Source organism: Elephas maximus, chromosome 5 (genome assembly GCF_024166365.1).
Source record: "Elephas maximus indicus isolate mEleMax1 chromosome 5, mEleMax1 primary haplotype, whole genome shotgun sequence".
Classification (NCBI taxonomy): domain Eukaryota; kingdom Metazoa; phylum Chordata; class Mammalia; order Proboscidea; family Elephantidae; genus Elephas; species Elephas maximus.
Genome location: NC_064823.1, coordinates 126,382,314 through 126,454,402, shown reverse-complemented (window position 1 = coordinate 126,454,402; position 72,089 = coordinate 126,382,314).

The window sequence follows — 72,089 nt, the reverse complement described above, 5'->3', positions numbered from 1 at the left end:
CCCCTTTTAGGGAATTTTCCTGTTGACAGTCAATCTTTATAGGTTGATGTAAGTGTTAAATATTTTTATTTTGAAATTGAATTGTCGTACATTATTGTTGTTTTAGAAATATTTTAGTTAAGGTAGCATTCATGCCAAAATCACACACTCACATGCACATGAACACTCACACGTGCAAAAGTAGTCTTCTTGCACTCTGTAATAGAAAATTGCACTTTACGACTATCACAAAGGCTTCAGTTCAGCAGTGGAAATGGAATATTATTGTTAGACCTGAGATGAAGCAAAACCCCATGGAAATAACTCCAATGCCTGCTAGGATAACAATCCCTAGAAAAAATAACAGCAATATTCAGTAAGTGCAGGTGAGGGAATTAGTAATAGGAGAGTAAGGAAATATTAGGTGCAATATGATGGCTGACTGGAGTTATTTGTAAGCATATGTGAGACATCTGCTAATGACTTCCAGAAATTCTCAGGAATCTTCCAACCTGGACCTCTCCCCTGTATCCCAGATTTGCACTTTCTTGAAGAAATACGTATACTCATTGCCATCAAGTTGATTCTGACTCATAGTGACCATATCTGACAGAGTAGAACAGCCTCATAGGGTTTCTAAGGCTTTAATTTTTATGGAAACAGACTGTCATAGCTTTCTCCTGCAGAGCCACCATTGGGTTTGAAACTCTGACCTTTCAGTTAGCAGCCAAGAGCTTAACAATTGTGCCACCAGGGCTCCTAAAGAAAATTACCTATACAGGATAAAATTGACACCAGCAATTGCAAAGATTAGATAGAAAGCTTAGAGGGCAGCTAGTTTATGCTAATGGGGAGGAACAATTGAAAAGCGAGGGTGAGAATGGTTGCACAACTTGAATGGAATCAATGTCATTGAATTGTACACATAGAAATTGTTGAATTGGTGTATTTTTTTTTTTTTTTGCTGTGCATATTTTCAAAAACAACAAAAACATTACACACTATATATAATGTTTTGTCACCATACTATCTCCTCCTGCTAGACTGTATGTTCCACAAGGGAAGAAAACTTTACTTTTTTTTTTTAATGATATGTATTGAACTCTTGGAATCCATAGGTATCTTTTGAAAGAATGTATGAATAACTAGATTTATAGGGAATTGGGAGTACATTTTTTGGTGCTGTGGAATTAATTCCAACATCTAGCGATCCTACAGAACAGAGTAGAACTGCCCCATAGGATTTTCTAAGCAGTAATATTTACAGAAGCAGATCACCAGTTCTTTTGTCTCTCGAACCATCTACCATTTGGTTAGCAGTGGAGTACTTAACGATCATGCAACCAGAGCTTCTTTGGGCATACATATGGAATACATTTATAAGATACTCCTAAATAGTTTCAGTGAGGAAATTATCAACCTTTTTTCACTTTGCCTTAAATTACCACAAATAGAGAAATAGCACATTTGCGTTAAGGAATTTATTTATTTTATTGTAATTTAGATGAGGGTTTACAGAACAAGCTAGTTTCTCATTAAACAGTACATATATTGTTTTATGACACTGGCTAACAACCTCATGACAGGTCAACACTCTCCCTCCTGGATCTTGAGTTTCCTATTACCAGCTTTCCTGTCGCCTCCTGTCTTCTGGTCCTTGCCCCTGGGCTGTTGTGTCCCTTTAGTCTTCTTTTGTTTTATGGGCCTGTCTAATCTTTGGCTTAGGGGTGAACCTTGGGAATGAACTTCATTACTGAGCTAAAAGGGTGTGCAGGGGCTGTACTGTTGGGGTTTCTCCAGTCTCTGTCAGACCAGTAAGGCTAGTTTTTTTGTTTTGTTTTGTTTTTTTGAGTTAGAATTTTTCTTCTTCAGCTCTGTCTGAGGCCCTCTATTGTGATCCCTGTCAGGGCAGACAGTGGTGGTAGCCAGGCACCATCTAGTTGTGCTGGACTCAGTCTGGTGGAGACCATGGTAGATGTGGCCCATTAATCCTTTGGACTAATCTTTTCCTTGTATCTTTTGTTTTATTCATTCTTCCTTGCTCCCAAAGGGGCAAGATTAGTGGAGTGTCTTAGATGGCTGCTCACAGGCTTTTAAGACCCCAGATGCTATTCACCAAAGTAGAACGTAAGACATTTGAGGTAGATGTTCCCCAAGACTGTGGTCCCCCAAGCCCTCGGCCCAGCAATTTGGTCCCTCAGGGAGTTTGGATGTGTCTGTGGAGCTTCCATAACCTTGCCTTGGATAAGTTGTGCTGGCTTGCCCAGTATTGTGTACTGTCTTACCCTTCACCAAAGTTACCACTTATCTTTTGTCTATTTAGTGTTTTTCCATCAAGGAATTTTTTATTAGTATTGCTTTCAGATGCAAATATGTCTCATTAGAACCAACATGGTGATATACTGTTCCTCAAGGGTATATTAGGCACTTTGGAAAGAACCATTACATTTCTAACATTGTCTTTCCAATATATATTATTCTTTTTGGAATTTTTCTATGAATTGTCCCTAGTTTACACTATTTTTTTAGGCTTAATTTATATTCTGTTGAACGCTAATGAAATTTATGTGTGCGTTAAATTAGAATAATAATGAATACTAATATCTTAATTAAATTAAAAAATCTAAATAAGGAAACATGATTATGCCTTCTGAAGAAAAATAGCAGAATCATATAAGACTTCTGTAAACTATAAGATTTTTAAATTTGAGGAGCATGCCATCTTCATCTTCTGTAGTCAATATCATTAATTAATATTTGAGGAATCTATGCAGAAATATATTGAGCCATTATGGTTTTCAAAGAAATGAGTTAAAACTAATTTGGCTGTATGACCTGGCACATAGAACAAAAACAAACAAAAATATCAAGTAAATAAAAAAGAAACCTACCCAACAGGTTTTATTAATTGTCTCCTTTAGAATTTTATAGTAGTTCTTCTGGTACATATCTGTTTACTAACATCTGGTTTATTAATGTTTTGAATTAAAAAAACAAACTAGTGCTCTAATTAAAGGCAGGTCAGGCTTCTCTGGACAAATATTCAAAGAATGTCTTGTGAATCTTATATTTTTATTGGAATTAATCTTTATTTGTATAACTTCTGTGAAACAGAAATGGGAAATACAAATGTGTAGGTTATATAGAGTTTACATACGCAAATACATATAAGATTGATGGTTAGGTTTTATAGGCTAGTCTAATACGTAATCAAACTCACCACAGTATTTCTATAAAATGTATCCCATAGCCCTTTAAGTCATTTTTCTAGTTATTGTTTAGAAAAAATATATATAAATTGGAGATGAACTTGTAAAAATTCTTTCACTTTAGAACTTGTCATTGAGTCGATTCCAACTCATAGTCCCTATAGGACAGAGTAGAACTGCCCCACAGAGTTTCTAAGTTTGTAATCTTTACAGAAGCTGACTGCCACATCTTTCTCCCAAGGAATGGGCTAGCACTTAACCATTGCTCCACCAGTGCTCCTTTCTCTTTGGTGTAGCTTACTCTAATTAAAAAACAAAACAAAGAAAAAAATTTCAGCCTTCAACATACCCTGACTATCCATAGATTAAAAATCAAAAATTAAAATGAAAAACCAGAATAGTTTCATGCTGCAGAGAATAATATGAGCTACCATGTTATGTGATATGTGGGAGGGTGGAAATAAAGCTTTGGAAGACGTAACCTGCTCCACATTTGGAAGAATTTTAATCTTTTTTTTTTTTTTTTTTATCATGCCTAAAGAATACTACTATCCCACCTCATTTTAGCTACTTGCTATAGTTTAAACAGTTTCTGGTGATAAAGTGCTTTTTGAAAAAAAAAAAAAATTCCAGTAATTATAGGACTGGAAGTCATCTAAAATCTTCTGAATCTTATTTTTATACCTTAAAGTATAAGGATTTTGTGGTTCCTACTTTTTTTTTTTTCCTCATGCATACCTTATCTTTGCCTTCCTATCACTACTGAGATTCTTTATCACTATTTGGTGTTGTCCCTAGCATATTTCCTTTTTAAACAGTGCAGAATATGCAAGTCACTGCTCTCTTTAATTTGCAGTCTCTGAGACATTCACAAAAACTGGTAATTAAAAGCAGTTGAAAATAGTCTGACTCACAGATGCAGATCTTTTGAGCTGAGTAAGAGGGTGGCTTAGATCACGGTTCGCTAACGTCTTAATTTCCTTTTAATGTAGAAGTAAAATCTTTTGTTTAATTTACATTTTTTTCTTTAATTATTTGTTGTACCACATTTTTGCTTTTTAAAAAACCTTGTACAAGTCTATACAAATTATATGGTATTTAATGGTACTACATTCTTGAATCATACAACAGTAAATTACATTGTTGAATATAATTTTGGGGTCTTCAAGGACCCAAATCATTGTCTGTTAGAAAAACAGTAATAATGGCAAACTCTATAAAAATGTTTAAAGAAGTGGTTACCAGAGTAAGGTTATTCCTTTATCACATCCTTGTCTCTCACTGGAGCCCTAGTGGCTCAATGATTAAGACCTATGGCTGTTAACCAAAAGGTTGGTTAGCATCCACCATCTGCACCTTGGAAATCCTATAGGGCAGTTCTACCCTGTCCTATAGGGTCAGCATTAGTTGGAATCGACTCAGTAGCAATGGGTTTGGGTTTGTATTTGTAATAGAAACTGAAAGAGTTATAATTGAATTTTTTTTTTTTTTTTTAAAGGCGGGGGGACTTAAACTCTGATGATGCAGTGGTTAAGCATTCGGCTGCTAACGAAAATATTGGCGGTTGAAATCCACCTGCAGTTCTGCTACAGAAAGATATGCCAGTTCACTTCTGTGAAGATTACACACTTGGAAACCTTTTGAGGCAGTTCTACCCTGTCCTATAGGGTTGCTATGAGTCAGAATTGACACAATGGCAGTGGGTTTGGGTTTGGGTTTGGGTTTGGTTCCCTGGTAGCAGAGTGGTTAAGTTCTTGGCTGCTAACTGAAAAGTCAACAGTTGGAACTCACCAGCTGCTCCACAGAAGAAAGATGTGGCAATCTGCTTCCCAAAGATTACAACCTTGGAAATGCTATGGGCCAATTCTCCTCTGTCCTATTAGTTATGATGAGTCGGAATTGACTCAATAGTTTCATTTAGGTTCAATCCCCTATGCTTCTTTCCCAGGGTATTACTAAAAGGCATATGATTTTAGTTTCCAGTATCAACCATACAACTTTATGTAGCCAATTAGTTTGTGCCATGGAATAAAATATATATAATAAAAAGTAGAAGAGGACTTTTCATCATATTGGCTAGGAATAGATTTTTTAAATATAAAATTAGGTTATATTTTATGTTTTCCTCTTGGATATCACATACTGTTTATAAGCCATACTTACATAATTGATCTCAACTGATTATATTTATTTATTATTTTAGCTAACTTATTTATGGCTTTGTACCTTCTGAAATGAGCATAGTAAGTTGGATCAGGAAAAAAAAAAAAAAAAGACATACTCTTTTTTTCCATTTTTACCTTGGGTCTGTCCAGTGAATGTTTCCAATGAAAACAATTATTGGAAAGACAGAATGGCTTCCCTAATAAGTCAAATAACAAGATCATATTTATTTTTGTGAATTCGCCATTCGTCATGAGTTTGGTCCTCAGTCCATATGTCTTAGAATCTCAATCTCTTCGGTCTCCTAGAGTGGACTTGAAAAAACGAAGCTGATTCATGTTTTCAAAACACATAACACATCAATGTATAAACTAGAATTCTGCTCTATTAATTTAAATTTATTTAAAAATTATATATAAAGAACAGAATCACCTTTTTGTCTGACAAACACATCAGTCCCTCTGAGTAAAAGACGTGCTAAGTCCAATTATGAAGATGCTATTTATTAAAATGGTAATAGCAAAGGGAGTTATATTATTATTAATAGGTATGGGTGCAGTGAAATTTATGTCATTATTTACATAGTTCAGTTTCTGATCATTGTCATATTTCAGAAGCACATTTCAACAATTATGACAAAATTATTTTAAAGTAACTGAAGTTCTTTACTTGCTTTTATGATCACTATGCTGGAGGAATATAGGGTCACTTTATGAGTCAGAATCGATACGATGGTTAAGGGATTTGGTTTTTTTTTTTTTTTTTTTGGATGCTGGGGTGCAGGGGCTAAGAGCTTGGCTGGTAACCAAAACATCAGCAGTTGGAATCCACCAGACATTCCTTGGAAATCTTATGGGATCACTGTGACTCGGGATCAACTCAACGGCAATGGGTATGTTGGGGAAATACAGATGTAGAAATATCTCTTAAAGTCTTCTCCTGAGTCCCTTCTCCACCTTACTAGATATCTACTAAAATACTCTGCCCATGCCTTCAGACTTTTCACAGACTCTAATAAAAAAGAGCAAGGATGGCGAGACTGCATCTTACGTGCTTTGGACATGTTATCAGGGGGGCTCAGTCCCTGGAAAGGACATCATGCTTGGTGGAGTACAGGGTCAGAGGTAAAGAGGAAGACCCTCAACGGGGTGGATTGACACAGTGGCTGCAACGATTGTGAACATGGCGGAGGACCGGGCAATGTTTTGTTCTGTGGTACATAGGGTCGTTATGGGTTGGAACCGACTCAAGGCTGCCTAACAACAACAACAGCAATAAAAAAGTATAGGACCAAGAGAATATATGTTCCCTAAAAAAAAAAAAAAAAAAATTTTTTTAGTGCATAGTGTTCTCTGAGATATCCAGTTTTTACTGTTTCCACTGTATTTTTGTCATTAATTGATGCTGCTACTCATGCTGGAGGTAATGAGATGCTTTAAAAAAAAAAAAAAAAAAAGAGATGCTTGCTGAAAATCCACCATCATGGCTCTTGTTATCTCTTCCTGCTTTCCTCATTATTTTATTCAGGAATTCAGGTCAGGCAGGAAGTGGAGGATTTTGAAACCTAGATGTTAATAACCTTTTTTCTTGTCAAACAACTTTCTCACAGTGGAATTACACCTTAAATAGACAATTTTGGGGTAGTTATTGGCAATGGCATCTCTGTGGCACAACTTCATCAATATTCTCACAATGGATGAACATTATTTCTGATTTCTCCATGTTATAGTAAAATATTTCTGCCTGAAAAGAAATTTTTTCATTCTCAGGCTTTTACATAAAATCTGATGTGATTTTTTACTGTAGATTTTATGGTTCAAGGGAGAAAACTTGTTCTCCTCCTTGTATTCATTTCTGCAGATCACTAGATACTTGAGAAAATTTTAATATGTGAGTAAAAGGTAAAATTTATGTTTATAGTTCACGATATTCATAATTATTTACCTTTAAACATCCTAGTGCAATTTCATATCTAACATTCTGATTTAAAACTTTTCAAAGTGAGTTTTAGATTATCTTCCAATGTGTATTGATTTTTCTTTTCTGTAATATTTTTAACTATGATTGCTGACCTACCTGGTTGTTAAATTAGAGCATGAATACTTAATATATGTATATTTTTAAGTTACTGTTGATTCAATTATTACTCATGGTCACCATATGTGTTGTAAAGTAAGATTTTCAAAGCTGTGACCTTTTGAAAGCAGATTGCAGCAGTGTCACTAGGGTGGCAGTGGGCATGGACCACACTAGGTGACACTGTTAGACAGGTGACACCAAAATGACTGTGTATAAAATTTTTGTGCAGTGTTTCATCAGGAATTTATTATTTTTATAAAAATATTCCTGTAGTTAATTATAACAGCAAAAATATTTTTCATAAGCCCATCTGTATTGAAATGCCTACATGGCTAAAATTTTCTGCTAATTTACTTCTTGAATCTTCTAATGTCTTCCACAGTGGTTGAGAGTTACAGCTGCTAACCAAAAGGTTGGCAGTTCAAATCTACTAGCTGCTCCTTGGAAATCCTGTGGGGTAGTTCTACTCTGTCCTATAGGATCAATATGAGTCTGAATCGACTTGAGAGCAATTTTCTTTTTTTTTTAATATGTTCAGGTCAGAGCTGTCATTATTAACCAATTACAATGACTCTCTGAATCACTTGTTTGTCTACATGCATTACAAGTATGCTGTTGTTTTTGATGCTGATTTTGTCAAATTTTCTGGTGTTTTAGCTACACTATTATAGTAATTAGCATCTGTGAACCTATATCAGTAACTTTTTTGATAGTGAAGTAGTAATTAAAGGAAAAGAAGGAAAAAAATCAAGAAAAGACTTCCTCTTAGTTATTAATAATGTTGTAACTAATGAAGTAATTCAATGTAGAACAATTTTACAAAACAATTTTGTTGTAAGTATTCTAAGAAATATTGCATTTAAGCAATTAACCACATTTATCACCTACATTTTTTTTATTCTATGATTAAAATTAATAATAAACATTACTAAGAATTTTATATTGTCTGGTGTGGAAGGTAGTCCACCAATTGAGATGTTTCAACAAACGAATGCAGTGCAGGAAGTGCTCACTCATCTATGCCAAGAAATTCAGAAGATAGCTAACTGGCCAACTGGCTGGAAGAGATCCACATTTGAGCCTATTCCAGAGAAAGATGATCCAACAAATGTGGAAATTATGGAAAAATATCATTAATATTACATGCAAGTAAAATTTTGCTGAAGATTTTTCAAAAGTGGCAGCAACAGTATATCAATAGGGTACTGTCAGAAATTCAAACCAGATTAAGAAGAGGATATCAAAGCAGGTATAGCATTGCTGATGTCAGATGAATCCTGGCTGAAAGCAGAGAATATCAGAAAGATGTTTACCTGTGTTTTATTAACTCTGCCAAAGCATTCGACTGTGTGGATCATAACAAACTATGGCTAACAATATCAAGAATGAGGGTTCCAGAACACTTAATTGTGCTCATGAGGAACCTGTACATAGATCAAGAGGCAGATATGGAACAGAACAAGGGGATACTTCGAGTTTTAAAGTCAGGAAAAGTGTGCATCAGAGTTGTACCCTTTCGTCATATCATTCAATCTGTATGCTGAGCAAAAAATTCTAGAATCTGGACAATATGAAGAAGAATAGGGCATCAGGATTGGAGGAAGACTAACTAACAACCTGCGTTATGCAGATGACACTACCTTACTTGCTGAAAGTGAAGAGGGCTTGAAGCACTTACTGATGCAAATCAAAGACCACAGCCTTCAGTAAGAACTGTACCTCAACATAAAGAAAACAAAAATCCTCACATCTGGACCAATAAGCAACATCATGACAAATGGAGAAAAGATTAGAGTTGTCAAGGATTTCATTTTACTTGGATCCACAATCAACATTCATGGAAGCAGCAGTCAAGAAATCAAAAGATGAATGGCATTGGGCAAATCAGCTGCAAAAGACCTCTTGAAAGGATTAAAAACCAAAGATGTCATCTTGAAGACTAAGGTGCACCTGACCCAAGGCATGGTATTTTCAGTCATCTCATATGCATGTGAAAGTTGGATGGTGAATAAGGAAGACCTAAGAAGAATTGATGCCTTTGAATTGTGGTGTTGGAGAAGAATATTGAATATACCATGAACTGTCAAAAGAACAAATCTGTCTGGAAGAAGTACAACCAGAATACTCCTTAGAGCAAGGATTGCAAGACTACATCTCACATACTTTGAACATGTTACCAGGAGGGATCAGTCCTTGAAGAAGGACATCATGCTCGGTAAAGTAGAAGGTTGTCGAAAAAGAGGAAAACCTTCAGTGAGATGGATTGACCCAGTGGCTGCAACAATGTGCTCAAGCATAACAGGGATTATGAGGATAGCACAGGACCAGGCAGTGTTTTGTCACGCAGTACATAGGTTTGCTATCAGTCAGAACTGACTTGAAGGCACCTGACAACAACAAAGATAGACAATAAAAATTTAAAACTAAATGAGCAAATAAGTTGGACAGGACTTGATAAAAGGTGTTATCCAAAAAAAGCTGGTGAAAAGATGCTCAACATCATTAGTCATCAGGGAAACATGAATTAAAACCGCAATAAAATCTTATTTTAAATATATTAAAATGGCTACAATTAAAGCAAAAATTCCAATACCAAGTGTTAGTAGGGATATGGAGCCACGGGAACTCTCATACACTTCTAGTGAGAGCGGGAATTGTTACAACTACTCTGAAACCATTTAGTAGGATTTGCCAAAGTATATCTTATGACGTATTAATTATATTCATAGTTATATACCCAGCAGATATCTGTGCATATGTCACTTAAGATAAATACAAGAATATTTAAACAATCTTTTTTCATAGCATCTCCAAATTCGAAATGACTCAAATTACCACAATAGTCAAATGGATAAAGTAGGATGGAGGAGTAAATTTAGAATTATTCCTACAATGGAATATTACACAGCAAGAAGAATCAACAAAGTACAGCTATGTGCATCAACACAAATGAATGTCATAGACATAATGTTTAAGGAATCCATAAATAGAATAGTTTACATTCATAATGTTGAAAAACAGGCAGAGCCTTTTGTAGTGGTAGATTTCAGAAAAGTGATTACAATTTTCAGAGTTGTAGCAATTGGATAGAAGTACAAGGGAGAATTGTGGGGAATTTTGATATTCTATATTTTGACATGTTTGCTAGTTTCACAGCAGTGTTCACTTGGTAAAAATCCAGGGATCTGATGCTTATAATTTATACATTTTAACATATGAATGTTACATTTTAGTAAAAAAAAATATTGTTGGATCTCACCTCACTTACTATCAGAAAAAGTGTAGACGTTTCTGTGATTTTGCAGTACATTTTGGATACTTCCATTCTTTTTGTATTTCTAGCTACGTTATGGAAGATCGCAAATCCCTCTATTCACAGGTGACGTCCATTTCTCAGAACATTTAATGTGTTATCTTATGTCGCCTATCTAATGTTTTGTGTCTCAAATAAAATCATTATGTCTATGGACAAAGTTTTAAAAATACCAGCTGGTGTTTCAAACCCCATGAAAATCCATATGCTGAAGATTAAAGTGGAAAGAAATACAGAAAGTGGTTATTTAGGATAATTGTTCTTAGTGCTTTCACATTCAGTAGTTCATGTTCTTGGGAAGAAAAGACAAGACAATAGCAACAACAAAACACTTTTTTGATAATCATCAGGTTTTCCATTAATCTCTGATTTATATGCTATAAGCAAGCTATAACTGAATTTGAAAATCTCTGATTTCAGAGGAGTACTTATAGCTAAAGTTTGACAGGGATTAGAGGATAACGTGTCACATTGGAAACAAAAGAGAACGTCAACGTTTTCTGTTTCTCCTACAGTGCCCTATCTTGAAAAGCAAATGAATAGCTGATTGTTTATATTGATATGCATATGGGTCCATGTGCTTAATTTGCTGAGCTGGGAATTTATCATTTATTTCTTTTATTTTTAATTATCAAATATTTCTTACTGTGTACCATTTGTCTGGCCCTTAGGATGCCATGTCACCCTTCCTAACTAGAAGGACACATTATCTACTTACCACTTGATTGCCAAGTAGAGATAGGCTGGCAGGGACAGGCTTTTCTCTCATAAAACTGGAATATAATCCAACACACGGAAACAGACCCAATTGAAGCTACAAATTTATCTGTGTGAGCACATTTTTAGCTTGTTTTTTTTTTTTTTTATTCCCTACTATCAATCAAAATATTTATCAAAATATAATGTCTTTATATTCTTCTACTGGAGCTTGTTTTGAAAAGCAGCTGTAAAAATTATGCATGCAAAAAGAAAAAAGTTGGATTTTATACAATAGTGTTAACTGCTGAATTATCAGTTTATCTATATACATACATATATGTATAGTGTTAAACACTGTGTTGCTGTTGTTTATTCCTGTTCATAATAAGGTCCCATTGTACCTTCTATTTATCTCCAAGCTAGGTTCACACTTTCCAGGATTAGTATAATTTATAGATAATAACGCTGGTTGATTGCTTCTTCTGTGCTGTATTAATTGCTAAGTTGGGTTGTCTATAGCCCAGTCATTAAGTGTATCATAGAAAGTCAAGGTATTTACTGAGTTATTATACCATCAATAACTACAATTGTTCATAAGAAGTCTCCCAGGTTTTCAAAATTCACAGCACTTTATGAATCAGCATCGTATGTAGGTTTCTCACTTCTTGTTAAAATATGAGTGCTAATACTGTGTGTTTCACACTCAATTTTGCTTACTGCTTTGTCGAGATAAATAAAAATGTGATGAGGGAAGAGAAATACAAGATGTCAAAGAGAAGATTCTTTAAATGTTATTGTTGTTGTTAGGTGCCATTGAGTCAATTCCGACTAATAGTAACCATACGTACAATAGAACCAAACACTACACAGTCCTGTGTCATCCAAACAATCATTTCTATGCTTGAGCCCATCCTTGTAGCAGCTGTGTCTATCCATCTCATTGATGGTATTCCTCTCTTTGAATGACCCTTTACTTTAGCAAGCATGATGACCTTCTCCAGGGACTGGTCCTTTCTGACAACTTATTCAAAGTATGAGAGACAAGATCTCACCCTCTCACATCTAAGGACCATTCGGCTGTACTTCTGAGACAGATGTGTTCATTCTTCTGGCAATACATGGTATATTCAATATTCTTCACCATCACCATAATTCAAAGGCATCACTTCTTAGACCTTCCTTATTCATTGTCCAGCTTCCGCATGCATATGTGGTAACTGAAAATATCATGGTTTGAGTAAGGCACACCTTAGTCCTCAAAGTGAATCTTGGCTTTTGAACACTTTGAAGAGGTCTTTTGCAGCAGATTTGCCCAAAGCAATGCAGCCTTTATTTCTTGACTACTGCTTCCATGGGTGTGGATCCAAGTAAAATGAAATCCTTGACAACTTCAGTCTTTTCTCCATTTGTCATGATGTTGCTTATTGGTCCAGTTGTGAGGATTTTTGTTTTCTTTGTGGTGTAGTCCATACTGAAGGCTTTGGTTTTTGATCTTCATCAGTAAGTGCTTCAAGTCTTCTTTGCTTTCTACAACCAATCCTTATGCCCCATTCTACCTCATATAGTCCCACTTCTCAGATTATTTGCTCAGCATACAGATTGAATAGGTATGGTAAAAGGATGCAATCCTGATGCAAGTCTTTCCTAATTTTAAACCACAGAGTATTCCCTTGTTCTGTATGAATGACTGCCTCTTGGTCTATATACAGGTTTTTCCCGAGTACAATTAATATTCTGAAATTCCCATTCTTTACAATGTTATCCATAATTTGTTATGATCCACACAGTTGAAGGCTTTGTATAGTCAAACACAGATAAACATCTTTCTGGTATTCTCTGCTTTTAGCCAAGATCCATCTGACATCAACAATGGTGACCCTCATTCCACATCCTCTTCTGAATCCAGCTTGAATTTCTGGCAATTCCTTACTGATGCACTACTACAACCCCTTTTGAATTATCTTTAGCAAAATTTTACTTACAAGTGATATTAATGATATTGTTTGATAATTTCAGCATTCTGTTGGATCACCTTTCTTTGGAATGGTCACAAATACAGATCTAATACAGTTAATTGGCCATGTATCTGTCTTCCAAATTTCTTGTCACAAGCAAGTGAGCCCTTGCAGCTTTGCATTTGTTTGTTGAAATATCTCAATTGTTATTCCATCATTTCTTGGAGCCTTGTTTTTCACCATTAACTTCAGTTCAGCTTGTACTTCCTCCTTCAGTATCATCGGTTCTCAATGATATGCTACCTCTTGAAATGGTCGGATGTTGACTAATTCTTTTTGGTACAATGACTCTGTGTATTCCTTCCATCTCCTTTTGAAGCTTCCTGTATCATTCAATATTTTGCCCATAGAATCCCTGAAAATTGCAACTTGAGGCTGGAATTTTTTTCTCCAGTTCTTTCAGCTTAAGAAATGGCAAGCATGTTCTTCCCTTTTGGTTTTCTAATTCCAGGTCTTTGCACATTTCATTATAATAGTTTTCTGTGTCTCCTGTAGCTACCCTTTGAAATCTTCTGTTCAGCTCTTTTACCTCATCGTTTCTACCATTTGCTGTAGTTACTCTACATTCAAGAACAAGTTTCAAAGTCTCTTCTGACATCCATTTTGGTCTTTTCTTTCTTTCTTGTCTTTTTAATGACATGTGCTTTCTTCATGTATGATGTTCTTGATTTCATTCCAAAAACTGACCTTTCAGGTGACAGCCAAGTACTTTAAATGTTGTCCCACCAGGAATCCTTAAACTGTGTTTTTGCCTATATGTATTTAAAAGGCTTGCTGAAAGTGAAGACAAATTGAAGCACTAGCTGATGAAAATCAAAGACTTCAGCCTTCAGTATTGCTTATACTTCAACCTAAAGAAAACATAAATCCTCACAATTTGATCAATAAGCAACATCTTGATAAATGGAGAAAAATTTGAAGTAGTCAAGGATTTCATTTTACTTGGATCCATAATCAATGCCCTTGGAAGCAGCAGTGAAGAAATCAAATGACGTATTTCATTAGGCAAATCTGTTGCAAAAGACCTCCTTAAAGTATTAAAAGACAAAGATGTCACTTTGAGTACTAAGGTGTGCCTGACCCAAGCCATGGTGTTTTTAATCACCTCATGTGCATGCAAATACTAGACAACCAATAAGGAAGACTAGAGAAAAATTTATACATTTGAATCATGGTGTTGGGGAATAACATTGAATATGCCATGGACTGCAAGAAGAACACACAAATCTGCCTTGGAAGAACTACAGCCAGAATGGTCCTTAGATGTGAGGATGGTGAGACTTCATCTCACAAGCTTGGATGTGTTATTAGGAAGGACATCAAGCTTGATAAAGTAGGGAATCAATAGGATGGACTGATACAGTGGCTGCAACAATGGGCTCACGTATACCAAGAATTTTGAGCATGGTGCAGGACCAGGTAGTGTTTTGTTCTGTTGTGCATACGGTTGCTATGAATCGATGGCTTCTAACAACAACAACATTTAAAATATGCATTACATGTACAGAAACAATTCTAGAGAATCTAGAAAGATTCAAAAGAATTTAATATGTAACAAAATACTATATACTGTAACAGTAACCTGTTGCCATCTAGTGGATTCCAACTCATACCGACCCTATAGGACACAGTAGAACTGCCCCATGGGTTTTCCAAGGAATAGCTGATGGATTTGAACTGCCGACATTTTGGTTAGCGGCTGAACTTTTAACCACTATGCCACCAGGGCTCCAAACAAACACGTTGCCATCGAGTAGTGTGTGTTAGTTTTCTATAGCTGAATAACAAATTAGCACAACTTAATAGTTTGGTACAACACTCATTTATTAGCTTATAGTTCTTTATGCCAGAAGTTGAGCATATCATGACTTGGTTTCTGCTGAGGGTATGACAAGGCTAAAATTAAGGTTTCAGCCAGACTCAGTTTTCCTCTGGAGGTTCTCATAAAGAATCTACTTGAAAACTCATTCTTGTTGTTGGCTGAATTCAGTTACATATGGTTGTATTACTGAGGTTCCTGTTTCCTTGCTGGGTGTCAGCAAGGGACTACACTCAGCTCTTAGAGACACCTATACTCTTGTAACAGAGTGGGTTAAACAGTTGCCCCCCCTGGAAAGTAATTGACAGGGTTAAACTCTTCCACCTCCTCCCATCACACACCAGGTATGTGAGTTCCTGATAATGCATCCTGTGTGGTAGCTCAAGGTCACCTTACTATTCCTCTGATCAAGGCCGCTTTATGACCTCTCCATTTAGACACTTGCAATAAGCCACTAAGCTGTCCTTAAATGGATTTCATAGGCCATACCCCGAAAAAAACACACTCCCTAGCCACCATATTCCACTCCCACTGCACCCCATACGTGTTAGTTAGTTCCTGGAACTGCTCACCTATTCCCAGAAACTTCCTGAATTACACGTAATTTCTCTATCCCCAAACTACCCTGGAATCCCCAACATTGGGGAGCTTTATTTGAGACTTAGTCCCCAAGCTCCTTGCTTGGCCAGCTTTCTCAAAGGCCTGGTGTCTCTTGCTTAACTTGAGGGGTTGTGCCAGGCAGGACTCAAACTCACTGGTTACACTCCTTGTCACTTGACATTCTTCCATCTTCAATGGCAGGGATGGAGAATTACTCATGGGCCAAATTCTTCTCATGCTTTGAATTCCTGTAATGTCCTCTTTTTTCTGTTGTTGTTTGGTGCCATCGAGTTGGTTCCAACTCATAGCATCCCTATGTACAACAAAACAAAACACTGCCCAGTCCTGTACCATCTTCACAATTGTTGTTCTATTTGAGCCCATTGTTGCAACCACTGTGTCAATCCATCATGTCAAAGGTTTTTCTCTTTTTTGCTGACCTTCTACTTTACCAAGCATGATATCCTTCTTTAGGGATTGATCCTTCCTGACAATATGTTCAAAGTATGTGAGAAGTCTCTCCATCCTCACATCTAAAGACCATTCTGAGTATACTTCTTCTGAGACAGAATTGTTCATTCTTCTGGCAGTTCATGGTATATTCAATATTCTTCACCATCGCCATAATTCAAAGGCATCAATTCTCTTTCAGTCTAGACCCAGATTTAAAAGGATAATGTGATTAGGCCATTCCTATACAAATAATCTCCTTATTTTAAAGCTAAATTACTTGGGAATTTAATTACATCTGCAAAATCCATTTATTTTATCTACATTAGTATATGGTTGAAAATTTGGGAGCAGGTATATGACACTAAGGGGCAGGATTGTGGAAACTACCTTAGAATTTTACCTACTATACAGTTATTGTGGCAGAGTAGTTAAGAGCTACGGTTGCTAACCAAAATGTCGGCAGTTTGAAACTACCAGACACTCCTTGGGAACTCTATGGGACAGTTCTACTCTGTTCTATAGGGTCACACTGATCCAGAATCCCCTTGACTGCAATGGGTTTCATTTTTTTGGTTTTTATCTAGTTTTATACCGTAATTGTCTCAGAGCTTATGGCCTGAATATTATTAATTCAAGTTTTGAAACTACTGTTTTCATGTTTTGCTTTTAAAATAATTGTTTTATTTCATTTTTAACTAAAGATAAAATTACGTATCATCAATGTCAGTATGTTGTATGATTTCTGTAAAATAAAGATAGATTTACAGCCTTTTGGGAAAGAGTGGCATATGAAATAAGGGAGACTTTAGAAACCAAGGAAGTTTTGAGCTTGGCCTTAAAAGATGCAGAAAGGAAAGAGAGTTCCCAGAGTAAGCCCTAAGAAAATCAACACAGGAAGGTACCTGAATTTCTTAGGATTGCTATAATATAATACTACAAAGTAGGTGACTTTAAAGAACAGAAATTAATTGTCTCAGTTTCAGAACCCACAAGTCCAAATTCAGGATGTCAGCCAGGCCATTCTCTCTGTGTCCACTTAGGGAAAGATACTTCTTTGTCTTCTTCAGTTTCTGTTAACCTCACACATTTCTTGACTTTTAGATGCATCTTCGCATGGCATCTGTCTTCCACTTGTGTGCATCTCTGTCTCTTTTTCTGTTCTCCCCTTTGCAAGACACAGTAGGTTGGGTTCAGGACTCACCCGACTCAGGCGTGGCCTCCTTAATTTAAATGATAGCATCTTCAAAGAAAGACCTTATTTCTACACATGTTCATGTTCAAAGGTACAGGGATCAGGGCTTCAACATACACGTTTGGGGAACACAGTTCATTCCATAGCAAAAGGTCACCAGAGCCCTAGCTAATGTTACAGGGAACATACAGAGCACACCATTCCATCAACAATGACATTGGTCACTGTTTCTCTGGCATAAGTCGCTATTATTTTTCCCATAATTTCTCATCCACTTTTGAGTGGTTAACTATTATTGGAGCAACATTTTGAAGCTGCCTTAGATACTATCATACATTATTATATAACCAGGCCAAACAGAGCAGAGTGTTGATCCTGGCATTCAAGGCATAGTATGGGCTTCATGACTATATTTCTAAAATGCGTTTGTTTCCCATATAAGTTGCATATCAACCTTGATCAAACCCAATCCTTTGATATTTCCCGTCTCTAAGTCCTAATCAAGTGATTTCCTCTTCCCCAAATATCTTTTCTCCCAAGTGGAAATTTCACTCATCTTCCATATTCCAGTTTAAGTTGCATCATTTTCCTTTTTTTATAACATTATCTTTTGCCTCCATTTGATATCAATCCCTTTATTAATGTTATATTTCACTTTGTGCAATAACAATGGCATGTAATCTCTCCCAGATTCATAGTATTTCTTCATGGCACTTCTCTATACCTACAAATAGCTCCCAGAACAGAGCTTGGGGGAAAACAGTAGAGACATGATAAGTGAATGTTGAATGGAAAGATGAATAATTTAATTGAATTCTGAAACATTCTAAACAGTTAAAAGGAGAAAAAAAGATTATTTTTAAAATAAAGAGATCTTAAGTTATTTCAGTAATTTATATATGTTTATGTACATTTTTCTTTACTCATACCACAATTATTAAAGAATAGTTTAATATATATCAGACATATTATTAAAGCTGAATATACGTCAGACACAAAAATTGCTGAATTATTTTAAAAAAACAAATTCTTAACTGGTGAAACTCACCTAGCTCCAACAAATCCTGGTTTAATCTATTTTTAGTTGCTGATTTTTAATAGCAGGCCATAGTATCAGATTGACAGATTTAAAAATGAATTTGCTTTAAGATAAGCTTACCGTATTCAGCAGATAAAAATATAAGGATCCCAGTTAATTTTAATTTTAGATACATGATGACATTTTTTGTTTATGTATCTCTAAAACATTATGTAGGATGTATTTACACAAAAGTTATCCTTTGCTAACATTAAATTCAAGTTTAACTGATGTCTTGTGTTTTGTCTGGCAGCCTACACTGAGAGTGCTCTTTTGTCTTGAGATTTTAAAGAATCTCTCCACTTTTTGTTTGTTCATTTAATATTTGGAAAAGAAATGGTTAAATATTTAGGGTGATACTCATGTATTTAATCGTTGTGTCATTCAGGATATGTTTAAACCAGTTGTGTTTTAAATCATAAATGCTTCTGGAAGCAATAATAGAGAAACTCACGTTGTTTTGAAGTTATTTTTAAATACTGATACACATTTATGTGTATGGAGGCTGCAGGGAGTTGAAGGATCATCTGAGGTATTCTGAAATTAAAAAAAAAAATGTAGGTACTGCAAAGAGCATATTATCCAACTAGCACTACGATTCACTTATATAAAAAGCTATTCAAGCAATAGTTTTATTCACATGCTGCTCTCTTTGCCAGACACTGTTTAACTTTATTCTTTCACTTCCTATTAGTGAAGAGGGAGGTAATATTAATTGATTGTGAGGAGAGTAAGTTTACTCTACCTGGACTCAAGAAATACAGATTAGAAACATCCCTATGGCAGTGATCAGCCTTTAGACATACTCTCTCTGAGATTAAAGTGACCTATTTTTCAAATGCATAATGTAGCACCTACTTGAAATGGGCTGTTAATAAGGATTAAACGAGAATATATACAAGAAAATATTTTGAGAAAAGACAAATATACACAGTGTGGATGTTATTACCATGCAGTAGAGATTTATTTGCATATTAGTTGAACTACAACCTTTAATCACTGATGTTTACAAAAATTTTCTAATTAAAATCAGTACTAGGTATTTAATTTTGATTGTGTCAAAGGACATTTGGAAAAAAAAATGATTATTTACTTAGAATGCAGTCTTGTTATTGTCCTGTTACAGACCAACAGGTTTATTTTAACAGAAATATTTTATTCAATGTCATTTTTTTCCAGAATACCCATGTAAAATTTTATTAAAAATTAGTAAAAATAATTATCTTACCCTTATCTGATTTAAATGGTGAGCTATGAAGTATTCAGAATTCTTACACATGAATTCTTATACCTTTGCCTTAAGTTTGCCTCTATGAGTCACACTGGAGCTAAGAACACCAAAAAATTGCTATGGAGTCCAGTCAATTCAGACTCATGATAATCCCATGTGTGTCAGAGTAGAACCATGCTCTCTTGGGTTTTCAATGGCTAATATTTTGGAAATGGATTGCCAGGCCTTTCTTTGGAGAAGCTTCTGGATGGACTTGAACCTCCAAACTTTTGGTTAGCTGTTGAATGTGTTAACCATTTGCACTATCCAGGTACCACCCGGGGAGCTGAGAACACACAATTTTAATAAGGCTTAGATTCATTGGGTCGTATTATTGGTGATGAGCATGGTTGAACCACTGGACTGATTATAACAAGATTCATCACAAATACTATAAATTACACTTTCAAAAATTAATATCATGTAAGAATTTAATTATTTTTATGGATGCTTCAGATATACAACTAAAACCAAGGAACCAGACATTTATGTTTTTTTTTAACTTTCAGTCTAAAAAGTTTGTAGCATTTTTAATAAAATGCACCAAAGTCAACATATTCACTCTAATTTCAATTAAATATTGCACAAGCTTATTATTAAAACTTGAAGGCAGACTTGAAACAGAAATTTCGTAAACAGAAAAAAAAAAAGCGTAACCCGGTGTCCTTCCATTCTTCTTTCCATCATATTTTCACATTCCCCATACATGGGAAATAAGCCAGAATAAAATCCAACCCCCAGAAAATATTTAACTTCTCAGCTCTTTCTTTGAAGATCACCCTCCTTTCTCCCTCTCGAACGCATTAATTTCCATATTCAGAGATAGACACTGCTTGTTGATCAGGATATTTTAAGTTGCGAGGGACATAAAACCCGACTCAAAGTGGCTTAAGCTAAATGAATATACAATTATATATATATTATTTTATCATGGTTACTTGTATATCTGTTGTGTATATAGTTATATTCAATTAAGAAATATTAACTTCAAGAAAATTTAGAAAATGAAATAGAGGAATTCAAGATTAGATGAAAGGAGACAAGGTTAAGATGTTCTTATGGCTTGAAAAGGGTTAGTGATAGAACCATTTGGTCTTTACCTTTGTAATAAGCATGGGAAGAGATTCAAAGGAAGTACTGATATAAATGATCACCATCTTCCAAGAGTTCATAATCTATTTAAAGTTAATAAATGAATATTAGCAAGGAGCTTACAAATACTGAGACTAAATATATAGAAAACAAGATGATTCAGTTTGGTCAAAAACACTTCAGTTGTTGGCATAACCCTATGGGGCAGTTCTACTCTGTCCTTTAGTGTCACTGTGAGCTGGAATCAACCTGTGTTGGCATATTACATAACAAAAAAAAGGGAAAAAGAAAATTGGAGAACCTAAGTTAGGAAGAAGAGGCTAAGAAATAGGATTGCCCAAAGCTGAAAAAAAAAATAAGTGATTAAGACCCTGGTCCAAGTAAAAAAAAAAAAAAAAATTTTTTTTTTTTCCCAAGTGGTGCTATTCTATCGTTCAATTTGTGACTCGATATTTATTGCACAACAACCATGAGCCAGGTACTTTGCTTGGTGCCTTGCAGTGAAGAATAATTAAAGAGAATAAGATTAAATATTTTTTTAAAAAACAATCAAGTTATCTATTACAATAAATGTTCAGAGAAAAAGCTATAAAAATCAGGTAAAGAAGAGGAACACAAAAAGAACTTGGTAAGCTTTCTTAAAGAGATTGATGCCTTAAGGGCCATCAAGGATAATTATTTCTTAACTGGTAGTAGAGCCGGAAGCTGAGGGAGTTTTAGTCAAAGGAAGAAATATAGGTTTTAATTTACCACTCAACCTGGAGGACAGAAGAACTATGAGACAGCAGAGTATCCAACAAAATAGACAATATTTTTCACAGAATTTTCCAGAATTATTTTTTTTTGTTTTTTGCTATCATTCATGCTAGGGCAAAATTTGGCCCAATCATGCTAAAAATCTTTGGAGATACAGGCAAAAGGTGAGCTCTTTGAGAATATTTATGTCCTTTTTCTTTAACAGCAAATTGTTTTATCAAGTCCAGATTAGGCTTCCGCAATTCAGATATCCAGTTAAATACTGTAGAACCTGATTGTTTTAACTTCCAAAGAAGCTTAAGGGAAGACATCATAACAACTGACAATGTTGAGGTTGCCAGACTTTAGTTGCTTTGTCAGGGCTCACAATAGCCCATAGAACTGGCCAGCTTAGTTGGTCCAAAAGGTAAACACGAGCATGACGAACAAAAAGCAGGTCTGCATGGAAGGACAAGACTGATTTGTGTAAATTCCAACTACTGCCTGCTCATCTACCACTCTAAGAGGGGACAGGCTGGACAAAGACGTTTGCATTAAACTGGAAGAACTGAGGATTTGTAGTTTCATTATCTCCAAGATTTCAGATAAGCTGTCATAAACTTTTCTCTAAACAAAAAAAAAAAAACTTGGAGTTATGAGTATAATATAAAATTAGTACATTTTCAAAACCAGTTATTTTTGCTTGTCTTTACTTTCACAGTTGTTCTAAATGAATGACCTGTATAATTTCTTCTATGCTACACATTTATATAAAAACACAGTAGCATGTTTTAAATTAAAGAATAGTTACACATCTTTGCATAAATACAAACACACTTTTTTTAATAAAATTATGGCATACATTTTGTGTATGTGAACATTAAATTCTGTTTAATATACAGCATAATTCCAAAATACATATTTTTTTTTTAAAAATTTTCATTTTATTTTTGTGGAAAAATGGCTCAGACTTTAAAAATTTTTAGGAATAAAAAATTAGCATGCCTGATAAGAAAATCCTAAGTATTTGTCTTTGCAAACACTGTGCCAAGTATTTTTGTTTATGAAAAAAGTTAAAAGGCTTCTTGGATTTTACAGTGATGTGAAATCTAAATGTGCTATCAGGTTATCAATATGTTTTCATTTCTACAGGACTTCATAAATACGGGCTTCAAAAGACTTTTGATTTGTATCAGAATATCAAAGAAAATCTTGTTTTATTTTATCACATCAAAGCTGATTAAATGCTATTTTATCATTAGATAAGTAACGCCATTTGACAGTCAGTGAACTTGACATACATCAATTCAACTGCATTAATTTTCTTTTTAAGTTTTGAAGTTATTATAAATGTTAAAAAGGTGTATTTTTTTAATCTAATGGACAATTAATATATAAAAATAAAATTATGTAACTATGACTGCCATTTAATATAAATATGATGACAGGTAATAATTCTATTAATTTAGATAATCACCTATCAGCAGTATGGCTTTGATTTGAATTTGTGTCTGAATTCATTTATGGAAATCTGAAATCTCTGAAAGAAGTTCTAATATACAAATATTTAACAGCTCTTGTTAAGGTTAATCAAAGTCGTTTAAAAAGCATCTGTGTAGAGCAACTAAATTATTTTTTCTACAAAAGTCACCAAATGCATTTATGAATAATGACATGAAATTTTATTGTGGAGTGATATTTGACCCTGAATCTCATTAGGATGAAATATAATTTATGCTTGTGAAGTTACCTGTGGTGTTTAGGGCAAAACTGTTAGATTTCAATAATGTTAAAATTTTCTACATGAACAATCTACTTTAACAGTTACTGTTAATAGTAAAAACAAAGTGCATATCCATTTTTATCCATACACTGTTTTCCGAGCGGAAACCCCGGTGGCGTAGTGGTTAAGTGCTATGACTGCTAACCAAAGGGTCAGCAGTTTGAATCCACCAGGCGCTCCCTGGAAATTCTATGCGGCAGTTCTGCTCTATCCCATGGGGTCGCTATGAGTCGGATTCGACTCAGCAGCACTGGATTTGCTTTGGTTTTGGTTTTCCGAGAAATTATATAACAAAACGTTTGTATTTATACAGCTTCACAGGTTGTGAAATCTTTATTCCTTACTTTTTATTCATTGTTTAGAGATCGATTAAACTACTTTGCCCGCCATTTTGAAAGAGTTTTAAAAACTACACTATTGAAGTCTTTGGGGTATAATCTTATCTTTATGCATATGAAAAATATCTATTAAGATATTTAGTAACAATTACCAGGAGCTCTATCAAGGGTGTTCTATCCCCATGTCTCTACCAAAGAAATTACTCAGCCTTTTGATTATAATAATTAACTACTTCAATTACTGCCTTATATACTCATTGACAACCATGTTCATCTCATGAATAGTTATAGCATATTTTGGTCAGACATTTTATATATAGAAGAACATGTTTTAAACAAAGAGCAATATCTAATTTTCAGCTACACAGAATGAAATCCAGTTGCTAAAAATAATCTATAGTAACCCTTGGTCTGGAAAACACCCTCATAAATAACCAGAAAAAACCATCGCCATGTTACAATCACATAAATAATTTAGATTAAAATAAAAGGTAAAGTAATGGTTGAAGATAATGCGTTTTACAGTGATATTTTACAGTTGTTTACTACCAAGTCTCAAGTATAATACCCCCTTGCTGTCAAGCTGATTCCGACTCATAGCAACCCTATAGGACAGTGTAGAGTGGCCCTACATGGTTTCCAAGGAGGGGCAGGTGGATTCTAACTGCTGACTTTTTGGTTAGCAGCTGAGCTTTTAATCACTATATACCACCAGGGTGCCTAGAGGTTCCTAAAAATCCATGTATCAAATCAATGAATTTAAGCCCTGAAAAGGTATATAAACATAAAAAAAAAAATACAAGTCATTAATTTGGCACCGTTTACAGAATTCAAACTTATCTACATTTTTTAGTTTTTTTTAGAAACTTACAGGCTGTTATAGGCTGTAGCTAAGTCATATGTGGTGTCCAACACCAGAAAAATTATCCGTAGTCATGTACTGACTCTTCTGCTTAACAGCAGACACTTCGCTATTAGTGACAGACTCCACAGGACAGAGTAGAACTAACTGCTCCATACGGTTTCCAAAGAGCAGCTGGTGGATTCAAACTGCTGATCTTTTAGTTAGCAACAGAACTCTTAACCACTGGGCCACCAGGGCTCCCGGTTACTTACACAGGTCAGTAATCATGTCTGTGCATTTTCCATATCTAAAAATCACTGAAATGTCCAGGGCATCTTTTTCTCTTCCTTAATATGAACATTAAATAAGCTAGTTTTTCTAAAGCATTTGGATAGTGTCATCCACATTGTAGGTGTTACATGTGCTTTCATTTTTAGTTTTAAAAAAAATTCATGTGTTTATTTTCACTTAATTATATTATTTTCATATCTCCTTGTTTCCTTTGAGACCATAAATGCAAATGTAAAAATGTGTCAAAAAATATCTCCGGAACTAATTATAACTTAAAAAGTTTCAGAAGACAAGGGATTTAGAAATAAATAGTAAACTGCCATTTATACTTTGCATACCATTACATTCTAAGCTTGTCGGGGGAAAGGAGGGTGAAGCAGTTAATAAATAAGTCAAGCTATCAAAAGTGATATTGAGTGATTCGGTTTTGAATGTTATTTTATATATCATAATCACCAGAAATATCTTAATTAGGAAAAAGAAGTCCAGATTTAGAATAGAAAATAGCAAGCATAAAAGTTCTATGCTGGGAGAATCCTTGATGTACTTGAGGATAGCAAACAGTCCAGCATGGCTGAAACAGCATAAAGAGAGGTGGGGAAGACCAACAGCAGGTGATAGCAAGTATGAGTCAAGGTGGAAGTAATTTATTAAATTGAATATATAATTTAATTTCTCACTTAACAAAATCCTATCACTAAAATATTAATTTGGCAAAGAAAAAGTCAGATGAATTTCCCTGTGCTAAAATTAGTTTCCTTTCCAGAGATATTATACCCCCTGCTACATAACATAATTGCAGGGTAGGAGATTGAATTCCAGAAAGGTTTTTTTTTTTTTTTTAATTTAATCTCAAGCTTTGCAAAAGTGAATTAACTGCATTCATTTCAGCTTCTCAATAAATATTGTCAAAAAGAAAAAAAAAGAATATGAATGGGAATTATTTACCTAGCCCTTTTTTTTTTTTTAATTGGAAACTAAAATGATTTCACAATAACAGAAGTGTATTACTATAATTGGAGCAGTTATCTTACATATAAAAAAAAAATTCAAAGGCTGTTCTTGTTAGGTGTGATCAAGTGGGTTCTGACAGATAGCGACCCCATAGGACAGAGTAGAACTGCTCTATAGGATTTCCAAGGAGCAGGTGGTGGATTCAAATTGCCCATCTTTTAGTTAGCAGCAGAACTCTTAACCACCGGGCCACCAGGGCTCCCACTTACTTATACGGGTCAGTAATCATGTATGTGCATTTTCTATATCTAAAAATCCCTGAAAGTTACCTGAGGTTGCTGTCAATATTTACTTGGCAGCTATACCTGACCTGGAGCCCTGGTGATACTGTGGTTAGAGATAGGGCTGCTAACCAAAAGGTCAGCAGTTAGAATCCATCAGCCACTCCTTGGAAACCCTATGGGCCAGTTCTACTCTGTTCTATAGGGTTGTTGTGAGTAGGAATTGACTCAACGGCAATGGGTTTGTTTATGCTTGGTTTATAACCCACTTGGACATGAGGCATCAGCTGGGTCTCAGCACTCCCAACAGTCAGTGACATCTGCTGTTTGATTATATCTCATTGTGTGTTAGTGGGTGTGTGCATGGATGTGAGTGTCTGAGACTCTGGGTTTTAATACTCCTTGAAAATGCCAAGAGAATAAAAGATATTTCTATAAACAAAGAAAAGAAAAGGAAGCTTCTCTTTAACAGTAGAGGGTAAGGATGGATTATTACAAAAGCTTGATCACATTGTTACAGTGAGCCAATTTACTGAAAAAAATATATTGATTGAAGCTCCTCACATGTTTAAGAAACCCAAACACATGTTGTTGAAGTTGTATAGAGATAGCCATGACTTAAAAACAATTAAAAAAAGAACAATCTGTAGCTTGGAAATTGGCCGTGTGATACTGTCAGAGTTTAACAAACGACGAAGGCAATGTGTTATCTAAGACCAGTTTTGATAAAGACAGAAATGAATCTACACCTAGACCCATTTTTTTTAGTTTTGAAACAAACTCATATATATGATGAAAACTTGGCATGGAAGGTAAGTATGACTATTCAAATAGTTGACTGCAGAAATACAAGAAGTGTTATGGTGTAAAATATAAGAAATATGGGGTTAAAAAAATTTGGTCATTATCAGTGGATTAAATTACAAAATAACATTGAAAAAATTGCTTAATGACTGGTGAAATCTATAACCTTGAACAAAATTTCAGTGCTACTGACAAAACCTTCTATTGGTGCTATTTCTGTACCAAAAAAAAAAAAAATCAAGATAGCCAATGAGAAAGCACCAACAGGTTGTCAGTGTGCTAAAGCCAGGTTGATTGTTCAAAACCACAGGCCCACATGAGATAAAGTCAAAAATAAATGAAAAAATCAACATCTGAGATGCATAAAATATTTACTCAATTTTTGTGTGCATTATTATTCACAGAAGAAAGCATAGAAAGTCAGAGAAATAGTTTCTAAGTGCTGTAATAACCACTTTGTACCAATAGCACGAGCCTAATGCATACAACACAGACAACTTTATGAGAAAAATAATGTTTTCAGAATTTGCTTTTTCCCCAACATGTCATCTGCAAAACATCTGTATGAACAAGAAAGTGTATGTTCCAATGGGAGCTAATACGAACACGTTCTTGGACCTGTTGCTTGTTGCACTAAGCAGAGGGTTGAAATCCAAGACTTCCTGTAAGAATCTGATCTTAAGGATGTCATTTTTTTTTTTTAATTTTGTAATGGGATCTTGGTGTACAATGATGGTTAAGAATGAATCTAAATTGAAAGACCTTCAAATATTTTACAACACTCAGATGAGATCAAAGCTGATTTCCACCAAAAGTGTATTAGCCAAACACATACTTAAGTTTGAAGATGTTTTATAGATTGAGAATGTACATCTGCACTTCATTTACGGTGAAATGCTTATTTATTTATTTTTTTTGATGCCATCTAATTGGCCCCTGACTCCCAGGGACCCCAGGCACAATGGAATAAAACACTGCCCAGTCCCATAATATCCCCATGATTGGTGGCAGATCAGACCATTATGATCCACAGGGTTTTCACTGGTTGATTTTCAGAAGTAGATTTCCAAGTCTTTCTTCCTAGTTCATCTTGATCTGGAAGCTTCACTAAAACCTGTTCAAAATCACAGCAATATGCAATCTTCCACTGGCAGATGGGTGGTGGTTGCTTATGAGGTGTGTTGGATGGGAATAGTACCTGGGTCTCCTGTATGGGAAGTGAGAATTCTACCACTGAAATGCCACTGGCCTTCAGGAAAATGCTTAACTGGGGTTAATCAATTTTATAATAACCAGAAAATAAATGAATGTGAGGGTAGTATGACAATTATGGTAATGATAATGATGCCAATATTGTGAGCAAGGACAAAATATATTACCATAGACATAACGGTGAAATGTATGATCAGCTGAACTTGAACAGGGTGCAAAATATTCAACTAACGAGAGACTGACTGCTTAGATAAAACCAATGCAAAAATAGTCATATGACACTAACAGGTCTACTAAAGCCTGTCTATCATCTGAGGACTATTTCAGGCATATAATCAGATGCCACCTTCAAATTAATGAGTACTATGATTATACTATCCATGTACTCTCTACTTCAAGATCTTCAAGCAAAATGATATAATAAACAGATTCATTTTTATAGCATTGTATATACAGCATTTATTTTAGTTTAATTTTTCATAAGTTTGATGTTTTACTTCTCAGGAATAAGAATGTTTGCCAACTTTTTTGTCTCACTATTTCATTCAAGGATTTATAACAATATAAATAAGCAGTAAATAAAACATATCATCATGTATAAACCTATTGCCATCGAGTTGATTCTGCCTCCCGGCGATCCTATAGGTATATAGGCTTTCTATATTCTATTCAGTATGAATAGAACATCTTGACCAAAAAAATGTTTGTGGGAGTGATTGTGATGTAACTTCAAAGAACCCCCTAGGAATATCTTGTATATGCATTTGTCCCAAAGATTTTTAGATAAAGGAATGTGGATCAGCTTTAGCTGCATAAGAATTCATAATTAACAAACTAAAATGTATCTTAAATGGGTATCTTTGACAAAGGATGGATTTGTAGTTGTAGGATAGGATAAAACTTAGTATTTATTCCAGACCTAATCTACAGGTTCCAACTCTTACCCCATGGACCTATCAAATTAACAGAGGATGCTAGATATGGACAGATTGCTGTACACAGATTCCCCTTTTAGTTCTAGTAGGTGTCTCCACTCCTTTGTTGCCATTAGCTGCCCTTGAATAGCCCCATGAGTAAGTGGATCAGACCATAGTGATCCATATTGCTTTTACTGACTGATTTTCAGAAGTAGATTTCTGGGTCTTTCTCCCTAGTCTGGAAGCTCTACTGAAATCTGTTCAGCGTATTGTTGTTTGTTGTCAGGTGCTGTTGAGTCGGTTCCGACTCATAGCGACACTATGCACAACAGAACGAAACGCTGCCCAGTCCTGTGAAACCTTACAATCGTTGTTACGCTTGAGCTCATTGATGCAGCCACTGTGTCAATACACCTTGTTGAGGGTCTTCCTCTTTTCCGCTGAACCTGTACTCCGCCAAACATGATGTCCTTCTCCAGGGACTGATTCCTCCTGATAACACGTCCAAAGTATGTAAGACGCAGTCTTGCCATCCTTGCCTCGAAGGAGCATTCTGGCTGCACTTCTTCCAAGACAGATTTATTCATTCGTCTTTATTCAATACTCTTCGCCAACACCAAAATTCAAAGGCATCAACTCTTCTTCAGTCTTCTTTATTCATTGTCCAGCTTTCACATGCATATGATGTGATTGAAAATACCATGGCCTGGGTCAGGCGCACCTTAGTCTTCAGGGTGACATCTTTGCTCTTCAACACTTTGAAGAGGTCCTTTGCAGCAGATTTGACCAATGCAACGCGTCTTTTGATTTCTTGACTGCTGCTTCCATGGCTATTGATTGTGGATCCAAGTAAAATGAAATCCTTGACAACTTCAATCTTTTCTCCGTTTATCATGATGTTGCTCATTGGTCCAGTTGTGAGGATTTTAGTTTTCTTTATGTTGCGGTGCAATCCATACTGAAGGCTGTGGTCTTTGATCTCATTAGTAAGTACTTCAAGTCCTCTTCACTTTCAGCAAGAAAGGTTGTCTCATCTGCATAAGGCAGGTTGTTAATGAGTCTTCCTCCAATCCAGCTTCTCTGTTTATTTGTTTAGCATACAGATTAAATAGGTGTGGTGAAAGAATATAACCCTGACGCACACCTTTCCTGACTTTAAACCAGTCAGTATCCCCTTATTCTGTCCGAACTACTGCCTTTTGATTTATGTAAAGGTTCCTCATGAGCACAATTAAGTGTTCTGGAATTCCCATTCTTTGCAGTGTTATCCATAGTTTGTTATGATCCACACAGTCGAATGTCTTTGCATAGTTAATAAAACACAGGTAAACATCCTTCTGGTATTCTCTGCTTTCAGCCAGGATCCATCTGACATCAGCAATGATATCCCTGATTCCATGTCCTCTTCTGAAACCAGTCTGAATTTCTGGCAGTTCCCTGTCAATATACTGCTGCAGCCAGTTTGGAATGATCTTCAGCAAAATTTTGCTTGTGTGTGATATTAATGATATTGTTCTATAATTTCCACATTTGGTTGTATCACCTTTCTTGGGAATAGGTATAAATATGGATCTCTTCCAGTCAGTTGCCCAGGAAGCTGTCATCTATATTTCTTGGCATAGACCAATGAGGACGTCCAGCACTGCATCTGTTTGTTGAAATATCTCAATTGATATTCCAACAATTCCTGGAGCCTTGTTTTTCTCCAATGCCTTCAGAACAGCTTGGACTTCTTCCTTCAGTACCATCAGTTCCTGATCATATGACATCTCTTGAAATGGTTGAATATCAACTAATTCTTTTCGGTATAATGACTCTGTGTATTTCTTCCATCTTCTTTTGATGCTTCCTGCATCGTTTAATATTTTCCCCATGGAATCCTTCACTATTGCAACTCGAGGCTTGAATTTTTTCTTCAGTTCTTTCAGCTTGAGAAACACCGAGTGTGTTCTTCCCTTTTGGTTTTCCATTTTCAGCTCTTTGCACATATCATTATACTACTTTACTTTGTCTTCTTGAGACAGAACTGAAATCTTCTGTTCAGTTCTTTCACTTCATCAATTCTTCCTTTTGCTTTAGCTGCTCGACACTCAAGAGCAAGTTTCAGAATCTCCTCTGACATCCATCTTGGTCTTTCTTTCCTGTCTTTTCAGTGACCTTTTGCTTCCTTCATGTGTGATGTCCTTACATCATTCCACAACTCGTCAGGTCTTTGGTCACTAGTGTTCAACGCATCAAATCTATTCTTGAGATGGTCTCTAAATTCAGGTGGGATAACTCAAGGTCATATTTTGGCTCTCGTGGACTTGCTCTGATTTTCTTCAGTTTCAGCTTGAACTTGCATATAAGCAATTGATGGTCTATTCCACACTCAGCCCCTGGCCTTGTTCCGACTGATGATATTGAACTTTTCCATCGTCTCTTTCCACAAATGTAGTCAATTTGATTTCTGTGTGTTCCATCTGGCAAGGTCCATGTGTATAGTCGCCATTTATGTTGGTGAAGCAAGGTATTTGCAATGAAGAAGTTGTTGGTCTTGCAAAATTCTATCATTCGATCTCCGGCATTGTTTCTATCACCAAGGCCATATTGTCCAACGACTGATCCTATTTCTTTGTTTTCAACTTTCACATTCCAATCACCAGCAATTATCAATGCATCTTGATTGCAAGTTCCATCAATTTCAGACTGCAGCAGCTGGTAAAAATCTTCCATTTCTTCGTCTTTGGCCCTAGTGGTTGGTTCATATATTTGACTAATAGTTGTATTAACTAGTCTTCCTTGTAGGCGTATGGATATTATCCTATCACTGACAGTGTTGTACTTCAGGATAGGCATTGAAACATTCTTTTTTTTAAATTAACTTTTATTGAGCTTCAAGTGAACGTTTCTTTTTGACAATGAGTGCAACACCATTCCTCTTCGAGTTGTCATTCCCAGCACAGTAGACTATACGATTGTCAGATTCAAAATGGCCAATACCAGTCCATTTCAACTCACTAATGCCTAGGATATCGATGTTTATGCATTCCATTTCATTTTTGACGATTTCTAATTTTCCTAGATTCATACTTCGTACATTCCAGGTTCTGATTATTAATGGATGTTTGTAGCTGTTTCTTCTTATTTTGAGTCGTGCCACATCAGCAAATGAAGTTCCAGAAAGCTTTAATCCATCCACGTCATTAAGGTTGACTGTACTTTGAGGAGGCAGCTTTTCCCCAGTCATCTTTTGAGTGCCTTCCAATCTGTGGGGCTCATCTTCCAGCACTATATCAGACAACGTTCTGCTGCTATTCATAAGGTTTTCACTATCTAATGTTTTTCAGAAGTAAACTGTCAGGTCCTTCTTCCTAGTGTGTCTTAGTCTGGAAGCTCAGCTGAAACCTGTCCTCCTTGGGTGACCCTGCTGGTATCTGAATATCGGTGGCATAGCTTCCAGCATCACAGCAACACACAAGCTCTCACAGTATGACAAACTGACAGACATGTGGGAGTTCAGCGTATAGCAACACTCAAGTGTCCATTGACAGATGGGTGGTGGCTGTGCTGAGGTACACTGGCCTAGAGAGCTCTAAACTCTTAAATTTCAATAAATTTGCAAAGATTCAAGATTAGTACTGCCAGATTTTTCTTTTTGTTCAAATTTACTTCCATACACTTAACACAAATTTTTTTTTCTTCAGTGACCAAACATAAAAATCTTAGACTGAAAAAATATTTCAGATGGGCCATTTACTGTGTATTCTAGGTTTCTTTAGGCTGATAAACTTGAAGTATAACTTGGTCATAACACTGTTTATAGAAAAAGAAAGTTTTGAGAAATTCTGATCTTGTGATATTTTTATTATTTAATCTACTTCAGAAGTACTTCTCAAAGACATTTAGCTTCTTGTGATTTCTGGAATTTCCCTTACAATCTCTAAACGAAAAGGCAAAGCATCACATGTCATTTGGGCTACTGTTTCATTCTTGGATATACAAAAGTAATGATACCTGAGAACCAGCAAGTGTGGGGGAAGGTACCATAGATAATACGGATTGATATGTACATTTTCCCTACAGTTGCTGAGAAACTAAACGCCATATTTTTCAAACTTGTTTGCAGCTAAAATTCTGGATGTTGGGAAGAAGGCACCCACACATGAGACTGGAAAGCATGAAATTAGAAATGGTTGAATGAAATTAATGAATCTGGCTAGCATGGTTGCAGAGGTGTTTAGTTTACCTGGGACAAGTCAGGCAGAAATTATAGTGTATGGCCCCTGTCTTAGTTCATTAATGTTGCTCTAAAAAATATCTAAAAAGTGGAAGTAGTTTTGGAATTGAAATTGGATAATGGGTAGAATCTGGAGGAATTTTTATGTGCTTCATAGTAAACCCCTAGTTTGCCTTGAAGAGACTGTTGATAGAATTATGCATTTTAAGGGCAATTTTGATGAAGTCTCAGCAAGAACTGAGCTCTGTGGGGAAATCTCCTATTATCATGAATAGAATATTGCTAGAAATGTGGACATTAAATTTGCTCTGGTGAAGCTTTAAAAGGAAATTATGAACAGATTATTGAACAATGGAGGAAGGGTTATGCTTTTCATTCAATGGCAGAGAATGTGTCTGAATTATGTTCAAATGTTTGGTGGAAGGTAGAACTTGTAAGTTGTGAACTTGGGTATTTGGCTGAGGAAATTTCTAAGTAAGATCTTAAAGGGTCCATGTAGTTTCTCTTTGCCACTTATTAAAATGTGAGAGGAAAAAGATGGACTTAAAAATGACCTGTGAAAAATGAAACTAAAACTAAGATTTGGAAAATTTTGTTACACAAACTCAGGGCACATGTTCTAGAATTTTCACTAAGGACATAACTACACAATCTTTTGTTAAAGAGATTAAGCCTGTGACTGATAGATATATTCAGTCACCGAAGCATAAACAAAAAATACAAAATGAAGAAAAGCTGCCTGCCTCTTGGAATCCTACAGGTAGGAAATGGGCCAACAAAGTGACTTGGTTATAAGTATCTGTTGTCCTCTAAGAAAAGGAAATCATCTTCCTGGGAGCAGTTCAGAGATCAGCAGAACTGTTGGAATGAAGACAGGGAGCAAGGCTGCATCCATGTCAAAGGGTAGAACAACTACTTTTGTTTCAAAGGGGAAAAACCACCTCCTAGATTTCAAACAGTCAGACCTCCACCAAGAATGTGGAGCTGCCTTTCAGGTGGGCAAAGAGAATGGAGTCTTGGCTGAATGCTGAGGAGGTGGGGCTACAATGCACAAGGGTCAAGAGAAAGGAGATTTCCAGGGCTAAGGGAATGGAGTCACCTCTCAGATGGACTAGAAGAGAATGGGATAGCCCAAAGCCAAAGGAGCAGTGTTGCTATTTCAGTGGGCCTGGGAGGTGGGGCTGATGCCCAGGGCTGAGGGCACTCCACACAATATCCTAAAAGCATGGTCAACACCCAGAGTCTGAAGGGCGGGGCCTTTGTCCAGATGGTCTGAGAGAATAGAGGATTATTTTCAAACCTTGAGACTTAATGAAATTTACTCTGTTGCATTTTGGACTTGCTTGGTGCCCGTGAACCCTTCTTTCCTTTAATTTATCCCTTCTGTAATAGTAATGTCTGGAAACCCTGGTGGCATAGTGATTAAGTGTTATGGCTGCTAACAAAAAGGCCAGCAGTTCAAATCCACCAGGCGCTACTCGAAAACTCTATGGGCAGTTCTACTCTGTCCTATAGGGCCGCTATGTATACTGATGTATCCTGTGCTGTACTTTGGAAGCAGATAAGTTGTGTTCTAGGTTTCATAAGTTGGCTGATGTAAAATAATTTTGTTCCAGGATGGAATATACACAAAATCTCACCCATTTTTGATTTAGATAATTTAGGAGATAAGATTATGAACTTGGAATTGAATAAAGACTTTTGCGATGATTTGCTAGTTGTTTTTGTTGTTATGTGCCATTGAGTCAGTTCTGACTCATAGTAATGCTATGCACAATGGAAGAAAACACTGCCCAGTCCTGCACATCCTCATGATCATTGTTCTGCTTGAGCCCATTGTTGCAGCCACTATGCTGTCCATCTACTCTACCAAACATGATGTCCTTCTTTAGGGACTGGTCCCTCCTGATAACATGTCCAAAGTATGTGAGATTAAAGTCTCACCATCTTTGTTTCTAATGAACATTCTGGCTGTATTTATTCCAAGACAGGTGGATTTGATAGGGTGAATCTATTTTGTATGTCAGAAAAACACGAATTTGGGGGAGTTAAAGGGTTGAACACTTTAAGGTGTTAAAAAAGCAAAGTCACCTTGAAGACTTAGGTGCATCTGACCCAAGCCATGGTGTTTTCAATCACCTCATATACATGCAAAAGCTGGACAATGAATAAAGAAGACCAAAGGAGAATTGATGCCTTTGAAATGTGTTATTGGCCAAGAGTATTGAATATACCATGGACTGCCAAAAGAATGATCAAATCAGTCCTGGAAGAAGTATAACCAGGATGTTCCTTAGAAGCAAGGATGGGAAGACTACTTCTTACATAGTTTGGACATGTTATCAGGAAGGATCAGTCTCTGGAGAAGGACGTCATGCTTGTTAAAGTAGAGAGTCGGTGAAAAAGAGGAAGACCCTCAACAAGATGGCTTTTTGAGAATGGCACAGGACCAGGCATTGTTTTGTTCTGTTGTTCCATAGGGACGCTGTGAGTTGGAAACAATTCAATGGCACCTAACAACAACAACAAAGGATTGAAGGAGCCCGGTGTCATAGTGGATAAGCATTTTGCTGCTAACCAAAAGGTCAGTAGTTTGAGTTCACCAGCCACTCCTTGGAAACCCTATGGAGCTGTTCTACTCTGTCTTATAGAGTCGCTATGAGTTGGAATCCAATGGACAGCAATAGGTTTTTTTTTTTTGGTTTAAAGGGTTGAATTTATGGATTAAATTGTGCCCCCCAAAAATATATGTGTTGGACATTCTACTTCTGTGTATGTTATCCCATTAGGGAATAGGGGTTTCTTTGTTATGTTAATGAGGCCATATCAGTACAGGGTGTGTCTTAAGCCAATCAATTTTAAGTTATAAGGAAAAGATTAGGCACAGAAACAAGGAAGCTCAGATAAGAAGATAGATGTCACTTGACCCGAAAATCTGCAAGGACACAAGGAAACAAGGATATTCCCCCACAACTAACAGAGAAAGCCTAAAGCCACCACCCTAAATTCAGACTTCTGGCCACCTAAGCTGAGACAATAAGTTTATCTTTGTTAAAGTCACCTACTCAAGGTACTTTTGTTATGGCAGCACTAAGAAAGAAAGACAGTCACTAATCATTTAATTCTATTTTGCAAACATCTATCTTCTTGTCCATTAGGTGCCATTGAGTCAGTTCCTCCTCATAGGAATCTTATGTACAACAGAATGAAATACTGCCCTTTCCTGTGTCATTCTCATAATCATTTCTATGTCTGAGCCCATCGTTGCAGCTGCTGTGTGAATCCATCTCATTGAGGGTCTTTCTAATTTTTGCTGACCTTCTACTTTACCAAGCATGATGCCTTTCTTCAGGGACTAGTTCTTCCTGATAATATGTCCAAAGTAAGTGAGATGAAGTCTTTCCATCCTTGCTTCTAAAGAACAACCTGTCTGCACCTCTTCCAAGACAGATGTTTTTGTTTTTCCAGCAATCCATGATATGTTGGATCATAATTCAAAAGTATCAATTCTTCCATGCTCCTTATTCATTGTCCAACTTCCATATGTATATGACTTCATTGAACATACCTAGCTTAGGTCAGGCACACCTTAGTCCTCAAAGTGATATCTTTGCTTTTTAACAATTTAAAGAGTTCTTTTTCATCTATCTGGTGCTTAATAGGAAATCCTGGTGGTGTAGTGGCTAAGTGCTACAGCTGCTAATGAAAAGGTTGGCTGTTTAATTCCACCAGGCACTCCCTGGAAACTGTATGGGGCAGTTCTACTCTATCCTATAGGGTTGCTATCAGTTGGAATCAACTTAACAGCAACAAGTTCGGGTTTTTTGTTGTTTAGTGCTTAATAGAGCCCTGGTGGCACAGTGGTTAAAGGGCTTAACTGCTAACTGAAAGATTGGTGGTTCCAATCCACCAGCGGCTCCAAAGGAGAAAGATGTGGCTGGCTGCCTTCGTAAAGATTTACAGCCTTGGAAACCCTGTGGGGTCACTATGAGTTGGAATGGACTTGTGGGCAGTGGATTTTTTAAGTGGGTTAGTGCTTGATAAGTATACCCGGTACAGTTTCAGGTATTTTGTAAATACTCATCCTCATAATCCTATGGGGTAGTTACGATCACTATTTGCATTTTGTGGATAAGGAAAACCAAAGTACAGAGGTGGTTCATAACTACGCCAAGGTCTCAGGGCTAATAAGTGGTTAAGAAAAGATTTGAACTTAAGTAGTCAGCTGCTAACTGAAAGTTTCGAACTCATCAGCTGCTCCTTGGGAGAAAAGACCTGACGATTTGCTTCTGTAAAGATTATAGACTAGGAAATCCTATGAGGCAGTTCTACTCTGTCTTTTAGTGTCACTGTAAGTCAGAATAGATTCAGTGATGCACAACATCAATGACAAGCCCTGTTTCAGAGTCCATGCCCTTTTCCACTGTGTTTTACCGTCTTTCCAATTCTCTGCCCTACCATTCCTAGGATCACAGAAACTGAGTTAAGTGCAGAGGGACCAGTGGGATTTCTGTGAGGAGAGTAGTATAGTGTGGATGGTTCTTCACCTTGGGAGCTCTTGTATCTGTATAGTATTTAAACTTTGACTGGTTTAGAGATCCTAAGAACTGTATAATACAATCTTTTCTTCATAAATTAGCATGGATATTGTTGCCTGAAACTAAGAAACTCTGAGCAATACAGTAATTGATTAAAAAAAGTGCTTGCCAAAGAGAGACACCCAAGGAAACCTGGAATTAGTTATCTGACGAGGTTGAGATTAATTTAGTGAGAAGCCATTTAGCATGAAAGGATAAAACATTAGTACCGTATAGCATTGGGTGGCAAAATATTTCTTTCAATTATTACCTTTGGTCACCTAGAATGGATTGCCTATTGAGGATTTTAGCAGACTTAGTGACGCTATAATAGATAATTATGACAAATGTACACAGGTTGATGAACAGAGGTTTGCCAGGTTCTGACTATGCTGCAAAGTTTACAAAAGATAGTGATCGCTGCAGGCTTTAATTTGCTGTCTCAAAAGACTGGTCAGAGCCCAGAGATTTTCTTTTTGCAATAAAGTAATCGTGGATGTTTTTAGCTGCAAGGTTTACATAGAGATAAATTAAGAGGTTAAATCTGGCTTCAGTTGGGTAAAATATAGTGCAGATTGAATATGTAGCCTTTTCAAATCCCTTTTGTTAACATTAGTTCATATATTGAGAAAAAATGGAATGACAAAATTTGGAAAAAGAACAGTTGGTAAGATTACAATGACATTGATATGATCCCCAAGCCCTTCCAAAACCCTTTGCCAAAATATGATGAGACTGCTCCTGTCTTTACAAATCATAATAATGAATCAACATGAGATATTAATCTTGGTGGAGATACCACTTCTCATACCTGTCACCTATCTTTTCTCATTGTCACAAGACCTGTAACTAACATCACATTCCGAAATGTTCCAGGGGAGAAATACTAAAGCAAAAACTTAGAAAAGTTTATACACCAAAATAATGACCAGATTAGGCTGATTTATTACAGTCAGGAGCCAGGAAACACATGCGCAGATGCTGAGGTTGCTAGATTGAGAAGAAAGGAGTATAGTTATCAGACTGAATTTATTAATGCAGAACACTTGCTATTTTGTTGATTTTCTCTGAAAATCATTGGTTGTTTATTCTGTACGGAGTTGAAATTTCAGAATTTCATGATAAATTATAGAAGAATATATCCAAACTCTTAGAGAATTGGAATGGTGGAGATAATGGCTCATAGGTGATAAAATATTCACCCTCTAGCTATTTTCCCAGGAGAACTCAGGTAACACAATTTTCCTAGGCATTGAGAAATACATTGATAAGTACAATACTAACTTTGAAACTACTTGTAATGGACTGAATTGTGTCCCCCAAAATATGTGTCAACTTGGTTAGGCCATGTGTGGTTGTTCTCCATTTTATGATTTTCCTATGTTATAAATCATAATCTCTGCCTGTGGCTTTTTAGGTTGGGACTGTAACACCACTTGTACTCAGGTCACCTCCCTGATCCAACGTAAAGGGAGTTTTCCTGAGGTGTGACCTGCATCGCCTTTTATCTCTCAAGAGATAAAAGGGAAGGGAAGCAAGCAGAGAGTTGGAGACCTCATACCACCACGAAAGAAAGAAGCACCAGGAGCAGAGCATGTCCTGTAGACCTGGGGTTCCTGTGCAGAGAAGCTCCTACCTAGTCCAGGGGAAGCTTGATGAGAAAGAGCTTCCTCCAGAGCCGACACAGAAAGAAAACCTTCCCTGGAACTGATGCCCTGAATTTGTACTTGTAGCCTACTAGACTGTGAGAAAATAAATTTGTTTTGTTAAAGCCATCCACTTGTGGTATTTCTGTTATAGCAGCACTGGATGACTAAGACACTACTCTATTTTTTATACAGAAGATGCTACCATTGAAATAGACATTCTATTTCATCTATATCTTCTATAGACCTTCTATTTCAATTTGTTTGATAGATTCCTCAAGTGGCAAAAACAAATTAATAACACAAAATTAAGGAGCCCTGGTGGTGCAGTGGTTAAAGCAATTGGCTTCTAACCAAAAGTTGGTGGTTCAAAACCACAAGCGGCTCTGTGAGAGAAAGATGCGGCAGCCTACTTCCATAGAGATTTACAGCCTTGGAAACCCCGTGGGGTCTCTGTGAGTCAGAATCGACTTGACAGCAGTGGGTTAACAAAATTGCAAAAGAAATGCTGTTTTACGTTATCAGTCAGTAGAGTGGGATTAGTAATCAGAATGTTGTCAACTACAAAAATCTTTGGTGCTGACCAGCTTGTGATATTATGCCAGAACTAATAGAATAATAAATTGATGTGCTCACTAAGATCTTTGAGCAGCTTAACTGCTTAACAGAGGGAGGGAGGTTGTATGGAGCGGGGGGCTTTCTAGGTCTGGATACTAACTTGAATTCTCTTAATAGAGTGTCGTATCTCTTCATGAAATTACCATTTCTGAGTCAGTTCACAGATACAGAGTTGCTCGAAAGAAGTGGAGGTTAGATTCTGTTTTAGAATGGCCATGAGATAACTTGGTAAGTGTGTCCTATTTGGAGTCTTCCCTAAAAGACTTTCAGCTATTTTGAAATATTCACCAGGTAAAGAATCATTTGAGGATTACTGAAAACATATGCTGATCTAACAATAACCTCTGGGAACCCAGAATGCTACCTTGGTCCACCATACAAAGAAGAGACTTAACATGGGTCAATTAATAAATGACTCATAAGGAATTATTCTTTGGTGATTTCCACAGTTTCAAAATTATGATTTTTTAAACTTTTTTTAAATTTTGAAATAATTACAGTTTCAAAGGAAGTTGCAAATATAGTATAGAGATGACAGGACAGTGTATCCTTCACCCAAATCTCTCAATGGTTGTCTGTATGTAATTATAATTCAAAGTCAAAATCTGGAGTTTGATATTTGTACAATGTGTGTATGGCTGGATGGTTTTTTATTATCTGTAGACTTATGTAATGTCCACTCAAAACAAGACACAGAACTTTTACATCAACAAGAAAATCTTCATCATGCTACTTCTTTATCCACTTGTATTAGGCTAGGTTCTCTAGAGAGGCAAAACCAGTAAAGCTTATAAATATATATATATATAGAGAGAGAGAGATTTATATCAAGGAAACAGATCGCATAATTGTAGAGGCTGGAATGTCCCAGGGCCTTGGATCAGGATAGGGACTCCTCCTGATTCACGTAGCTGCAGGGGCTGGGGAACCCAAGATAGGCAGATTGAAGATCAGGGCCCTCGCTCACAGGCTGTGAGGGTCGATGCATTCCACATTCGGCAGGTAAGCTGCTAGCTCAATTCCCAAGAACTTGAAGTCGGATGAACAAGAGGCAGCTACAGGATTCAGAGAGGGCAACAGGTAGAACATGCACTTCTGTTCTGATGCAGGCTACATGCCCAAGAAAACTCCGTTTCAACTCACAGCAGATCCCATCATGGGAGTGATCACATACAAACACTAGAATCATGGCCCAGCCAAGTTGACACACAATCTTAACCATCACACCATTTCTCTACCCTCTCCTACCATCCTTAATCTTTGGAAACCATTAATCTGTTTTGGCTGAAAGCAGAGAGTACCAGAAAAATGCTTACCTTGTTTTGTTGACTACGCAAAGTCATTCAACTGTGTAGATCATAACAAATTATGGATAACATTGTGAAGATGGGAATTCCAGAATACTTAATTATGCTCAGGCAGAACATGTACATAGACAAAGAGGCAGTTGTTTGAATAGAATAGGGGGTTACTGTGTGCTTTAAAATTAAGAAAGGTGTATGTCAAGGTTGTATCCTTTCACCATACTTATTCAATCTGTATGCTGTGCAAGTAATCTGAAATGCTGGACTGTATGAAGAACATAGTACTAGGATTGGAAGAAGACTCATTAACAATCTGCTGAAAGCAAAGAGAACTTGAAGTAATTATTGAAGATAGAAGACAACAGCCTTCAATATGGATTGTACCTCAAGATAAAACGATAATCCTCACAACTGAACCAATAAGCAGCATCATGATAAGTCGAGAAAATACTGAAGTTGTCAAGGATTTTATTTTGTCTTGGACCCACAATTAATGCCCTTGGAAGCAGCAGTCAAGAAATGAAACAATACATTGTGCTGGACTAATCTGCTGCAAAAGGCCTTTTTAAAATGTTAAAAAGCAAAGATGTCAATTTGAGGACTAAGGTACGCCAGGCTCACACCATGGTATTATCAATTGCCTCATATGCATGGGAAAGCTGGACAATGAATAAGGAAGACCAAAGAAGAATTGATGCCTTCAAATTATGGTGTTGGAAAAGAATATTAAATATACCATGGATTGCCAAAAGAATGAACACATTTGTCTTGGGAGAAGTACAATCAGAACGCTCCTTAGAAGTGAGAATGGTGAGACTATGTCTCACATACTTTGGACATGTTATCAGGAGGGACCTGTCCCCGGAGAAGGACCTCACACTTGATATAGTAGAGGATCAATGAAAAAGAGGAATACCCTTAACAAGACGGATTGACGCAGTGGCTGCGACAACACACTCAAACATAGCAACAATTTTGAGGATGGTTCAGGACCAGGCAGTGTTTCTTTCTGTTGTCCGTAGGGTCGCTATGAGTGGGAACTGACTTTATGCCCCTAACAACAATCTGTTTTACATTTCTATTATCTATAACTTTGTCATATTGAAAACATTATATAATGGTAGTATACAGTATTTGATCTCTTGAGATTGACTTTTCTTGCTTGGAATTATGTGTGATCAATCATTTTATGTTGTTGCATCTATCAATACTCTTCATTGCTGAGTAGTTTTATATGACATGGATGCATACTGGTTTCCTTAAGCCTTCCCCTACTTAGGGCCATTTGTTTTTTAATGTTTCTAGTTTGGGCTATTACAAATAAGTTGCTATGAATGACTGTGTGCAGGTTTTTGTGCAGATAGATAAGCCATTCCTCTGTGCCATATGTTTTATATATATGTGTATATATATATATATATACACATATATTTTAAGAAACTGCCAAACTATTTTCCTGTCTGTGTCATTTTAGTTTCCTATCAGCAATAGATGAGAAATTCAGTTTTTTCATGCCTATCCCAGCATTTGATCTTGTCAGTATTTTTCATTTTAACTGTTTTAATGAGTATTCAGTGATATCTCACTGTGGTCTTGATTTTTAGGAAATGCATAGTTTTAATAGATATACAAATGAACTTGAAAAATCTTCAGGTAATTTTCATCTGTCTTAACATCACAGCATCACTAAGTCTGTTAAAATTCTGAATAGGCAATCAATTCCTGTGGAGTAGTTTTGTTATAATAGGAAGTTTCAAACTGATAGTCTTGAAAATACAGCTTTCTACCAAAATTGTAAACTAAAGAAAGCTCATATTTTCAGAAAAATAATACAGTTCAGGATCACAAAGTTTCAAAGATTTGCAGGAGGAGGGTGATGATTCCTATTACAATCAAATTTAATTCACCTGTTAAGCCTGAGCAGAAGATACCTGATTCTTGGAAAACTATAACACATTGTATACACTTAATGAGGTGATGACTTCAGCTGCAACCATGGTTCCAGATTTTGTCTTGAGACTGTTGCAAATAATATTAACTGTTGGTAGCTGCTATGCAGATACTGTTCTGATGGTCTCTGTTTCTCTCTCTCTTCCTTTCTCTCTCCCATCTTCTTTGGCATGAATGGAACAACAATTTACTTTAAATCAACTTTCCTATGCTATGATAAATGAGGCAGAAACCACAATTTGAAAAACATCTGTACTCTGTCAAAAAAGATAAATGGTTTCAAACCATGATGTGAAAAAACACCATATACACTCAAACACTAAAAACACTAGCTCGTTCAGTTTTGTTTCAAGATAAGATGACATACAAACTTTTAGCTTGAAATTCACAGACTCATGTGTTCCAAAGATAAGACCACTAACTTGTTTAGTTTATAGATTCTTACCATGCCTTAACTTCCCCAATTTCAGATCTATTAAGACTCTGTTAAAGGGGTACTCTTACTTGCTCAGAAAGTTTAATAAACCAAGTTTTTATGATCAAGGAAATTTTCTAGGGGTCTTTTTGGTAGATTCAATATTTCTAATTTAGTTTGCAAGAACTTGCATATCCCCTGTCAGCCCACAGGACGTCACTATGTTTCATTATACTGATGATATGATAATGCAGCAAGTAGTTGATACTACAAGCTTTTGCTAAATACATATCTACCATGCAACAGCAGGCTTCATAGAAAAAAAAAAATCTACGTTGCAATCCCTGGAATATGAATATGTTCTATTACAGGGTAAAAGGGCTTTGCAGATGTAATTAAGCTTATAAACTTTAAGATACAGAGATTATCCTGGATCATCCAGGTGGGTATATTCTAGTCAAACAAACTCTTAAGAGCATAGAACTTTCTGTGTCCGGAGGCATGGGAGATGCAGCAGAAATGGAGATCAGAGAGGTGAAAAGGAGTCAACCACACTTACCAGCTTTGAATTTTAATGGGGCCATGAACCAGAGAATGTGGATGGCCTCTAGAAGTGCAGGGCAACCTCCAGAAGACAACTGGGACCTTGGTACTATATCCATATGGCACTTAATTCTGGCAACAAACTAAATAAACCTAAAAATGGACTCTCCCTCAGGGTTTCTAGAAAAAAACCCAGGCCAGCACATACTTGATTATGAACTTGTGAGACTCTAGTCAGAATACCTAGTGAAGACTGCCGGACTTCTGACCTAAAAAACGATGAGATAATAAATCTGTGTTGTTAATCTGCTACGTTTTTGGTAATATGCTTTTCAGCACTAGAAAAGTAATACAGGAGGTAAATCCATGAATCATAGTTACCTTAGTTACCCAGTGCTGCCTATTTCTTTAAAACCACCCATGAGAATACCTCAAATGGGTGGCTTTAAAGAACATAAATTTATTGTCTCATTGTTTTGGAGGCTAGAAGTCTATATCAGAGCATCAGCTGAAGGGGTGGGTCCCTCTTTGTCAGTCCTCCTAGGCATTCCTTGGCTTGTTGATGGTCCTCACACAGTATCTCCGGGCTGTTTGTGTCTCTTTCTGGGTTTGTTTTCCTTTTTTATAAGATATCACTCAAAAGGGATTAGGTTTAGGACCCACCCAACTCCTAATCTTGTGTGACCTCATTAACATAACAAGATAAATATCCTCATTTCCAGAGTCACAGATATAGGGTTAGGATTTCAATGTATGCTTTTGAGAGACGCAGCTCAATCCAAAAAACCGGTAAAATAAAGTTTCAATTGCCTGGAATATATTGAAGTATTTCCTGCAATAAAGAAAACTAAATTTCTTCCCTTGCATTCTTACTTTCAAATTACTGAATTGGGGTCATGGAAGACATATTTACAGTATTATGATACTTCATCTTTCAAGCTTGGAGTGCTGGCCTACAAGGTGAGGTATGTTTTGAATAACTCACCAGTATATGGTACCAGTTCTACCAAATGCAGGTTATTAGGGTACTAATACTGAGAATAGAAGTAGGAGTGGCACAACTCACTGATATACCTATTTTTTTTTTTTTAAAAAAATATATAAACGTATACATACACATATACATATATACAACTCACTGATATACCTACATACATATATATGTATATATACACATATACTTGAAAATATATATACATACATACTTGAAAATTTTGATTCTCATCCTTGAAAATCTTTGTTCCGTTGGTTTAGAGACTATGATGGTTAACGGTATGTGTCAATACTGCTAGGCTATGATTCTCAGTGTTTTTGAAAACGTTGGACTGATTGCCCTTCCAGTGTTCTATAATAATGTAATCACCTCCATGATATGATCTGAATGTGATCAGTCAAACAGTTGAAAGGGGAGCTTCCTTCAAATTGTGGCCTGCCTCTAGTATAAAAATGGATATTCTGGCAAGACTTGTCTCACTCTCTCTACCCTGCAATCTTCTTATTGCCTGACATCTGGTTCTTGGGACATAAGCCTGCAGAAGTCTTCAGTCTGCTGCCTGACCTGCAGATTTTGGATTCGCCAGACTTCACAAACCCATGAGCCAGCAGAGGCCTCCAGCTTGCCACCAGACCCATGGATTTAGGACTTGCCAGCCCTCATGATTGCATGAGCCATTCTCTTGTAATAAATCTCTCTATAAGTATTTATATGTATTCTTCACTGGTTTTGTTCCTCTAAAGACCCCAGACTAAGACAGAAGTCTAAGTAGCCAAAGAAATATTGCTTCCACTGAAAAACTCCACATGGTTCTATTCAGGGGAATATGGGACAGAATATCATATTAATTTTAACTTCTCACTTACATAGATAAACAGAAAAATTAAGTGAATACTCTTTTGGCTGGTAACATTAATCCTAATTAACAATAGAAAATGGCATTGCAACCACATAGTGGATTCACTGAAGTTGATGCCTAAAGATCAAGGGGTCCTCTGGGTATCTTCTTACCATACGTGATTGTTAAGGTTGTTTGTCAATTTGCCTGGGCCGTGATTCTCAGTGCTTGGCAGTCGTGATGTAGTTTGGCAGTCATAGAATGATGTAATCACCTCCATGATGTGATCTGATGTAATGTGATCATCTCCGTGATGGGATCTTCTTGAGTAGCCAATCAGTTGAAAAGGACTTTCTTTGGGCATGTGGCCTGCATCCAATATAGGGGGACTTTCTGGCAAGGCTCACAGAATTTGATTCTCTCTGAATCCTGCAGTTGGCTTCTGTTCTTCTGACCTCTGGTTCTTGGAACTTGAGCTAGCAGCTTACCTGCTGTCTTGCCAGCCAATCTTGGAATTCATTGGTCTCTACAGCCTGTAAGCCAGATCCCTGCTCCCTTACCTGCCAATCTGAGTTTGCCAGCCCCTGCAGCTGCATGACTCAGGAGAAGCCTCCAGCCTGATCCATGGATCTGGGATTTTCCAGCCTTTACAATCACATGAGCCCATTTCCTTGATATAAATCTCTTTCTATATATATTCATATGCTTTACTGGTTTTGGTTCTGTAGAGAACCTGATCCAAACCACCACAATATTGTGGGAAAAATGAATTGTGTCCTTCAAAAAGATGTTGATGTCCTAATCCCTCTATGTGTGGATATGATCCTGTTTGAAAATAAGATCTTTGAAGCAGTTATCAGTTAGGTTAACGTGAGCTCAAGAGGAGTGGGGTGGGTTCTAAACTTATATAACTGGTGTCTTTATAAAAGAGCAGGTGATACACAGAGACAGAGAAATTATGGCCATATTTATCACTAAGATTTGTCTCTAAGTTAAGCAATGCCAAGGGTCACCCACCATCATCAGAAGCTAGGAGAGAAGCATGGAACAGATTTATTGGAGTTACTGGATGAAGACAAGGAAAAAGTGGGGGAGAGTTGTAATGTAAGGAGGGAATTATAAATATCAATTATTATCTTGGGACTTACTGTGGAAATGAGAACATTAGGACTAGCCAAATGTTTTCCTTCAAAAAAAAAATTTTTTTTTTTTTTTAATGTACTACAATGACCTAAGTGAAATAAACCAGACAGTGCAAGGCTCTTTGTTTCAGAATAAATAATCACACAACTTACTGGTGTGGTCACAGGATTTTATTACTTACAGTAATCAGGATGAGATAACCAAAGTAGGGTTTATCGAGAACCAAGTTCTCTGAAGAGGCTTCTGTCCAAGAGTGAGATTTTTAGTCACTTCCATGCACACGCCTCATTGTTTCATGGGTGAGAAAACAAAGAGAAACTCGGACCTGGGGCTTATATGCATAAACCAAGGATGTGTATGTGCTGGACCACATGGAAGCGGGGCGGGGGCGGGGGAGTAAGAGTGCGTGATCATCATGTGACCAGGCACATGGCTTTGTTTAGGAGTAAACAGCATGGCCATCCGGTAACCAGCTTCCCCTCTAGCTACAAGATTAATTCTGTACAAATAAGTAGTTAGAGGTAGTCATGGAGTCAAAGAAAGTTCTGTGAGCTCACAACAGGGAGGAAGCATTCTCTGATAAGGAGAAGAAACTGGGAGAGGGAGTGATACCTAGTCCCAGGCTCCTTATCGGAGAATTCTCTGAGTTCATGGCCTCAGCTTAGGTAGCCTGATTTGGAATATTAAGGGCAGATTGCTCTCTCAAGATGAATATATTAATACATGTTAATAGATTTTCCTTTTTCCCCCTCTTGTTTTCCTCTATAAGTTTATCCAGCACATGCTGGTTGTTATTGAATGTATAATTTGGTCCCTAGTTTATATTGTTGCAGGAACATATTGTGACATTGAACACTGGGAGAAATGAACATTATCCAGAGATGGATATGGTGAGAAATAGAACATTACCTCCTTACTTCAGCCAGAAGGGTAAGTAGATTGTATTTTTACGAAGAAAAATTATGTTAAGTAAAGATATGGTTTTGCTGTTATTGTTGATTTTTAATAGTTTCGTGTTTGCATGGATGTTGAGTGGTTAAAATGATAGAATAAAATATGTTGTTTAAATTGGCTTACTTAATACCTATTTTTATCCCTCTTCTATCTTGTTATAGATGGAATTGTGTCCCCAAAAAGGTAGGTTGGAGATAATTACTGTGACAGTGAATGTGATCTTGTTTGGAAGAAAGGGCTTTTCTTTGTAGATGTCAATATTTCAGTTTATGACCTCATACTGAAATAAGGGAGGCCCTAATCTTAATCCCTTCTGAGTGACATTTTATAAAGGAGAAGGACAGACCCAAAAGGAAAGTTTAATCCTGGGGGAAGAACAGCATTTAAGGATCTATCTACAAGCCAAGGAACACCAAGAAATGCCCACGGCTGCAAAAGCTGAAAGAGACAGGAAGGATGATCCCCTAGAATGAACAGAGAACATGGCTCTACCAATACCCTGAATTTGATCTTCTAGCCTCCGGAACTAAGAAACAATAAATTTATGTTCTTTAAAAGCCACCCACCTTGTGGTATTTGGTTATGATAGATTTAGGAAACTAAGACGTTTGTCTTCTACTAAAACCACATTTCTAAGGCTCCCTTATGACAAAGGTTCTAGATATGGTTTATGTTAGGGAGAGGAGTAGGCCCACCATGAGACTTGCAAAGAGGAAATGAGCAATATGGAACACTGAATATATTTGGGAAGGTGTACTTTTCTTTTAAGCATGCTGCTGGAGCTATTTGGTTCTTCTGGTCAATTATGGTGGCGGGTCAGTGTTTGGTGTAGAGCATCATAGGCACAAAATGCAATAGGGTGACTTTAGTGGGTTGTCTGTGAGAGGCATCTGGTGGTAATGAAGTGTATTTGGGGGGAAAAGAAGTTGAAAAAAAATTTTGTTTTTCATGTAGCATTCAAATCCGATTCTGTAGTTCTTCTGGATTTTCTGTAGATTACTTAAATAAACTCTAATACATCCCTTTCTACTAAAACTACTCAGAAGAGATGTGATTTTCTGCAACTCAGACCCCTAAATAATATATAGTGAAGAGATGTTCTGTATTATAATAAAGTCTCATTCAGGAAATATCAAAGGGTGAAATAAGTTTTAAGATTATTGTAGCCCTTTCCTTTCATTTTGTTGATTTTTAAATTTAGTCATCCCCATAAAAGCTACTAAGCTAGCTTTCTCATGGTCTAAATTCACCTTGCAGTCAATTTCTAAACAGTAATCACATAGCACTAATTCATTTTTACTGATAGATTCGTGCTGCAGAATAATAATGGGAGTAATTTATTTCATTTTTCTAAAACAATTACAGTTATTCTTGCTAGAACCATTCTAGTTAAAGGTCAATTACTATTTCTGTTATAATGCTGCTCTTTCAGAGTTGTATTTCTCAGCCATTTAAGTTTAATTCAAGTTTAAACTTGATATATGTCTGGTACAATTGTTTTACTGGAAAATTACATGAACTATATATATATATACATATCTATATTTGTATATGCATTTATTCTTTTCATGGCATGGGAGGAGAAATAACATCTGTTCTAAACCCCCAAAACCAAAACCGTTTGCCATCAAATTGATCCCAACCGATAGTGACCCCATGTCTTACAGGGTAGAACTGCTTAATAGGGTTTTCTTGGCTGTAACCTTTATGGAGGCAGATCACCACACCTTTCTTCTGTGGAGTTGTCGAGCGGGTTCAAACTACCAACTTTTCCAATAGCAGCAAAGAGGAAGCCATTTGAACCACCCAGGGACCTTTCTGTTCTAAAAGGGAAACATAGTATTTACCTGTCCATGGGAAAGTGTTTTTTTTTTTTTTCTTTCATTTGCAGCTCATCTAATATTTTAATAAAATTGAGTCAGAATGGCCCATCTGCTGATTTTAATTTTAAAGATTCTCAGAGTAGAATATAGGCATATTTAGGCATCAAATTTTCTGCTGAATAAAGAGGCATGTTAGTTGTTACAGGGTTGGCTTTGACTCATGAACATGTTAGGCATAACAGAATGAAATGTTGCCTGGGCCTATGCCACCTTCATGATATGTTTGAGTCCATTGTTTCAGCTATGGTGTCATTCCATCTCATTAAGCGTTTTCCTTATTTTTGCAGACCTTCTACTTTATCAAATATGATGTTCTTTTCTAGAACTTTGTCTTTCCTGATGATGAGTCCAAAGTGAGGTCAAGTCACATCATTCCTGTTGGTGTAAACACAGGTTGGGAGTAGAAGGCACTACCTCCACTCATAATGAATGTAAATGTGATGATAGTTCATATTTCTGAACATGTAATATACCACGCTTTACTTACTCATGAGCAGGACAGAGTGTTGTCATCATTTGGTTAAAATGTCCTGATTCCTTTGGGCGTTGAGCCTAGCCAACATGTATACAATATACATTCATATATTTTATTGTTGTTGTGTGCTGTCGAGTCAATTCCAACTCATAATGACCCTACAGGACAAAGTAGAACTGCCCCATAGGGTTTCCTATGCTGTAATCTTTACGGAATTGCCAGTTCTTTCTTTCCTCAGTCTCTGGTGGGTTTGAACCACCAACCTTTCGGTTACCAGTTGAGTGCTTCACCATTATGCCACCAAGGTTTATTTCATATATATGTACATACATACATAAAATAGATTGCGTTTGACCATGTATTCAATGACCTAGCTGAGTCCTTTTATTAATTCTAATTCTATAGACTTTCTTGAATTTACTGTGCAAACTAACACGATGCCTGCAAATAATGAGTTTCATTTTTCCTTTCCCAATCCTTGGACTACATGCCCGTCTTCTAGTTCAGATTGAATGATGTAAACAAGTATTTTTGTCTTATTCCAGACTTCAGACAAAAGCTTTAAATATTTTACTATCTTTGCTATAGGTTTCTGTTAATATTTTCTATATGATTGAGAAACTTCTCTGATGTTCCTACTTCTATAAGAATCTTAATCATGATTGAGTATTTAATTTTGTCAAATACTTTTTTGAACTTTCAGAAAGGGTCACATGATTCTCTCTTTTCTGATTAATGAGATATATTATATAGATTAATTACAGATTAATTGTCAAATATTAGGTGGTACTTGCATTCCTGCAATAAGCTCTCATCTTTAATATTGATGGATTTTATTTGCTGCCTTCTGATGGGCTGTATAGAGAAGCAAAACCAGTGAAGTGCATGTATAGAGAGAGAGAGAGTCAGAGAGAGAGAGAGATTTATCTCAAGGAAATGGCTCATGTGGTTACAGAGGCTAGCAAGTCCCAAGTCTGTGGGTCAGGCATCAGGCGCCAGGCTTCTCCTGACTCCATAGCTGCAGGTGCTGATGAACTCAAGATCAGCAGGCCAGATGGCAGGCTGCTGGCTCACAGCCTGCAGAGGCTGACACATTCCAAGATCAGCAGGCAATATGGCAGTCCACTGGTTCAAGTTCCAAGAGCTGGAGGTCAGATGTTGATGAGACTGATGCAGGACCCAGAGCAAGCAAAAGCTGCAAGCTTTGCCAGGACATGCATATATCTTGGATGCACACCACACCCACGAGGAAACTCCCCTTACAACCGATAGGCTGATCACATCAGATCACATCATGGAGGTGATTACATTATATCACAAAATGGTGGATAGCAAGATAACTACATTACATAACTGCTAAATTACATCATTCATCACTGCCAAACTACATCATTACATATCTGTGAAATCATTGAGGATCATGGCCCAGCCAAGTTGACACACAACTTTAACCATTACACTAACACACAAGAATGTTAGGTCTCTAGTTTTTCTTTCTTGTAATGTTCTTATCAGTCTTTGATTATAGGTTTTTAAAGGCTTTATAACACAGATTATGGAGGCCTGGTGGTGCCATGGATAAAGCACTAGGCTGCCAACCAATGGTGGTTTGAACACACCACAGCTCCAAGGGAGGAAGATGTGGCAGTCTGCTTCCATAAAGACTCAGCCTTGGAAACTCTATAAGGCACGTTCTACTGTGTCCTGTGGGGTCAGTGTGAGTTGGATTCGACTCGACAGCAATGGGTTTGGTTTGGAACACGGTATAACATAGATTGTGAAGTGCTCCCTTTTCGTTTTTCTCAGAAAAAAATATGTGGACAATCAATATTATTACTACCATACATTTTTGGAAGAATTAACCAGCCCACATAGTTCTAAACAAAAACCAAACCAAACCATTGCCATTGAGTTGATTCTGATTCATAGTGACCCTATAGGACAGAGTAGAACTGCCCCACAGGGTTTGCAAGGAGTGCCTGGTAGATTTGAACTGCTGACCTTTTGGTTAACAGCTGAACTCATAACCACTGTGTCACCAGGGTTTCCCCATGTGAGTCTAAGATTTTCTTCTTCAGGTGATTTTTAATAACGGTTTAAATTCCTTTAATAGTTATTAAATGCTTCAGATTATCTATTTCTCTCAGTTTTCAGGTTATGGTTTTTGAGAAACCAGTTCATTTAGTCAACATTGTCCTTGCTATAAAAATTGTTCCTAAAATCATTTTATTATATTTTTGTCTTTTGGATTTGTAGTGATATATCAGATTATATTGCCATTCTTAGTATTCTGTACTCTCTCTCTCCTTTAAAAGTACAGTTGCTAAGACTAAAAAATTGTTTAATAGTTTTAAAAAAGTCAACTTTTTATCTTTGTTGATTTTCTAGATTCTATATATATTTTTTTCTCTTACTTATGTTTGATGTTATCCCCACTGTTTTTCTCCTTGTATTTTTAACTTTGCTAATCTTTTTCTGGGTGACACAAATGGCTAAGTGCTTGAGTCCTAACTGAATGGTTGGCAATTCAGACATGCTCAGAAACTCCACAAAAGAAAGGCCTGGCTATCTGCTTCCAAAAGGTTAAAAAAACAAAAACAAAAAAACTCAGACTTGAAATCGCTGTGCAGTTCAGTTCTATTCTACAACATGTGGGATCACCATGAGTTGGAATCTACTGGAGACAATTGCTGTTTTTATTCCTTTTCTTGCTTCTTAAGATGGTAGCTTAAATATGGGTTTCAACCTTAATTCTTTTCTAATACATGCCCTTAATTTCCTTCGAAGCACCATTTTGACTGCAGTGCACATGTTTTTATTTGTCACATTATCATAAATATTCAGCTCATTATATATTCTCATATGATTTTTTATTGGACCCATAGATTTTAAAAAGTATATTCTCTAAGTTCCAGCTTTTTAAAAAATAAATTTTTCTACTTATACATTGGTTACAGGTTTAGAGTTACTGTGATAAGCAAACATAAATGGCTTTAATCATTTGAAAGTTGTGGAAGCTTTATTCATGACTTGGGATAAGATCTATTTGAGTAAATTTTCAGTATTATCTTAAAAATATTTTAATTTTGCCACTGTTAGGTGCTGTATTTTAAAGGCAGCCAATCCTTGTTATTTTCAGAATCTGTATTTCTGAATTTGCCTACATGCTAAAATTTATTTGTAACCCCAAAATGAATACTGACATTGCCACATGCAGAGTGGTAAAAATTTGAGTCACCAGGTACATTCCAAGTTAGTCAAACAAGTTGACGTTCTGCCTTTTTGTTTCAGCTATAAACAAGTATCCTTTTCTAGGTCTACTTAGTGTCTTTTTTTTTTTTTTTTTTGTACTTTTTAATGGTGATTTTGCTGTTTAAAATTACTTCCAAGTGTAATGCTGACCTGCTTTCTAGTGCTTCTCAGTGCAAGAAGGCTGTAACGCTCATTACAGTTCCTTCAGGTATAAGTTGTAGTGCCGTTGACCGTTTAAGTTCAATGTTAATGATTCAACAATACGGTACATCAGAAAACATAAGACAAATTTCACCAATCCATATATGAGGTCTCACTGAAAAGTGCTAAAATAGCATCTGAAGTGTGTGATGAAGCTATGGCAAAGGTGGAAAAATAGCTACATTTGTGGATGAGATGACAACTGACAAAAAATTCAAAATGTAGTGGAAAGCATTGTTGTGAGGTTGAAAGCCAAAGAAATCTACAGTCATATTACCGAAGTTCAGGAAAATGTTAAATACTTCTTGGCAAATGCTGGCTGGATCTCACATTTCAAAAGACGAGATCAACCAAACTCAGTGTCATGGAGTTGATTCTGATTCACAACGACCTTACAGTACAGAGAGTAGAGCTGCCCCATAGTGTTTCTAAGGCTGTTTTTTTTTTTTTTTTAATCTTCAGACTGCTGCATCTTTCTCCTGCAGAATGGTTTGTAGGTTTGCATTGCTGATCTTTTGGTTAGTAGCCAAGCACTTAAGCACTGGCCACCAGGGCTCCTTTCAAGAGATTATAAGGTTTGAAAAATGTCAAACTTACAGGTGAGGGAGATTCTGCAGATCAGTAGGTGGCAGAAGAATTTAAAAAATATATGCTAAGTTTTACATCAGAAAAGGATTACTTGGAAGAGCCGATTTTAAGTGTTCCAGCAATCTTGCCTTTGGTTTTCAGGGAGCCAGCTAAGGTCAAGAGGTTTAACCACACAGTTCCGTCCCCAATCACACATCTTACAACTCCATCAAAAGTAAGATTTTACTTAATGTTTATATATATATATATATATATATATAAAACTTTAGATGTTTAATTCTGAAAAAAAATTTCTGGTATTTTATTTTCATTACCGTACTGTACAGGAAATGTTATCACCAGAAACTTTCAGGAACCTAAAGTTGTATTTTTTCTAGGAACAGTGGTTCAGTATGCATTAATTCAGTGTTTGCAGTGACTTTATAGAACATTACAACCATGAACAATAAGCATCGACTGTATGCCCATTGAATCATTTGTTAATTTTAATTTTCTGATCTTCAGTACAGCAGTGGGTTTTTTTTTCTGTACCATTACTGAGATTTTATTGTCTTTTTTAAATCATCTAAAGAGAAGTGTTTTCACATCTTTTACTATGATTGTATAATTGTGTATTTCTTCCCTCAATTATGTGTACTTCCCTTTTTATATTTCGGAGTCATATTATTGATTGTGTTCGAATTTAAAATTGTGATATTTTCCTAGGATATTAATTCCATTGCCATCATTAAAAGTCCCTCTTTACTCTTAGTAGTGTTTCAAGCCTTACAGTTATTTCTGTTGAAATTGTCATTATTACCCCAGATTTATATTGACTATTGATTACATGGTAATTTTTTTTTCCAAGTCTTTTGATTTCAAATTTTCTATGTTCTTATATTGTACTTGGAGTTCCTGGGTGGTACAAACGGTTAAGCACCTGACTAGTAGCTGAAAGGCTGGCTGTTGGAACCCACCCAGAGGCACCTTAGAAGACAGGCCTGGCGATCTTCCAAAACAACACAGCCTTGAAAATTTTATGCAGCAGTTCTATTTTGCACACATATAGTCACCATGGATTGAAATTGACTAGACAGCAACTAACAAAAACAGCATATTTTATGTTTCATGTAAACCTCATGTAGTTAGCTTTAACTTTTTTTATCGTATTCAACAATATTTGTCTTTTCATCAGAGTATCTATACTGTTTACATTCAATGTGAATTTTTTTGTATATTTGGATATAAATCTATCATCTTAGCTTTTTTTTCTATTTGACATACTTGTTAAAATTTTGGTCATCTCTCTTGACTTATTGTGGAATATATATGTATATATATGTATGATTTGATATTGTCTCAAATTTAAACTCACAAAGAAGTCACTTTTTTATGTCTTTGTACAAACATATCTTCACTTTTTGTTCCAATTTGTTTTTACCTCTTAAAAAAGTAACATCTCAAGTCTTACTGCTGAGTCCTTTCTTAAGAACACATTTCTTTCATTGGTCTCTCTTTATTCCCTTTTTTTTTTTTTTTTAAAGTAATGAAAGAGACATTTTTGTTAGAGGCCTTTAATACTTTTTTGTTTTTCTTTTTCAGGAATACTTTGTTAAAGCAAATATCAGAATTTATATAAAACTGAGTTTATGCTTCTAAATGTTCCCATTCCTTTTATTCTTATACACATTTTAAATTCCTTTAGCCTTTTTTAAAAACACGGACAAAGTGTGCCTAACAAAATATTGGCTAAGATAATTAATTTATCTGGCAATGTTGTGACCTCCACAGAGGCAGAGCTAAGTACAGAAGAGACCTTACTTTGGATTAAATTGATAGATATGTGTAAGTTCTCTTAATTAAATTTCCTGTAACTAGCTTGCACCAGTGTCCCCATTACCTCAGCAAAACATTTGCTGATTTTTGTGGCCTTTGAGGTACTCCCACTGAGTGAATTTTAGGCTTAATGAAAATCATTTGTGTCCATTAACATATAAGGTTATACAGTTGTACCTTAAATTTTAATTAGCAATAAAGTGTATATAATATTTATATTTTTTATTACATATATTTATATACATATAAATTGGATGAATAAGTAGAATGAGAGTATCAAAAGAAAGAGAAATTGGTTCAATTAAAACTATGCTAAATGTTGGGGAAATTCAATAAAGTCATATAAAATGCTAATAAAAATGCTACCAAATTAAATGTGGGTAAAATAAATGTGAACTAAAATGCAGAAAAAAGTAATACAATGTAAATAAACTTTCCCGTCACTGTTATTAAATATCTTTAAGCTATAACTCCTTAAAAGCAGCTAAAAATGAAAATAATAAAGGGTTCAACATGCTTGTATTAACATAAAAGTCTTTCACAGAACTAGTAAAATAAGCTCAATGGAAAAAACAAAACAAAACAAAAACTTTATCTTACAAGAATCGTTTGGCAAGTGGATATTCTATTAACAAGACTAAAAGCTAAGAAAATATGTTCAATATACACATTTTTATGATTTCTTGTTTTATGTATCTTTTTTGACAAATTGAGCAGCTACAGTCCCTGATCCTGTTGGTTAAGAAGCCTTCTATTATAACAAAGATGGATAATTCAATCCAATAAAAATAAAATTTATTTCTTCTTACAATAATGGGTTGTATATTCTAAATTATCTAGATATTCTAAGGTGCAGTTATTTGACAATGAAATAGAAGAGGTTTTAGAACCTCTTTCTACTTACTTAAAATGGTCTTCTCTACATCGTTTCAAAACCTTAGAAATGTTCATTAGTTAATATTGGCTTTATGGGAACCATCTCTCTAATGTTTATCCCAAAATCTGTTGCACAAGGATGTGTGTGCTATTCTTGTATTCACTGGATTTTAGAATATAAGTATCAGTCTATGAAACAACTCTAAACATTGGTTAAAATACGTTAAGGAGACACTCAGTATGGGTAAAGATACAAACCAAAACCAAACCAATTGCCATAGAATTGATTCAGACTCATGGTGAACCCATGTGTTTCAGCGTTGAACTGCATTCCATAGGGTTTTCAGTGGCTGTGATCTTTTGGAAGTAGATTGCTAGATCTTTTTTTTTTTTTTTTTGAATCTACTCTATGTGGGTTCTAACTACTAACCTTTCAGGTAGTATCTGAGTGCTTAACCATTTGTGCCACTCAGGGACTGGGTGGGTGGAGATGTATGGAAGGAAAAAGCAACAAAAACTCTTCAAAATTATCACCTAAGACTCTTTCTGCCATTACTCTTTGTTTGTTTTATTTTCCTCCTGGTCACAAATATTATTCAACTAGTTTTGCCATATACTGTCTTGAAGTGGACTGAATATTCTGGTACCAAGAATTTTGTTAAAAAAAAAAAGAAAGAAACATCCTGACTTCCAATCAACTTACAATTCTTGAAATGTTCTTTTTGACAATGAATGCAATGCCATTCCTCTTCCAAGCTGTCATCTCCAGTGTCATGGATTTGAATTGCGTCCTCCAAAAGTACGTGTTTCAATTTAGCTAGGTCATGATTCCCAGTATTGTATGATTATCCACCATTTTATCATCTGATGTGATTTCCCTACGTGTTGTAAATCCTATCTCTATGATGTTGATGAGATGGGATTAGCAGCGGTTATGTAAACTCAACCTACAAGCTTAATATACCACTTAAGCCAATGTCTTCTGAGACATAAAAGAGAGAAGTGAGCAAAGAGACAGGGGGACATCACACCAGCAAGAAAGTGGTGCTGGAAGTAAAGTATATCCCTTGGACCTGGGGTCCCTGTGCCTAAGAAACTCCTAAACCAGAGGAAGATTGATGACAAAGACCTTCCTCCAGAGCCAGAAAAGAGAAAGACTTCCCCTGGAGCTGACACCCTAAATTTGGACTTCTAGACTACTAGACTGTGAGAGAATAAACTTCTGTTTGTCGAAACCATCCATTTGCGGTATTTCTTTTATAGCAGCACTAGATAACCAAGACACCCAGCATATTATACCATATGATTTTCCAATTCAAAATATCCAATTCCAGTCCATTTCACCTCACTATTGCCTAGGATATCAATGCTTATACATTCTGTTTCACCTTTTTTTTTTTTATAGTGCTTTAAGTGAAAGTTTACAAATCAAGTCAGTCTCTCACACAAAAACTTATATACACCTTGCTACATACTCCCAATTGCTCTCCACCTAATAAGACAGCCCACTCCATCCCTCCACTCTCTCTGTTCATGTCCATTTCACCAGCTTCTAACCCCCTCTACCTTCTCATCTCCCCTCCAGGGAGGAGATGACAACATAGTCTCAAGTGTCTACCTGATCCAAGAAGCTCACTTCTCACCAACATTCCTCTCCATCCCATTGCCCAGTCCAATCCATGTCTGAAGAGTTCACTTTGGGAATGGCTCCTGTCCTGGGCCAACAGAAGGTATGGGGGCCAAGACTACCAGGGTCCTTCTAGTCTCAGTCAGACCATTAAGTCTGGTCTTTTTAGGAGAATTTGGGGTCTGCATCCCACTGCTCTCCTGCTCTCTCAGGGGTTCTCTGTTGTGTTCCCCATCAGGGCAGTCATCGGTTGTAGCTGGGCACCATCTAGTTCTTCTGGTCTCAGGGTGATGCAGTCTCTGGTTTATGTGGCCCTTTTTTTTTTTTTTCTGTCTCATGGGCTCATAATTACCTTGTGTCCTTGGTGTTCTTCATTCTCCTTTGATCCAGGTGGGTTGAGACCAATTGACGCACATCAGATGGCCACTTGCTAGCGTTTAAGACCCCAACCTCCACTCTCCAATGGATGCAGAAGATTTTCTTAATAGATTTTATTATGACAATTGACTTAGATGTCCCCTGAAACCATGGTCCCCAAACTCCCGCCCCTGCTATGCTGGCCTTTGAAGCAGTCAGTTTATTCAGGAAACTTCTTTGCTTTTGGTTTAGTCCAGTTATGCTGGCCTCCCCTGTACTGTGTGTTGTCTTTCCCTTCACCTAAAGTAGTTCTTATCTACTATCTAATTAGTGAATGCTCCCTCCCACCCTCCTTCCCTCCCGTTTCTTGTAACCATCAAAGAATATTTTCTTCTCTGTTTAAACTATTTCTTGTGCTCTTATAATAGTGGTCTTATACAATATTTGTCCTTTTGTAACTAATTTCTCTCAGCATAATGCCTTCCAGGTTCCTCCATGTTATGAAATGTTTCACAGATTCCTCACTGTTCTTTATCGATGTGTAGTATTCCATCGTGTGAATATACCACAATTTATTTATCCCTTCATCTGTCAATAGGCACCTTGGTTGATTCTAGCTTTTTGCTATAGGTAATCTTTTTACTCTTTTGGTGAAGTCTCTGGATGAGCATGGGTGTTTGATTTTTAGGAGCTCCCAGTTATCTAGTTTTTCTTTTGCACTGTTAGGAATGTTTTCTATACCATTTATGCCATGTATTAGGTCTCCTAACGTTGTCCCTTTTTTTCCTTCTGTGATCTTTACTGTTTTAGATTTTCTATTTAGGTCTTTGATCCATTTTGAGCTCGTTTTTGTGCATGGAGTGAGGTTATGGGTCTTGTTTCAACTTTTGGGGACGGATATCCAGTTATGCCAGCACCATTTGTTAAAAAGACTGTCTTTTCCTCATTTAACTGTTTTGGGGCCTTTGGCAAATATCAACTGCTCATATGTGGATGGATTTATGTCTGGATTCTCAAGTCTGTTCCATTGGCCCATGTATCTGTTGTTGTACCAGTACCAGGCTGTTTTGACTACTGTGGCGGTATAATAGGTCCTAAAATCAAGTACAGTAAGGCATCCCACTTTGTTCTTTTTTTTTTTTTTTCCAGTAACGCTTTACTTATCCAGGCCCTCTTTCCCTTCCATATGATGTTGGTGATTTGTTTCTCCATATCATTAAAAAAATGTTGTTGGAATTTGGATGGGAATTGCATTAAATCTATAGATTGCTTTTGGTAGATTAGCAATTTTTATAATGTTAAGTCTTCCTATCCATGAGCAAAGTATGTTCTTCATCTTATGTAGGTCTCTTTTGGTTTCTTGCAGAAGTGTTCTGTAGTTTTCTTTCTGTAACCTTTTACATTTCTGGTAAGATTTATTCCTAAGTATTTTATCTTCTTGGGGACTACTATAAATGGTATTGATTTGGTGATTTCATCTTCGATGTTCTTTTTCTTGGTGTCGAGGTATGTTTATCTTGTATCCCAATACTCTGCTGAACTCTTCTATGAGTTTCAGTAGTTTTCTTGAGGATTCCTTAGGGTTTTCTGTGTATAAGATCATGTCATCTGCAAATAGAGATATTTTTACTTCTTCCTTGGCAACCTGGAAGCCCTTTATTTCTTTATCTAGCCTATTTGCTCTGGCTAGGACTTCCAGCACAATAGAATAAGAGTGGTGATAAAGCACAGTTGAATAAGAGTGGTAATAAAGGGCTTCGTTTTCTGGTTCCCGATCTCAAGGGGAATGCTTTCAGGCTCTCTCCACTTAGGATGATGTTGGCTATTGGCTTTGTATAAACATCCTTTATTATGTTGAGGAATTTTCCTTTTATTCCTGTTTTGCTGAGAGCTTTGATCATGAATGGGTGTAGAACTTTGTCAAATGCCTTTTCTGCGTCAATTGATAAGATCATGTGTTTCTTGTCTTTTTTTATATATATGATGAATTACATTGTTTTTCTAATGTTGAACCATCCCTGCATAAAAGAAAAAAAAAATTTCTTTTCCCCCTGGTATAAATCCCACTTGGTCATGGTGAATTATTTTTTTGATATGTGTTTGAATTCTACTGGCTAGAATTTTGTTGAGGATTTTTGCATCTAAGTTTATGAAGGATGTAGGTCTGTAGTTTTCTTTTTTGTGGTGTCTTTACCTGGTTTTGGTATCAGAGATATGGTGGCTTCATAGAATGTTTTTGGGAGCATTCCATCCTTTTCTATGCTCTGAAATACCCTTAGTAGTAGTGGTGTTACCTATTCTCTGAAAGTTTGGTAAAACTCTGCAGTGAAGCCATCAGGGCCGGGGCTTTTTGTTTGTTTTTGGGAGTTTTTTGATTACCTTTTTAATCTCTTCTTTTGTTATAGGTCCATTTAGTTGTTCTACCTCTGTTTGTGTTAGTTTAGGTAGATAGTGTGTTTCTAGGAATTCATCCATTTCTTCTAGGTTTTCAAATTTGTTATAGCACATTTTTTCATAGTAATCTGATATGACTCTTTTAATTTCTCTTTCCTCTGTTGTAATATTGCCTATCTCATTTCTTAGGGTTATTTGCTTCCTCTCCTGTTTTTCTTTTGTCAGTTTGGTCAATGGTTTATCAATTTTGTTAATTTTTTCAAAGAACCAGCTTTTGGTCTTGTTAGTTCTTTCAATTATTTTTCTGTTTTCTATTTCATTTAGTTCTGCTCTAATTTTTATTATTTGTTTTCTTCTGGTGCCTGTGGGTTTCTTTTGTTGCTCTGTTTCTATTTGTTCAAGTTGTAGGAATAATTCTTTGATTTTGGCACTTTCTTCTTTTTGGATGTGTGCATTTATTGATATAAATTGGCCTCTGAGCACCGCTTTTGCTGTGTCCCATAGTTTCTGATAGGAAGTGTTTTCATTCTCATTGGATTCTATGAATTTCTTTATTCCATCCTTAATGTCTTCTATAATCCAGTCTTTTTTGAGCAGGGTATTGTTCAGTTTCCAAGTTTTTGATTTCTTTTCTCTGCATCTTCTGTTATTGATTTCTACTTTTATGGCCTTATGGTCAGAGAAGATGCTTTGTAATATTTCAATGTTTTGGATTCTGCAAAGGCTTGCTTTATGACCTAATATGTGGTCTTTTCTACAGAATGTTCCACGTGCACTAGAAAAGAAAGTATACTTGGTTGCTGTTGGGTGGAGTGTTCTGTATATGTCTATGAGGTCAAGTTGGTTGCTTGTGTCATTTAGATCTTCCGTGTCTTTATTGAGCTTCTTTCTGGATGTCCTGTCCTTCACCAAAAGAGGTGTGTTGAAGTCTCCTACTATTATTGTGGAGCTGTCTACCTCACTTTTCAATGCTGATAGTTTGTTTTATGTATCTTGCAGCCCTGTCATTGGGTGCATAAATATTTAATATGGTTATATCTTCTCGGTATATTGTCCCTTTAATCATTGTATAGTGTCCTTCCTTATCCTTTATGATGGATATAACTTTAAAGTCTATTTTGTCAGAAATTAATATTGCCACTCCTGCTCTTTTTTGATGGTTGTTTGCTTTTGTTGTTGTTGTTGTTGTTTCCATCCTTTGAGTTTTAGTTTGTTTGTGTCTCTAAGTCTAAGGTGTGTTTCTTGTAGGCAGCATATAGACAGATCATATTTTTTAATCCATTCTGCCACTCTCTGTCTCTTTATTGGTGCATAGTCACCAATTTATATTCAGGGAAATTACGGATAAGTATGAATTTAGTGCTATCATTCTGTTCTCTTTTTTTGTGTGTTTTTGATAGTTACTTTTTTCCACTTAATTTTCTGTGCTGATTCGATTTTCTTTATATACTGTCCTTTCCTCCTATTCTTTGTTGATTTTGTTTCTGCTGAGTCTCTTTTTTTTTCTTATATTTTATTTTGATGTGTAGAACAATTTGTCTCCTTTGTGGTTACCTTATTATTTACCCCTATTTTTCTAAATTTAAACCTAGCTTTTATTTCTTTGTATCTTCGTATCTTCCTCTCCACATGGAAGATCTATGACTACATTTCTTAGTCCCTCTTTGTTGGTTTAATGTTGTATTCTTTCACATGATAACATTGCTGTTATCCTGTTTTGATCGTCTTTTTAATCTTGATTTTTTTGTTTTGTTTTGTTTTCCCTGTCTGGTTTAACTTCTGGTTGCTCTGCCCAGTGTTCTAGTCTTGGGTTGATACCTGATATTATTGATTTTCTAACCAATGAACAACTCCCTTTAGTATTTCTTATAGTTTTGGTTTGGTTTTTATCAATTCCCTAAACTTCTGTTTATCTGGAAATGTCCTAATTTCACCTTCATATTTGAGAGAAAAAGAAAAATTTTCTTTTTTCAAATAGAAAAAAGAAAATTTTTCTTTTTTTCTATTTGAGAGACAGTTTTGGTGGCTATATGATTCATTGCTGGCAATTTTTTTCCTTCAATTTTTTATATAAGTCATCACATTGCCTTCTTGCTTGCATGGTTTCTGCCGAGTAATCCAAGCTTATTCTTATTGGCTCTCCTTTGTAGGTGCCCTTTCCTTTATCCCTAGCTTCTCTTACAATTCTCTATTTTTGGTTTTGGCAAGTTTGATTATAATGTCTTGGTAATTCTTTTAACATTTGCCCTATGTGGAGTTTGATGAGCATCTTGGATAGATATCATCTCATCCTTCAAGATATCAGGGAAGTTTTCTGCCAACAAATCTTCAACAATTCTCTGTGTATTTTCTGTTATCCCTCCCTGTTCTGGTACTCCAGTCACTTGTAGGTTATTTCTCTTGATAGAGTCCCACGTGATTCTTAAGGTTTCTTCTTTTATTTAAATTCTTTTATCTGATTTTTCTTCAAATATATTACCCCCAAGTGCTTTATCTTCAAGTTCAGAAAGTCAGCTTTCTGCTGCTCAATTCTTCTCCTCTGATTTTCTATTGAGCTGTCTACTTCTGTAATTTTGTTGTTAATCTTCTGAATTTCTGATTGCTGTTTGTCTATGTGTTTTTCCAGCTTATTAAATTTTTCATTATGTTCCTGAATAATCTTTTTAATTTCTTCAATTGCTTTATCTGTGTGTTCCTTGGCTTGTTCTACATGTTGCCTCATTTCCTTCCTGATGTCTTGAAGGGTTCTGTATATTAATCTTTTGTATTCTGCCTCTGGTAATTCCAGGAATGCACTTTCATCTAGAAGATCCCTGGATTCTTTATTTTGGGAGCTTGTTGAGGCAATCATGGTCTGTTTCTTCATGTGACTTGATATTGACTGTTGTCTCCGAGCCATCTATAAGTTATTGTATTAGTTTATTTTATGTTTGCTTACTGTGCGTAGCTTCTTGCTTTGTTTTGTTTTGATATACCCCCATGGGTTGCTTGAGTGAGCTAGCTTGATTATTTTCACCTTTGGAGCTCTGACAGACTGTCCCCAGCTGGCTAGAGCTGTTATCAGGTATATCAGTGTAGGAGTCCATTCACTTTTCTTATACGAATTAAGCTCAGTTGTCCAGGTAGCTGATCATCGTGTGTGTGTACAGGCTCTGTCCTACAGTCTTAGAGGGCCGGGGATGATTGGTGTAGTTACCAGTATCTGGTTACAGCAGTGGGCCACGCTCTGAACAAGCCAGAAGGCTGAGAATTTTTCCCCAAGTGTCTCTGAGGAAAGCATGTCCCTGTTCCCTAGAGCGTACTGGTGGTTGGGTTCTGCAGATGGAAGATGGGAACATGATGTTTTTGGTTGTAAGGACTGGGAATTACCAGTTATCCCTATACCACTGTCATGGGTGGCTGGGTGATCTGAATGGAGCCACCAGTCCTTAGGGCCCTAATGTGGGTAGATGAGGGCTGTGTTTAATTGGCAAAGTGGTGTCAAACATCAAACACCCACCTCTCCACCACACAGTTGAAACAGAGCCTGCCAACAAGGGCCTATTCTTCTGAAATAGGCCCGCACAGGTCCATGGAGAGGGGAAAAGTACTCTAAGTCCACAGACTGTTTATGCCTGGACAGGAGCCACCTCTGTCCTGAGTTACCTCGGTTAGGGGAGCTGGCAAAGTATCTTTTCTCCAAACTGCAAATTTATTCCTTCTCCAGAGCCAGAGGTGGCTCTAGGCACTCAACAGAGCCTCTCTCAGACCCAGTGAAGTCATCCACTGAAGCCAGCTTGGGAGCGGGCAGCACAGTAAAATATATGCAAGTACTTAGCTTTTGCCGAGAGCACTGTTCTCTGGTTCCAGAGGTTTTAGTAGGCTTTGTGGCTGGCTGCTTCTCCCTGAGGAAACTGCAGCCAATGCTAGTACCATCCAGCTGCCACCACTCCTGAGAATGGTGCCTGAGGGCTCCCTGTGATTCAGGCCCGGTAACCCCTCTCCGCTTCTGAACTGTCTCTTCCTCCCCCTACCCCTCAGAACGTTTTCTAAGCTTGCCTTTGATGCTCAGGGCTCCTAGCTTGTCATAAATATACTCATTTCACTTGTTTTTTTGGGTCTTTGTTGTAAAGAGGGCTCGCTGGAAGCATGTCTATTCCACGATCTTGTCTCCACTTCCTATGGTGCATATTTTCATATGCTTATTTGGTATCTGTTTATCTTGTTTATTGAAGTTGGCAGATCGTATGCCCATATTTTAATTAGTTTTTTGTTTTCTTATTGTTGGGAATTAAGAATTATTTGTGTATTTTGGATAAAATCTCTTTGTCAGATACATGTTTTGAAAATATTCTCCAAGTCCGTTGCTTGTATTTTCATTTTCTTAAGTGTCTTTCACAAAGCAAAAGTTTTAATTTTAATGAAGCCCCACTCATCATTTTTAAGTTTGATGGATGAAGCTTTTGATGTTGTATTTAAAAACTCAGGATGAAACCTAAGGTCACATAGGTTTTCTATGTTTTTTCCGAGAAGTATTACTGTTTTGTGTTTTACATATAGGCCCCTAATCCATTTTGAGTTAATTTGCGAAATGTGAGAAGTGTGCGTCTAGAATCTGTTTCTTTTATTCCTTTTTTTATGTAAATGTTTCATCAACTTTTCTAGCATCATCTTTTAAAAAGACTAGCAATCTCTCCACTGAATTTTCTTTTGATCTTTTCCCCAAAGTTCAGAAGTTCAGCTGACTATATTTGTGTGGGTTTCTTTCTGGAATCTTTATTCAGTTGCACTAACCTATGAGTTTTTTGTTTGTTTTGTTTTACTTCTTCTTCCAAATACTGCTCTGTTTTGTTGATTTATAGTAAGTCTTGAAACCAGGTAATGTGATTATATTGTTCTACTTCTTTAGTACTCTTTTGGCTATGTTTGTTTTATTTACTTATTTATCCTTTCCATATAAACTTAGGAATCAGTTCATTAGTTCAAAATAGCTTGATGGGATTTGATTGGAATTGTGTTGAATGTATAGATCAAATTGTTAAGGACTGACATCTTAACAACATCGAATCTTCTAATCCATTAACATTGACTTTCTCTCCATTTGTTTAGATGATCTTTGTTTTGTTTCATCAGAATTTTCCTCATATAGATCATGTACATACTGTGTTATATGTGTACCTAATTTTTTTTTTTTTTGGTGTTATTGTAAATTGTATTTTTTTCTTTTTGTTGTTAATTTCAAATTCCATTTGTTCTCTGTTGATGTATTAAAAAAATGACTTTTCCATTTTAACATAGTGTTCTGGACATTGCAATAATCACTTATTAGTTCCAGTAATTTTTGTCAAAGTTTTTGTGATTTTCCACATAGAACATTTTTCTTTTTTCCCCAACCTGTGTATCTTTATTTCCTTTTGCTATCAAATTGCACTAGCTAGACCTCCCAGTATGCTACTGAGTAGGAGTAATAAGAAGATATTCTTGCCTTGTTCTCATTCTTTGAGGTAATACATAGAGTTTGTCACCATAAAGTACGGTGCTAGCTGCAACAGTTTGTAGATGTTCATTTTCAAGTTGAGGAAGTTTTCCTGTATAGATAGCTAGCTGAGAGTTTTTGTCGTCAATGGATGCTGGATTTTGTCAAGTGATTTTTCCGCATCAGTTGTTACGATCATATTGTTTTCTTCTTTAGTGTGCATGCAGTGGATTACATTACCTTACATGCGAATGTTGAATGAATTAGCTTTGCACATTTAAGATAAATTTCACTTGGTTGTAGTGTATAATTCTATTTGTAGGTTTTTGGATTGTGTTGTCTAACATTTTGTTGAGGACTTTTGCATCTGCATCTCAGTAATGAGCAATATTGGTCAGTAATTTTCTTTTCGTACAATGTCTTCATTTAGTTTTAGTATTTAAGTAATTCTGGCCTCATATTATATGTTAATAAGTTTCACTCCACTTATATTTTCTATTTTCTGGAAGTGAAAATAGAGACTTGGTATTATTTCTTTCTTAAATATTTGATAGAATCCACCAATGAAACTAACTGTGCCTGGTACTTTTTTTTTTTTTGGAAAGTTATTAATTATTGAGTCAATTTCCTTAATGGATATACCAAAAAAAAAAAAAAAAAAACACTGCATATAGGCTTGTTCAAATTCTGAATTTCTGTATGTGTGAATATTGGTAGTATGTCCTTGAAGAATTTGATCCACCTCTCTAAGTTATGAAATGTGTGGGCATAGAGTAGTTTCTTTATAGCATTCCTTTACTAGCCTTTTAAAGTCAGTAGCATTTTTCATTAGTAGGGAAACCCTGGTGTCATAGTGGTTAAGTGCTTTGGCTGCTAACCAAAAGGTCAGCAGTTCAAATCCACCAGGTGCTCCCTAGAAACTCTGTCCTACTTGCTTTAGGCTTAAAGTGATCCTCTGTCTGTAATTTCCTAAGGTAAAAAAAAAGCTGTTTATTGGTTTTAAGCTGTTTATTGATTTTAGGCCTTTATTAATTTTAAACATACACATTTCAAACTATAAATTTTATCTCTAAGCACTTCTTTCACAGCATCAGACAAATTTTGATAAATTGCTTTTTTATTTTCACGTAGTTCAAAGTATTTTTTAATTCCTCTTGAGATCTCTTTGGTCTGTTTTATTTAGAAGTGTGTTCTTTAACCTGTAAAATTTTGGGATTTTATAGGTATCTTTTTGTTATTGATATCTGGTTTAATTCCATTATGGTATAAGAACCTATTATGTACGATTTCAGTTGTTTTAAGTGTATTAATATGTGTTTTATGACCAAGAAAGTATTCTACTTCGGCAAAGGTTCCATGTGTGCTTTAGAAGAATGTGCACTGTATTTTACTGTTTTTTGATGAAGTGTTTTATGAATATCAATTACATCAAGATGATGAATTTTGATATTCAGGTCAACTGTATACTTATTGTCTTCCTTTTTGGTATATCAATTATTAAAAGAGGCGTGTTGAAGTCTCCAACTTTAATAATGAATTAATCTATTTCTCCTTTTAGCTCTCTCAGTTTTACCTTATGTATTTTTTACACTCAGTTATTAGGTAATACAGGTTAAGGATTTTTATATCTTCCCTCTATCATGTAATGCTCCTGCTTTTCCCTGAAAAATTTCCTTCCTCTGAAGCCTGCTTGGTCTGATATTAATACAGCTACTGCAGCATTGGAAATGCTGGTGGTGTAGTGGTTAAGAGCTACAGCTGCTAACTAAAAGTTGGCAGTTGAAATCCATCTGGTGCTCCTTGGAAACCTTATAGAGCAGTTCCACTCTGTCCCATAGGGTTGCTATGAGTTGGAATCGAATCAACGTCAATGGTTTTTTGTTTGTTTGTTTGTTTGTTTACTGAAGCTTTGTTTCAATCAAGGATGGCAATGTATATATATATTTTTCACTAGTTTAGTTTACCATGCCTAAGTATTTATATCAAAGTAAGTTTTGGTAGACAACATATAGTTGATCTTATTTTTTTACCTACTCTGACAGTCTCTGTCTTTTAATAGCAGTTTTTAGACCATTCATATTTAAAGTGATATTTACGCAGCTGAATTAAAAACTACTATGTTTATAACTGTTTTTATTTGTTTTACTTGTTCTTTATTTGTCTTCTGTGGTTGTAATTTAATGAAAAATTATTCCATTTTTCTTCTTTTTTTATCATACCATAAATTTTTGTTTCTCATCACCCAACTTTGTGTTAGAGGTCTTAGTGTGTATACTACCTTAAGCACAAGCTCCTTTATGTGTTCTTGATGTCTTGATGATCTATTTTTATTCTCACAAAGTCAGAGAAAACTCATTTTCTTTTTCAGGTTAGGGTAACTATAACAAAAAGACCTAATTAGAAAGCTGCTAATTGTAACATTGGTGTTTATAATGGCATAGCTAGAAAAATCGCATGTTTATGTTTATATCTAAACACAAAAGAAATGTATTTAATAATAATAACTTGTTTAAATTTCCATCTTTGAGTGGATTTATACACTGGTATAAATTGTTGAAAATTAAACATTTTGCTAAATCTTTTTTGTTTATTAAATTAAAGAATTACCTTTACTAGCATTTTCAGTCCACCACTCATCTGTTAGTGTGTCCTACTGTGGTGGCTTTTGTGTTGCTCTGATGCTGGAGACTATGTCACTCAAATACAAGCAGAGTCACATATGGTGGACCTCTTTAAAACATCAAAAAGCAAAGAAGTCACTTTAAGGACTAAGATGCTTCAGACCTAAGCCATGGTATTTTTAGTTGCCTCATATGCATGCAAGTGCTGGACAATGAATAAGGAAGACCAAAGAATTGAGGCCTTCGAATTATGGTGTTGGAGAACAATATTGAATATACCATGGGCTGCCAGAAAGATGAACAAATCTGTCTTGGAAAAAGTATAGCCAGAATGCTCCTTAGAAGTGAGGGTGGCCAGACTTCACCTCATGTTTTTGGACATATTATCAGGAGGGACCAATCCCTGGAAAAGGATATCATGCTTGGTAAAGTAGAGGATCAGTGAAAAAGAGGAAGACCCTCAACCAGATAGGTTGACACAATGGCTGCAAAAATGAACTCAAACATAGCACCAATTTTGAGGATGGCACAAGAAACTGTGTTGTTTCTTTCTGTTGAACATTGGGTTGCCATGATTCTGAACCAACTGGACCCCACCTACCAACAGTAACACAAGTATTTTCACTGAGTTTAAAAAAAGAAACAATGTTATGTGGCATAATGGAAAAATTATGTAACATATAATTTAAGCCTTTTGTAATGAGGTAGTCCTAAAAACAAAGAAGAGATAGTTGTAGTTCAGTTGTTCATTTTCCGTGAGGGAGACTGGGTTTCATTACCAGCCAATGCATTTGAAGCACAGCCACCACCTATCTGTCAGTGAAAGAGTGGCGTGTGTGCCACTTTGATGCTGAACTAATTTCATCCGTGCTTCCAGACTAAGACGAGGAAGAAATCTTTGCAATCTGTTTCTGAAAATCAGACAATGATGACCCTATAGATCACAAAGGCAGATTCAAATGTGCATGGAGTTACCACAAGTCCAGGCCAGCTAATGTCAGCTAACAACAATGAAAAAGGCAGACAGCACCAGTTACTCTGCGTCAGAGTAGAGCAGTGCTCCATAGAATTTCCAATGCCTAATTTTCAGAAATAGATCACAAGGCCTTTCATCCAACATGCTTCTTGGTGGACTGAAACCTCCAGCCTTTTTGTTAGCAGCCAAGAGCATTAACCATTTGCACTCAGGGACTCTTAAAGACAGAAGAATCTTACGTAATGATTTATTTCTTTCTTTTAAGGAGATCTCTGCTCTAAAGCTGCCAGGCAACATCTATTTAAATGTCGTCTCTTAACAAGTAGGTATATGATGTTTTGCATGTCCTTAAAATGTTTTAGGCTCAGTTTCTTCAATGTAAAATGATGATTATGTCAGAAATGTGTAAAGTTTAATAGACTATATATACCATAACCATTGCCTTCGAGTCGATTCTAACTCATAGAGACCCTATAGGACAGAACAGAACTGCCCTATAGGGTTTCCAAGAAGCAGCTGGTGGATTCAAACTGCTGACCTTTTGGTTAGCAGATGAACACTTAACCACTGCATCACCAGGGCTCCACAATCAGAGCAGCTTCCACTTATTGACATTTCTAGGATGACAAGAAATTTATACATACACATATATACACACACACACACACACACAAAAACCCATTGCTGTCGAGTCAATTCCGAGTCATAGTGACCCCATAGGACAGACTAGAACTGCCCCACACAGTTTCCAAAGAGCACCTGGTGGATCTGAACTGCAGATGTTTTAGTTGGCAACCATAGCACTCAACCACTATGCCACCACGGTTACCATATATATGTGGGGGCGGAGGGGGGGCTCTGGTGGAGCAGTGGCTAAGCATTTGGGTCCTAACCAAAAGGTCAGCAGTTCAAATCCACCAGCTACTCCTGGGAAACCCTATGTGGCAGTTCTACTCTGCCCTATGGGGTTGCTATGAGTCCGATTGTATTTCAAGTACTTGCTCAAATCCTGCTTTCTTTCTGTCGATTTTTCTAATTCACCAAGAAGAAAGAATGAAGTATTTGGTCTTCTTGCACGAAAGGGGGTTGCATAAAAGTTGCAATTTAATGAGCCAAGTTTACAAAATCTTATCAAAAGTGGAGACACCATAAGTATAGAAGAGGCTCACAGGATAAAATAAAGTTGCTTAGTAGCCAAATATTGATGGTATCATCTAACCAAACAAGGTAAGTACAAGAAATTGGTAA